This window comes from Anomaloglossus baeobatrachus, chromosome 10, assembly GCF_048569485.1.
Source record: "Anomaloglossus baeobatrachus isolate aAnoBae1 chromosome 10, aAnoBae1.hap1, whole genome shotgun sequence".
In the NCBI taxonomy this organism is placed as follows: Eukaryota; Metazoa; Chordata; class Amphibia; order Anura; family Aromobatidae; genus Anomaloglossus; species Anomaloglossus baeobatrachus.
The window spans coordinates 52,594,999-52,650,230 of NC_134362.1; the positions used below are offsets into that span (position 1 = coordinate 52,594,999).

The 55,232-nt window shown below is 46.2% G+C and overlaps 1 protein-coding gene across 1 annotated transcript; it reads right to left on the bottom strand.

Moving 5' to 3' along the window:
- Positions 1-12,755: 12,755 nt before the first annotated feature.
- On the bottom strand, positions 12,756-44,893 carry LOC142254794 (kelch domain-containing protein 2-like). The gene is made up of 11 exons (XM_075326096.1): positions 44,759-44,893; positions 41,698-41,871; positions 39,031-39,121; positions 32,985-33,177; positions 32,274-32,396; positions 22,979-23,166; positions 22,462-22,658; positions 16,728-16,819; positions 14,795-14,849; positions 13,225-13,322; positions 12,756-13,122 (listed from the first exon to the last, which is right to left on the bottom strand). Exons 1-11 carry the CDS (start codon positions 44,809-44,811, stop codon positions 12,917-12,919), a joined length of 1,470 nt encoding a protein of 489 aa, XP_075182211.1. The 5' UTR covers positions 44,812-44,893; the 3' UTR covers positions 12,756-12,916.
- Between the last annotated feature and the right edge of the window lie 10,339 nt (positions 44,894-55,232).

Here is a 55,232-nt window from a genome sequence, read left to right on the forward strand (position 1 = left end):
CACGACGACCTGGCACAAGATTCAGGCAGGACTAGTTCAGGTACCAGCAAACCTGTACGACGTGCACAGACCAGAACAGGGGCACAAGCAGGGCGGCCATGGCAGTGAGTACAGGGCGGCCATGGCAGTGAGTACAGGGTGGCCGTTGGCAGTGAGTACATTAGCGTCCCTGCTGGCTGGAGGAAGTAGGACAGTGCAGCGATGCCGATGTTACCAAGGCATACAGATGAAAAATATTTTGTGGATGATTTGGCCCTCATCCATGTCACATGACCCAATCCACGGCTGTGGAATTAATGAAGCTTGATAAGTGAGTAAAATAAATAACATCCCAATAACACCATCATGAATAGCTTTCAATTCAAATGTATACTACAGTAATGATAGTTTAATTAGTCTACTGTCTGTTTAGAGAATCTGTTAGCAGTTTTTTTTTTCTACCTAATCTGAGAACAGCATAATTTAGGGTCAGAGACCCTGATTCTAGCGATATGTCACTTCTAAGCTACTTGCTGAACTTTTGTAACAATCCCAGTTTTCTCTGCAGGAGCTCTAGCAGATCTGGGAATGATGAGCTGTGTATAACCCCACCCACACCAATGGCTGCTTTTTTACGTACAATGCACATTAGCAGAAAGTTGTCAATCAGTGGTGGCGTTATGTAGAGCAGGGGGACTACATAGCACAAGAGGACTAGTCCTCTAGAGATAGTCTCCTGCTGATAAAACACTGATTTAATTGAAACTACAAAAAGCAGCCCAGTTAAGGCTCCCTTACACATTAGGCTAATGGTGGCTGAACCTGCCAAAAGCGATGGGTTTGGTCGAATGTTTAATATGTATCAGGGTGCTGTGTGACTGATGGTCCGGAGAGATCTCTAGAAGCAAATATTACATTACCCTCATTTACAAATGTATCTACTAGACTGGACAGTTTAATTGAATAATGAGATGCTGCCCTTGTGAATTGCAGAGTGAATGAAGTGTATTGTGCCAACTATTGCTCACATATAGGAGGTGGAGGCCTATCTGGGGATTCACCTGTTCCCCTGTGGGCCAGGCCTGGTTATGGGGATTAAGGCGTTCCACAACAGACTATGGAAGTGTGGGACCTTAGCAGCTATACACTAAAGGGGACGGTCAGGCAAAGCAAAAAAAAAAAAAACAAGGTAAAAAGATCGTCCCTATGAGGATGTGTTGACCAATTAAAGTGCCCTTACCTCCATATCCAATATCTTGTGTAATATGTATTTAGAAGTATTTTCATGATTTATAAAAATTAATACAGTAACAATGAAAGTTGAAACTAAGCAAGTTGCTGCTTTTGATTTTTAAACAGTTGTAAAAACTCGGACGCTGGAATCTTATTGGCCTTATGTTTAAAGGGGATCTGCCAACAGGTTTTTGCTACTGTATGTAATCTGAAGACAGTATGCTTGCGGGTTTAACACACCAATTTCAGCTACGCTTCTTTTATCACACTGTGTGCTGTTGTTTACCTGCAATGTTTGTTCTAGCTTCAGGAGATTATCATCGAGGACTAGGTTAGTTAGAGGTCAGGTAGTTTGGCACAGACTTGCTGTGATAAGCAGCTCAATATTTTTAGACTTTGTATATAGAGAACCTGGTGTCACGTCTCCAGTGGAGTCGACATCTGCTTCAATCACCAAACGCCGCCGCATCACCACTGTAGGCAGCGCTGAGGACGAAGGAGCAGTCAGTGGCTCTGCTGGGCGCAGGCTCTGCTCATCTATTAGGCTGGGTTTCATTAGGACCTGCAGTAACACTGTTGACTGTGGTGGTGTGTGCTTTCCAGCTGGAGTAGCTACCTTTCAGCTGAGGTCAATGGGAAGGCACCACACCCCTTATGCTTTCTCCCTTCTGTTGGCAGGTGCCAGATATAGTCCTGTAATTCCCTGCTAGACTCTGGTTCCCTGCTGTTTGTATTCCTGTATATTGACCTTAGTTTGACCACCCGACCACTCTTCTGCCTGCAGTTCCTGTATTTCGCTGCTAGCTCCAGTTTTGACCCTTAGCTTGATATCTGACCACTCTCCCGCCTGACGATTTTTGGCCCTGTTCTACCGTCCGGATTTCACCCTGCCTGGTTACTGCTCTTCTCAGGACCGCAGTCTTCCGCGGGCAGCGATCACCTGAGCCCTGTCGGAATTCCAAATCCCTGTATAGGGGTTAAACGATTGCGGGATCCGGGTTCCTGCTTTGTGGGCGGTTGCCTCTATTCACCGATCCTGAGTCCGTGGCTCCAGGCAAGCGTCACACCTGGTGTGGGCAGGGGCCACTTAACCTTTCATTTATGCCTCTTTTATTACAGTGTGTGTTGTTGTTTACATGCCAAGTTTGGTTTAGCTTCAAGAGTTCTTCATTGAGGGACTAGGTTAGTTAGAGGTCAGGTAGTCCGGCAAACCCTTGCTGTGATAAGCAGCTCAATGTTTATAGACTTTGTATATAGAGAACCTGGTGTGGGCAGGTGCAGCTTAACAAAAAAAACATTTCATTTATGCCTCTTTTATCACACTGTCTGCTGTTCTTTACCTATCATGTTTGTTTTAGCTTCAAGAGATTATCATTGCTGGAAAATGTCAATTAGCCTGACACTGTGATAAGCAGCTCAGTCTATAGACTTTGTATATTGAGAGCCTGGTGTGGGCAGCTTTCTCAGCTCTGCCACATGCTAAATCTGAAACCGCTGTATTAGAACTGCTGAACCCAATAATCTAAGTGATACATTGTTGGATTCAGGGTTTCTTTGCCAAAATCATGCTGCTCTCAGATGAAGTAGTGAAAACATGCAGACAGATTCTATTTAATGTGTGTGTGTGTGTGTGTGTGTGTGTGTGTGTGTGTGTGTGTGTGTGTGTGTGTGTGTGTGTGTGTGTGTGTGTGTGTGTGTGTGTGTGTGTGTGTGTGTGTGTGTGTGTGTGTGTCAGCTAAAGTAATTTGCACCGTCACATCTACAATCACGAAATTTTGCACAGACTCCTCATGTGACTCAGGGAACGTCATAGATTATGTTTTGACGGGAAAATTTAACCCTGCATTTTACAGTTACTCTCCAAAATCCTGCCTCCATTAAACAGAATGGAGGTGGGAGCTACAGGCTATTAATAGCAACTCTCAGTGGTTGCTATAGGAACAAAATAAACTGTTAGTATAAGAAGCTTATGTGTGAGGTAATATGATGTCGGCGGGGAGACGGATAGAGAGAGACAGAAAAAGACAAACAGACAGAGAGAGACAGAGACAGACGGGCAAAGAGACAGACCTGGAAAGAGAAGAGACAGCCCGGGCAAAGAGACAGACGGGCAAAGAGACAGACAGACACACACATAGAGACAGACACAGAGATAGAGACAGATAGACTGATACAAATACAGAAAGAGAGATAGAAACAGACAGACAGACAAGGAAAGAGACAGACAGAGAGACAGACAGAGTCTGGGACAGAGACAGTTACTATCCTGGGCAACGCCGGGTACTACAGCTAGTATTGTATAAAAGGAAAATCCCATGAAAAAGGAAACCGGTCAAATTTACAATTCCCCAGGGTTTTACAGGTTGAACACAACATTAAGATGATCTGTCAGCTCTACGAGAGCATCTTATGTTACTCTAATTAATATTATTAAGACACTAACTAGACTATATTTATCTATATAGAGATGGTGGATGCTTACAGTATCAGGCTATTTATCCAGACTCCACCTGATTAGGTAAATGTTCACTTTCTTATATATTTCCAAGAAGAATAACAGGGGTTCCTTAAAGTGGTTGTGGCAGGACACACTTTGCAGTTACTGTAAATAAAATGTTTCTACTCTGGTGTAAATGTTCACAGAAAGTAGATAATTTGAATAAACAAATACCTTAGTATATGTGTTCTTGTGCCCCCATCACATATGCCGAACAGAAGAGATTGAGAGAGATTAAAGGAAGGCCCATAACAGCAGCTTGGCTGAGTTGTCGCATTACTGCCTTTACAGTCATCTTCCCCACTGCTGTGCTCAAACAGTATCTTTCAGCATTCCAGCTGGGCAGGAGTGCATTTTTTTTCTAAAAATAAAATGTGCGCTCATGATTTCCCCTCCCCAAAACACTTTCCTGTCTAACGCCTTGTCGTCATGTACTTTCATGGCCGAAAGTGTTAGCACCCTTTAAATTGCTCCAGAAAATGAAGTATTTTTCACAGAAAATTATTGCAATTACACATTTTGTTATACACACGTTTGTTTCCTTTGTGTGTATTGGAACAACACACACAAAAAAAAAAGAAGAGGTGGGAAAAAAAAAGTCAAATTGGACAGAATATCACACAAAACCCCAAAAATGGGTAGGACAAAATGGTTACCACCTTTCCAAAATTGTGGGTAAACAACTTTGTTTCAAGCATGTGACGCTCGTTCCAACTCACCTGTGGCAAGTGATAAGTGTGGGCAATATGAAAATCACACCTAAAACCAGAAAAAAGGGGAGAAGTTGACTCAATATTTGCATTGTGTGACACACTAAGCATGGAGACCAGAAAGAGAAGAGAACGGAGGACTTGAGAACCAAAATTGTTGAAAAATATCAACAATCTCAAGGTTACAAGTCCATCTCCAGAGATCTTGATGTTCCTTTGTCCAGAGTGTGCAACATAAGACGTTTACAACCCATAGCGATGTAGATAATCTTCCAGGACGGGGATGGCAGAGTAAAATTGAAGAAAGGTTGCAATGCAGGATAGTCTGGATCGGGGATAAGCAGCTCCCATCAAGTACCAAAGAAATTAAAGCTGAACTGCAGGCTCAAGGTGCATCAGTTTCAACACAAACTATCCATTGACATTTGAATTAAATGAAACACCATGTCAGGAGACCCAGGAGGACCCCACTGTTGACACAGAGACATAGAGAAGCTATATCACAGTTTGCTAAATGCGCATGAGTAACCAAAATCCTTCTAGAAATGCGTCTTGTGGACAGATGAGACCAAAGATAGAGCTTTTTGGTAAACCACATCATTCTACTGTTTAGAAAAAATGGAATGAGGCCTACAAAGAAAAGAACACAGTACCTACAGTTACATATGGTGGAGGTCAGAGATGTTTTGGGATTGTTTTGGTGCCTGACTGTGGTCAAGGAATCATGAAATCTGAAGATTACTCAAGAATTTTGGGTCTCAATGTCAGGAAGCTGGGATTGTGTCCTGGGTCTTCCAGCAGGACAATCACCCCAAACATACTTCAAGAAGCCACCATATATAGATGAGAACAAAGTGCTGGGGAGGTCTAAGAGCCATCTGCTCGAAATGCGTCTGGTGTGCGGTTTAAAGAACCTTTGGCTTTTTCAGGACTCAGAGATGGTATACTTTTGTGGCTTATCTTTATTACAAGAAAAATATTCTTTGTATTTTAAAAAAAGTTTTTCATTAAAGCTGTGTTTTTATGGAAACGTCAAGCTGGATCATGCCTTTGTTCACCTGTGCCTCAGACGCTGAACAGCAGCGGGATCTCGTGCTTCAACACCGCCAGGAGTGCGGACGTCTTGGGGTGAGCGGGATATTTGTTTCTTTGCACTTATAACGGTTGGGCGTTACAGCCAGGACCTGCGGCTAACGATCACGGGTGGAGCTCTGACCATGGCATTACCAGCACGTGGCATGGGGACTCACTATTTTATGCACCTGTGGCCAGGTTTCGAAAGGAGACCATGATTTTACTATATACAGCAGTTGAAGTCCCTTAAGGATACTATTTAAATACGGTAAAAAAAAAAAGTTTGGGCTCAAGGAAGGAGATGGAGGAAAAAAACCCCAATAACGAATACCGTATTTTTCAGACAATAAGACGCACCCTGGTTTTAGAGGAGGAAAATAGGAAAATAAATTTTTAAGCAAAAGATGTGGTCATGACACAGTGATGGGGCGAGGATCTGCCGCTGACACTATTACGGGGGTAATGTCCCCAAATTCTCTACTAAAAGTACCCCATCCTGCTAATGATCCTCCTGCCTTGCATATTAACCCCATCCTTGTATATATGTCCCCGATCCTGGTAAATACCCCCATCCTGGTAAATATCCCCATCCTGGTATGTGCTCCCATCCTGTGGCACACAAAAAAAGAGAATTTTGTTTACTTACCGTAAATTCTTTTTCTTATAGTTCCGTATTGGGAGACCCAGACAATGGGTGTTTAGCTTCTGCCTCCGGAGGACACACAAAGTACTACACTAAAAAGTGTAGCTCCTCCCTCCTAGCATATACACCCCCTGGATAACCATATATAGCCAGTTTAGTGCAAAAGCTGAAGGAGGACATCCACCCACAAGTAGAGATAGAGCAAAACCCGGAACAACCGGAACCTCTGTCTACAACAACAGCCGGTGAAAACACACGGAACAAGAAAACTGCCAACAGGCAACAGGGAGGGTGCTGGGTCTCCCATGTCGGAACTATAAAAAAAAGAATTTACGGTAAGTAAACAAAATTCTCTTTTTCTTCATCGTTCCTTATGGGAGACCCAGACCATGGGACGTCTCAAAGCAGTCCATGGGTGGGAATAAACAGAAAAAACTAAGAAGTAGGCGGAGCCTAACTTCACAAATGGGCGACAGCCGCCTAAAGGATGCGTCTGCCCAAGCTCGCATCTGCCGAAGCATGAGCATGCACTTGGTAGTGCTTCGAAAAGGTGTGCAGACTAGACCAAGTGGCAGCCTGACAGACCTGCTGAGCCGTAGCCTGGTGCCTGAAAGCCCAAGAGGCACCGACAGCTCTGGTCGAGTGTGCCTTGATCCCCGGCGGGGGAGGCACTTGAGTACACTGGTAGGCATCGGAAATGGCCGACCTAATCCAACGAGTTAGGGTCGGCTTAGAAGCCGAGAGGCCCTTATGCCGACCAGTGGTCAGCACAAAAAGAGAGGTGCACCGCCTAAGAGCAGCGGTGCGAGACACATAGATCCGGAGCGCCCGCACCAGATCCAGAGAATGCAACGCTTTTTCAAAGCGATGAACAGGAGCCGGACAAAAGGAAGGCAGGGAAATATCCTGGTTAAGGTGGAAAGGAGATACCACCTTAGGAAGAAAGTCCGGAGTCGGACGGAGAACCACCTTGTCTTGATGAAAAACCAAAAAAGGTGACTCCGAAGAGAGCGCAGCCAAATCAGAGACTCTCCTGAGGGAAGTTATGGCCACTAGAAAGACCACTTTCTGTGAAAAACGAGACAAAGAAACCTCCCTAAGAGGCTCAAAAGGGGGTTTCTTCAAGGCCGTGAGGACCAGATTAAGGTCCCAGGGATCCAGAGGCCGCCGGTAAGGCGGAATGATGTGAGATGCGCCCTGCATGAAGGTGCGCACCTGAGCCAGCCGGGCGATATGCCGCTGGAACAACACTGACAGAGCCGAGACCTGTCCCTTGAGGGAATTGAGGGATAGTCCTAGCTGCAGACCAGACTGCAGGAAGGACAGAAGGGTCGGCAGGGAAAAAGGCCAAGGAGCATGGCCGGAAGAGCGACACCAGGACAGGAAAATTCTCCAGGTCCTGTGATAAATCTTGGCCGAGGAAGACTTCCGAGCCCGAGTCATAGTGGAGATGACTTCAGGAGGGATACCAGAAGTCGTCAAGATCCAGGACTCAAGAGCCACGCCGTCAATCTGAAAGCCGCAGAATTCGGCTTTCAAGGAAAAACGGACCTTGTGAGAGAAGGTCTGGACGGTCCGCTAGATGCCACAGCACCTCTACGGACAGATGGAGCAGGTCTGGGTACCAAGCTCGCCTGGGCCAGTCTGGAGCAATGAGGATGACCCGACGGCCCCCCATTCTGATCTTGCGCAGGACTCTGGGCAAGAGAGCTAGAGGGGGAAACACGTAAGACAGACGAAACTGGGACCAATTTTGAACCAGCGCGTCCGCTGCAAAGGCCTGAGGATCGTGGGAGCGAGCCACGTAAACCGGAACCTTGTTGTTGTGCCGGGATGCCATTAGATCCACTTCCGGAGTGCCCCACTTGCGGCAGATTGTCCGAAACACTGCCGGATGCAGAGCCCACTCGCCGCTGTCCACGGCTTGACGGCTGAGATAATCTGCCTCCCAGTTTTCCACGCCTGGGATGTGGACTGCGGATATGGTGGACTTGGAGTCCTCCGTCCACTGAAGGATGCGTTGAACCTCTAACATTGACAGGCGGCTGCGTGTCCCGCCCTGGTGATTGATGTAGGCAACCGCTGTCGCGTTGTCTGACTGGACTCGAATGTGCTTGCCCGCCAACCGGTGGTGAAAGGCTACGAGAGCTAGGAGCACAGCCCTGATCTCCAGCACATTGATCGAGAGGGCTGATTCGGACGGAGTCCAAGTGCCCTGTGCTCGGTGGTGGAGATATACTGCTCCCCAGCCGGAAAGACTGGCATCCGTGGTGAGAATCACCCAGGACGGGGCCAGGAAAGAGCGTCCCTGAGACAGAGAGAAAGGCCGAAGCCACCACTGAAGGGAGCCCCTGGTCTGTGGCGACAGAGCCACCAACCTGTGCAAGGAAGAGGTCCGCTTGTCCCAACAGCGGAGAATGTCCAGCTGCAGAGGACGCAGATGGAACTGGGCAAAGGGAACCGCTTCCATTGATGCCACCATCTGACCCAGCACCTGCATTAGGTGCCTGATGGAATGACAGCGGGGTCTCAGCAGAGAGCGCACCGCCATATGGAGAGACTGCTGTTTGACTAAGGGCAACTTCACAAGTGCCGGCAGAGTCTCGAACTGCATCCCCAGGTACGTGAGACTCTGGGTCGGAGTCAGAGTGGATTTGGGCAGATTGACAATCCACCCGAATTGGGCTAGAGTGGCAAGAGTGAGCGAGACACTCCGCTGACAGTCTGCACTGGATGAAGCCTTGACTAGAAGGTCGTCCAGGTAAGGAATCACTGCCAACCCCTGGAGGTGCAGAACCGCAACCACTGCTGCCATGACCTTGGTGAATACTCGAGGGGCCGTGGCTAACCCGAAGGGGAGAGCCACGAACTGGAAATGTTCCTCTCCGATTGCAAAACGTAGCCAACGCTGGTGTGACACATGCAGATAGGCATCTCTGATGTCGATGGATGCCAGGAAATCTCCTTGGGTCATTGAGGCAATGACTGATCGCAGAGACTCCATGCGAAAATGCCGCACCTGAACATGCTTGTTGAGAAGCTTGGAGATCCAGGATGGGCCGGAAGGAACCGTCCTTTTTGGGGACTAGGAAGAGATTTGAGTAGAAACCTCTGAACCGTTCCCTGGCGGGAACCGGTACAATTACTCCGCTGGCCTGCAAGGATGCCACGGCTTGTGAGAAGGCGGCGGCCTTGGAGCAGGGGGGAGTTGACAGAAAAAATCTGTTTGGCAGGCTGGAAGAGAATTCTATCCTGTAGCCATGGGAGATGATATCCCGCACCCACTGATCGGAGACGTGTTGAAACCACACGTCGCCAAAGTGTGAGAGCCTGCCACCGACCAAGGACGTTTCTGGCGCGGCCAGATAGTCAAGAGGAGGCTGCCTTGGTGGCAGCAGCTCCAGCGGTCTTCTGGGGACGCGGCTTCGTGCGCCAGTTGGGCTTCTGGTCCTTGGCTGAGTTAGTGGACGAGGCCGAGGGCTTAGAGGACGACCAGTTGGAGGAACGAAAGGAACGAAACCTCGACTGGTTCCTGCCCTGGACAGGTTTCCTGGCTTTAGTCTGTGGCAAGGAAGTACTCTTCCCGCCCGTAGCCTCCTTAATAATCTCGTCCAATTGTTCACCGAATAGCCTGGACCCAGCAAATGGGAGCCCAGCAAGGAACTTCTTTGAAGAAGCGTCTGCCTTCCACTCCCGGAGCCACAAGATCCTGCGGATAGCGAGGGAATTAGCCGAAGCCACCGCAGTGCGGTGAGAAGCCTCCAGCATGGCAGACATGGCGTAGGATTAAAAGGCCGAAGCCTGAGAAGTTAAGGCAACCATTTCAGGCATGGAGTCCCTGGTGAGGGAATGCATCTCCTCCAGAGAAGCAGAGATGGCTTTGAGAGCCCATACTGCTGCAAAAGATGGGGAGAACGAGGCCCCTGCCGCCTCATATACAGATTTGGCCAAAAGGTCAACCTGGCGGTCAGTGGGATCCTTAAGTGAGGTGCCGTCGGCCACTGATACAACTGTCCGGGCTGAGATTCTAGACACCAGAGGGTCTACCTTTGGAGAGTGAGCCCACTCCTTGACCACCTCAGGTGGAAAAGGAAAACGGTCATCAGAACCACGCTTTGGGAAGCGTTTGTCAGGACAGGCCCTGGGCTTGGCCACAGTGGCCTGAAAACTGGAGTGGTTAAAGAACACACTCCTTGTTCTCTTAGGCAAGGTAAACTGGTGCTTTTCTGCCAGAGAGGGTTGCTCCTCTGATACTGGCGGATTGAGGTCCAGTACAGAATTAATGGACGCAATCAAATCACTAACATCTGCTTCACCCTTGGTCAGATCAATGGGGCACATGGAGGTAGCGTCCGAGCCCCATGTAAAGGCATCGTCCTCGTCCTGCGAGTCAGCTCTGGAATCAGAGCCGCGGGACGAGGAAGGCGAGGGGACCCTGCGTCTCCTTTTAGGAGGACGGGGTCTGGGAGCAGGTGAAGAATCCTCTGTGAGCTCTGCAGAGCGAGCCGTAGCAGCAGAGGCACCCTGAGAAGGGGGCTGATGCATGCTCAGCAGAGTCCGGGACAACTCTCCCATGGAGTCGGCAAAAGACTGGAAGATAGACTTAGAGAAGGATTCTACCCAAGCCGGGGGATCAGCCACCGGAGCCGGAGCAGCCGGAGGGACCACTGGGGAGACTCCAGGCTGAGGCCCCGTCATGTTAGAGCAGGCATCACAATGTGGATATGTGCTCGGTTCAGGCAGTACGAGCTTACATGCAGTGCATATGGAGTACAGCCTTGCAGTCTTGCTCCTAGTGTGAGACATGCTGCTGAGGTGGGGGCTCTGAGCCAGAATGACCCCCAGAGAGTGTATAAGAAAGGTCCACAACCGGAGGTTGTGGCTTACCAGCCCGTTTGTGTGCCCTCCGGATCCCACAGCTCGGACCCCCAGACAAATTAGCAGAGATGCTGCAGCCAGCGCCGACCAGTCTGCAGAACGCTGAGAAAATGGCGCCGGAGCGAGTATAGGGGGCAGGGCCTAGCCAAAGAGCGGGATCCGGAGGGCCAAGGAGATATACAGGGGAGGGAAACATCTTCTCAGAGAGGAGTGTCCTCCCCTATGGCGAACGGCCGGTGGGCGGAGCCGCACTGTCCCTCTGCATGACTGACATGCAGGGGCAGTGAAAACGAAAGTAGGCCGCAGGCGAAGCCGGGGCCTACATTTTTCAATGCGGCCGGCGAGCAGGCACCCTCGGCGCGGTTCTCAGGTGAAAACCAGAGAACCGGACGGAAATCACAGCAAAGTTAAATAACACACTCTCCCCACAATAAAAGTACAAGGGACCCCCTAATAACGTCTCAAATACTTAGCTTATGAGACGCAGGGCCAGGTCCCTGAGGGATGAGTGCTCCGTCCGGCAGGATCCTGAGAGGGCTGCGGATGGAGACCGGTCTCCTGCAAGGCAGTGAGAACAGTGTTGGCTCCCACTTCAAGCCAAAGCACGAGGGATGGTGAAGGAGCGCGGCATGTAAGGCTCCAGCCTTGTAAATCAACCTTAACAGCACCGCCGATACAATGGGGTGAGAAGGGACATGCCGGGGGTCCAGACTTGGACCCGCTTTTCTTCAAACTCTTTAAAATCAAAAATCAGATGAGAATGCATGTGTGGATGTGTGCCTCCTGAACACAAAGCATTGAACTGGCTATATTTGGTTATCCAGGGGGTGTATATGCTAGGAGGGAGGAGCTACACTTTTTAGTGTAGTACTTTGTGTGTCCTCCGGAGGCAGAAGCTATACACCCATGGTCTGGGTCTCCCATAAGGAACGATGAAGAAACAAACGTTTATACTCACCTTTCCTCACTCCACGCATCGCTCGTTTTCCTGTCTGTGCCAGCAGCAGCGCCGCTGACCTGTGTGGAGACGTGCGCACAGTGATGACGTTATAGCTGTGCGCACCGCTCTCCACACACATCGAGCCACTCAGCGGGCCGACAGACGGGAGGACATTGCGATGCTGCAGGGAACGGTGACCGGTGAGTATACTTATCACTGCCACCCCACGCTGATAAATGATACACGAGGGGCAGTGAATATGGCCATACATGATCACTTCAGACTGTAGTTGCCAGGGATGATCATGCGGTCCAGCTGTTAATTATGCGCTTACCCCCAACCCATCATCCCGCCCACCTCTCAGCGACTGAGAGATGATGGCATCGGGATGCAGTGCATATGAAATGAGACTAATGAGCGGGCCCACGTGGTCACGGTAGGCCCTGCTCCTGCCTGCTCCTGCCTCCGATCACCCGCTCCACCCCCACGCCACCCTTCCCCACAGCCATCGAACTATAAGACGCACTCCCCCACTTTCCCCCAAAATTTTTGGAGAAAAAAGGTGCGTCTTATAGTCCGAAAAATATGGTAAATGGAAATTGGCCGCATTGTGAAGAGGTATAATATAATCAGCTAGAATCTAACAAATATTCTGGTCAATGAATAAAAGTTAAACATTGTATCAGGTCAATGACATCGCGATCTTTGATACCAAGACATTATAAAAAAGACACGTATAATATAGTATAAAAGAAAGAAAAAGGTATAATAATAAAGTTCAGCTTTACTTTATAAAGCAATCTTCATATACAAATGCTGACGAAAACGTATTACACATCGCAACAACCAAAAAACATACATTTATTAAAACTATTTACAAATCATCAAACATTATATACATACGCTTAAAAGAGAACATAGTAAAGGCATTGTTATTTTTAAAAGGAAAGCCATATAAAAAGTTAATCATCAATGATATCCGATATCTGCAGCCTGACGGTGTCATTGTAGAACTGGCCGTTATTGTCCCCTCCTCCAAAAATGAGTATTTCACCAGGGGGGCGATCCTCGCCGTCATCTTTCCCTCCAGGGAGGGACAGCATAGAAGAGCCAGCACGGGGAGAACTTGGCAATGAATCATGGACCAACGTAGTCCAAGTCCGTGTCACTGTAAAGTGAAAAAGGAACGTTCCCAATTAATATAAAACACATATGATTGATCGTTAGCATCGCAAGAGACATTTTCCATAAATCCTTGTTTATACATTACCGGTGTTAAATATCCAAGTATCGTTAAGAGCCTGATTTCCATCATAGCCACCATGAATTAGGAAATGGGAATTGGATACACAGGCAGCAGAATGCCAGCTAAGAGGAAAAGGAAAATAATAATGGAACAAGATCAGTACATTCATGTAAAGGACTAGGGGAAACTATATGCAACTGGGTAAGGAATTGGCTAAAAGATAGGAAACAAAGAGTAGTCATAAATGGCACATTCTCTAAATGGGCTATAGTCAGCAGTGGGGAGCGCAGGGATCTGTGCTTGGACCGATTCTTTTTAATCTCTTTATTAATGACCTTGTGGATGGGATTGATAGTAAAGTGTCAGTCTTTGCTGATGATACCAAACTATGTAGGATATTAAAAACTGACCTTGATAGTACAATATTACAAAAAAATCTGGATAAGATGTCAGAATGGGCAGATACTTGGCAAATGAGATTTAATGTTGATAAATATAGAGTAATGCACCTAGGACGGAGTAATCCTATAACTGCGTATACATTAAATGGAAGTAACCTCCGGACTACAGAACAGGAGAAGGACTTGGGTATTCTCATTACAAATAAGCTGAGCAGCAGCACTCAATGTCAGGCAACAGCTGCAAAAGCAAACAAGATTCTAGGGTGTATAAAAAGAGAGATTAGATCCCGTGATCCCAACGTATTGTTACCCCTCTATAAATCACTTGTAAGGCCACATCTGGAATATGGGATCCAGTTTTGGGCTCCACATTTTAAAAAGGACATTCAGATGTTAAAGTCAGTTCAAAGGCGGCAACTAGATTATTATTAGGAATGGAGGCCGCCCGTATGATGAGAGGATGGAAAAGTTAGATATGTTTAGCTTAGAAAAAAGACGTCTCAGAGGAGATCTCATTTATATGTATAAATACATGTGTGGTCAATATAAAGGACTGGCACATGACTTATTTCTTCCAAAGACAATACTAAGGACCAGGGGGCACTCACTGCGAGTGGAAGAAAAGCGATTCCGACAGCTAAATAGGAAAGGGTTCTTTACAGTTAGAGCAGTCAGACTGTGGAATGCCGACCACAAGAGGTAGTAATGGCAGATACTATAACAGCTTTTATATCAGGGCTGGATGATTTCCTCAGTACACAACATTGTCGGTTATAAATGACTTAGGGACAAAATGTATAATTGGTGAAGGAAGGGTGAACTAGATGGACCGAGGGCTTTTTTCAACCTATGTACCTATGTAACTATATGTAACATTGCTCTGCGGTACAAAAATGGTACCAAAATACTCCCCTAAAATCTCACAAGATGAATGCTCAAACCCAACACTCCTGTCCACAAGGAGAAACTTTACCCCATTACTTTACCCTGTAATGATAATCTCCTGCTGATTAAATAGTGATTTTATCAAAGCTACACTAAGCAGCCCAGTAAGTGACACATCGCTGGAATCAGGATCTCTGCCCCTACGTTATGCTGCTCTCGGATTAGGTGGCAAAAACCTGGTGACAGATTCCCTTTAAGTAACCAGACAATTTGAGCCAGTAAATGTTAGCAATTCCACATTCACTTACGAACGGGGTGTGGGGGAGCTCCCCTCAACTTCAACTCGTGAAAACTCCATGAGTCCTGGTAGCAAAATAAAAAAAGAGAATTATGAAATGGTAAAATTAACGAATTTTGCTTTACATGTTAAGATGTAAATTTAGGTCTCTCGCTAACTATTTTTGTACACTGTGACATGAAAGTCATCCAACCCAAATCAGCCGCTTTAATTATGACATTTTACAAAAGTAATGATGCGAATTATTATGACTATTTCATCATATGAATATTTAAAGAACCACAAGGAAATTGAAGCGTTTCTTCTGCTTAGACATAACGTGAACGCTGCAGACGAACAGCACCTGCTGATTGACTGCAGCTATGATAAAAGGATGAGTGGCAAGAGTATAATCTCATCACCCCCCCTTCACCTTCCTTGGCCAATTAATAAGGGGTTGACGAAAAGCACTGTACTCGAGGTGTGAAAACTAAGAGAAATAGGCGATTTGTCAGCACGCTCGGTCTCAGACACACATTCCCATGCATTATTGGGGTGTGATCAAAGACCATCACACCCCATGTTTGCCATGTGATATATTATGGAACAATTGCAAACTATGAGTGCCGTGGTTTTCTACTAGGACGGCCATCCCTACCACTAAAGCACCACCAAAAGCCAAGCATGCCAGCCATATTGACAATTGATGAGGGGTTGTCCAATAGATGACAATCCCTTTAAAAGGGAACCTGTCACCAGATTTGGGGCCTATAAACTGTGGCCACCACCAGTTGGCTCTTATATACAGTATTGTAACATGCTGTATATAAGAGCCCAGGCCGCTGTGTAGAACGTAAAAATGACTTTATAATACTCACCTAAAACGGTCAGTACGGTGCAGACTGGTCGGATGGGGGGTCTCCATTCTCCGCGTGCGACACCTCCTCTTTTGGCCATCTTTGTCCTCCTTCTGAAGCCGGGGTGCATGATGCGTCCTACGTCATCCACTCTAAGCCGGCATTGAGGTCCTGCGCAGGCACACTACAATACTTTAATCTGCCCTGCTCAGGACAGATCAAGGTGCACCTGAGCTGGACCTCAATGCCGGCGCATGTGCATGATGTAGGACTCGTCATGCCCGCCGCCTTCAGAAGAAAGAATAAAGATGGCCGAAAGAGGAGGCACCGGTACCGGAGAACGAACGGAGACATCCATCCGACTAGTCTGCACCGCACCTTATGTGAGTATTATAAAGTGATTTTTACGTTCTACACAGCGGCCTGGGCTCTTATATATAGTATTCTAACATGCTGTATATAAAAGCCCACTGGTGGTGGCCGCAGCTTATAGTCGCCAAATCTGGTGACAGGTTCCCTTTAACGTACTATCAATATTTTTTAAAAGATATTGATTCTGATGCAACATCATCAGTGGTTGTTAACGTGGTCTTCATGAGTGGCCGTGGAGAAGTTGGTGGCTCCTGATTCATGAAAGGGTGCACACCATAAAACGAGCATCTGATGAATGGCGTACTCATGTATGCGCTATCCCAAAATCTCACTCCCGTCCGGTGTGAGATTTCTGGAGTAGAGAACACCATTAATCTAATACATGACAAGCTGTGGCTTCCCTTCCCGGCGCTGCCATCCCGCCCAGTTTTGTCGGACCTGGAAGAAACGGCCATGAATACCGCAATATTGAGTTGGACCTAAATTTTACGATTTTTCAAAGCTTTTATGTCAGAATTCTGGCGTGAAAGCTTTGATAATTTGGACCCATTGTAATATATATATATATATATATATTATATATATATATATATATATATATATATATATATATATATATATATATATATATATATATATATATATATATATATATATATATATATATATATATATATATATATATATACACACCAAAAAACAAAACAATATTTTGTCATTAATGCAAACACTCACCGAGATCAAGAATATAGAGGTCATTGTAAAGATATGGTATGTCCCAACCAGCGAAAATATACAGATTTCTGTCCAGAAGGCAGGCCGAATGTCTAAACAGAAGGCAGTACATTATACGCATCTTATTAGTAGGTACAAACTGCTTAAGTGATGTTCATGGTTCATAACACACATGGGGGAGTATTCCTCGAGATCAGACATCTGCCACTTTACAAGCATTTGTAGTTCCAAAAATTAAAACAAAAATGTGAAAAGCCCCCCGCTTAAGTAGCCAGTTTTAAATGACTCACAAAAGGACTAAAGAAATAAACCACAGCAATAACCAAACAGTATAAAAAGCAAAAACACCTATTCTGCATAAATATTAAAGGGGTTATCTATTTCTGGACAAACCTTGTAAATCCTAATGAGGCCCAGATAAAATAAAGTAAAAATAACACACACCTCTCCCGAGCTAGTACAGTTCCAACTGAGGGATAGTAGTCTCCCCAGCCTGAGAATACCAACCCCCAGCTGTCAGTCGGCTTTATTATGGCTGGGTATCAAAATTGAAAATTGGGGGAACCGCACGCGTTTTTTTAAAATTTTATTTGTTTAAATAATTTAAAAAAAGCAACATGCGGTTCTTCTTATTTTGATAAGCACATGGCTGGGGGCTGCAGCCTGTAGCTGTACGCTTTATCTGTGCTGGGTATCATAATATGGGGGACCCCATACCAATTTTTTATTTATTTTTACACCACTATACAGACACAGACAGAGTGTGTGATTCCAACCAATCACAGACACTGTCATACAGGGTGGGGGCGCAGTCTGACTGCAACCAATTAGGATTGCTTGTGGGTGGTGAAAGCAGTGAATATGCATAATAGTAATGAGCGGCCCCGGAAGCAGTGTTACAGCCGAGTGTTAGGGGTGCTTCACACACAGCGAGCTCGCTGCCGAGATCGCTGCTGAGTCACGCTTTTTGTGACGCAGCAGTGACCTCATTAGCGATCTCGCTGTGTGTGACACTGAGCAGCGATCTGGCCCCTGCTGCGAGATCGCTGCTCGTTACACACAGCCCTGGTTCGTTTTCTTCAAAGCCGCTCTCCTGCTGTGACACACAGATCGCTGTGTGTGACAGCGAGAGAGCGACAAATGAAGCGAGCAGGGAGCAGGAGCCGGCGTCTGACAGCTGAGGTAAGCTGTATCCAAGATAAACATCGGGTAACCAAGGTGGTTACCCGATATTTACCTTAGTTACCAGCCTCCGCAGCTCTCACGCTGCCTGTGCTGCCGGCTCCGGCTCTCTGCACATGTAGCTGCTGTACACATCGGGTTAATTAACCCGATGTGTACAGCAGCTAGGAGAGCAAGGAGCCAGCGCTCAGTGTGCGCGGCTCCCTGCTCTCTGCACACAGCGCTGGTAACTAATGTAAACATCGGGTAACCATACCCGATGTTTACCTTAGTTACCAGTCTCCGCAGCTTCCAGTCGGCGGCTCCGTGCAAGCGCAGCGTCGCTTGCACGTCGCTGCTGGCTGGGGGCTGTTCAGTGGTCGCTGGTGAGATCTGCCTGTTTGACAGCTCACCAGCGACCATGTAGCGATGCAGCAGCGATCCTGACCAGGTCAGATCGCTGGTCGGATCGCTGCTGCATCGCTAAGTGTGAAGGTACCCTTAGACTCGGTAAATATAACTCTCCTGCTTTATTTCCTATTTTCCATTATTTATTTTTTTTAATTATCAGGAGGGACGAATCCAAATAGTTACATGGAGTTCACTGAGAACTTCATGTTCGGGGGTCGGTGCATGGATATTGGGTATCCGGTATGGACGGCGAACTAACCGTGCGGGTTCGCCTATCATTACTTAAAGGAGATACTAGAGAATGAAGAAGGAGTTTGGACAGCCTTGTGACATTGTCTTTATGTCTGATGTTAAGCTGTCATTTTCTTAGGGTATATCTTCTGTATTATTGCTACTTTTTGGTGTTATTATAATACAATATTATAGTCACACATTGTGATTCTTCTGGAGTTGTGTATTTACAGTACAGACCAAAAGTTTGGACACACCTTCTCATTCAAAAAGTTTTCTTTATTTTCAGGACACTGAAAATTGTAGATTTACAGTTAGGTCCAGAAATATTTGGACAGTGACACAATTTTCGCGAGTTGGGCTCTGCATGCCACCACATTGGATTTGAAATTAAACCTCTACAACAGAATTCAAGTGCAGATTGTAACGTTTAATTTGAAGGTTTGAACAAAAATATCTGATAGAAATTGTAGGAATTGTACACATTTCTTTACAAACACTCCACATTTTAGGAGGTCAAAAGTAATTGGACAAATAAACCAAACCCAAACAAAATATTTTTATTTTCAATATTTTGTTGCGAATCCTTTGGAGGCAATCACTGCCTTAAGTCTGGAACCCATGGACATCACCAAACGCTGGGTTTCCTCCTTCTTAATGCTTTGCCAGGCCTTTACAGCCGCAGCCTTCAGGTCTTGCTTGTTTGTGGGTCTTTCCGTCTTAAGTCTGGATTTGAGCAAGTGAAATGCATGCTCAATTGGGTTAAGATCTGGTGATTGACTTGGCCATTGCAGAATGTTCCACTTTTTTGCACTCATGAACTCCTGGGTAGCTTTGGCTGTATGCTTGGGGTCATTGTCCATCTGTACTATGAAGCGCCGTCCGATCAACTTTGCGGCATTTGGCTGAATCTGGGCTGAAAGTATATCCCGGTACACTTCAGAATTCATCCGGCTACTCTTGTCTGCTGTTATGTCATCAATAAACACAAGTGACCCAGTGCCATTGAAAGCCATGCATGCCCATGCCATCACGTTGTCTCCACCATGTTTTACAGAGGATGTGGTGTGCCTTGGATCATGTGCCGTTCCCTTTCTTCTCCAAACTTTTTTCTTCCCATCATTCTGGTACAGGTTGATCTTTGTCTCATCTGTCCATAGAATACTTTTCCAGAACTGAGCTGGCTTCATGAGGTGTTTTTCAGCAAATTTAACTCTGGCCTGTCTATTTTTGCAATTGATGAATGGTTTGCATCTAGATATGAACCCTTTGTATTTACTTTCATGGAGTCTTCTCTTTACTGTTGACTTAGAGACAGATACACCTACTTCACTGAGAGTGTTCTGGACTTCAGTTGATGTTGTGAACGGGTTCTTCTTCACCAAAGAAAGTATGCGGCGATCATTCACCACTGTTGTCATCCGTGGACGCCCAGGCCTTTTTGAGTTCCCAAGCTCACCAGTCAATTCCTTTTTTCTCAGAACGTACCCGACTGTTGATTTTGCTACTCCAAGCATGTCTGCTATCTCTCTGATGGATTTTTTCTTTTTTTTCAGCCTCAGGATGTTCTGCTTCACCTCAATTGAGAGTTCCTTAGACCGCATGTTGTCTGGTCACAGCAACAGCTTCCAAATGCAAAACCACACACCTGTAATCAACCCCAGACCTTTTAACTACTTCATTGATTACAGGTTAACGAGGGAGATGCCTTCAGAGTTAATTGCAGCCCTTAGAGTCCCTTGTCCAATTACTTTTGGTCCCTTGAAAAAGAGGAGGCTATGCATTACAGAGCTATGATTCCTAAACCCTTTCTCCGATTTGGATGTGAAAACTCTCATATTGCAGCTGGGAGTGTGCACTTTCAGCCCATATTATATATATAATTGTATTTCTGAACATGTTTTTGTAAACAGCTAAAATAACAAAACTTGTGTCACTGTCCAAATATTTCTGGACCTAACTGTACATTGAAGGCATCAAATTTATGTGGCATGAAATAGTTAAAAAAGTGTGAAACAACTGAAAATATGTCTTATATTCTAGGTTCTTCACAGTAGCCACCTTTTGCTTTGATTATTGCTTTGCACACTCTTGGCATTCTCTTCATGAGCTTCAAGAGGTAGTCACCGGAAATGGTTTTCCAACAGTCTTGAAGGAGTTCCCAGAGATGCTTAGCACTTGTTGGTCCTTTTGCCTTCACTCTGCGGTCCAGCTCACCCCAAACCATCTCAATTGGGTTCAGGTCTGGTGACTGTGGAGGCCAGGTCATCTGGCGTAGCACCCCATCACTCTCCTTCTTAGTAATATAGCCCTTACACAGCCTGGAGGTGTGTTTGGGGTCAATGTCCTGTTGAAAAATAAATGATGGTCCAACTAAACGCAAACCGGATGGAATAGCACGCCGCTGCAAGATGCTGTGGTAGCCATGCTGGTTCAGTATGCCTTCAATTTTGAATAAATCCCCAACAGTGTCCCCAGCAAAGCCCCCCACACCATCACACCTCCTACTCCATGCTTCACGGTGGAAACCAGGCATGTAGAGTCCATCCGTTCACAATTTCTACAAACACACGGTGGTTGGATCCAAAGATCTCAAATTTGGACTCCTCAGACCAAAGCACAGATTCCCACTGGTCTAATGTCCATTCCTTGTGTTCTTTAGCCCAAACAAGTCTCTTCTGCTTGTTGCCTGTCCTTAGCAGTGGTTTCCTAGCAGCTGTTACCATGAAGGCCTGCTGCACAAAATCTCCTCTTAATAATTGTTCTAGAGATGAGAAGGTGTGTCCAAACTTTTGGTCTGTACTGTACATCTTTTATTATTCAGTTGGCTGATGGGTGAAAGGGGTTTTTTGTCCCACATCTTGATTTGACTGTTTCTGATATATTTCAATAAAGGTTATTATTTGGGATTTTTTGCTTCCATTGGTTCTTTGGATATGAGTATGTATTGGAAGCACCCTATATCAGATTTTGGACTGCCAATTGCTTTGTTCAACTGGATATACCATATTTTTCGTTTTATAAGATGCACCCCAAATTCGAAGGAGGAAAATATGAAAAAAAATATTTTTTCTCTTAAAATGAGGGTCCGTCTTATAATCTTAATGCCTCTTATATTAGCTCACCAAGGGGGAGCAGCGATGGTGGAGCGGCTTGGGAAGGTCACAGGAGGCAGGGTAGGCAATGTTGTGGGCTCGGAGAAGGGTGTGTCGTGGGTCAAGATGGTCAGTGGGCGGCAGCGGATGGTTGACGATACTGTGGTCTCGTGGGGTGTTGCGGCGGCAGGCGCCATTGATCTGCGGGCTCCACTGAATCGCCGGCGGTTAACGTGATGGACTACAAGAAAATGGCTGAGGAGGCGGTGTGTCCACAGATTGGCCTCCACGGCCATTTTCTTGAAGTCCATTGCGTCAACTGCCGGCAATTCAAAGCATCCCACAGTCCACCAGCAGATCAATGGTGTCCGCTGCCGAGACACCCCACGAGCCCGCAGTATCGCCGACCCTCCACTGCCGCACACTCGCCCTCTTGAGCTGCGACACCTCCTCCTCCAAGCCGGCGGCAGATCAATGGCGCCCGCCGCCGTGACACCCCACGAGCCCGCAGTATCGCTGACCCTCCTGAGTTGCTCCACTGCAGTGACACCCCCTCCGAGCCCTTCGTATTGCCGACCCTGCGCCACCACTGTCGCCCCAGTAAGCCATATGCAGTTTGTAAGGCGCACCCCCATTTTTTTTTTAGTTTTGGGGGGAAAAAAGTGCATTGTACAAACCAGAAAATACAGCAAGTCTATGGCAAAATGACAGTCGGCCTCCGTCTCATTGAAAACAGAGAAGCGTTCTTGTATATAGGCGAGCGAGCCGAGATAGCGGCCGTACAAATGAAGCATCATTCAGTCGATGGCCATCTAATGTCTTTAATAACTTCTTACCCAGAGCGTGCAGCAGGCTTATCCCCCAGAACAATGGGCTTGTACCATATCTCATGCTGTGGATCAAAGATGTACAGAGAGTCGCTGCAACCATCTGGTTCTGGGTTGGGACGTGGGAAAACTCCTCCAAACACAAATAACTCTCCAAGAAATTGAGAGCAGGAGTGATAAGACAGAGGTGGTACTTTGCCTTTAGACTAAGGTAGAAAAAAAAATAAATAAAAATTAATGAAGTAGTAAGAATTCGTCATGAGCAAGCACTACCATGCTCGGTAAGACGCAGTCAGACGCTTGGACGGACTCAACTTGTGTGCCGAGTATAATGGACGTCAACGGGGAACTTGAGCATTTTTCCAGACCTGCCCTCATTGACTTCAACTATACTCGGTACACAAGTTGAGCCCATCCAAAAGTCCAACTGCTTCTTACCATGCACATTAGTACTCGCTCATCACTAGTAAGCATAATAAGTAGCCAAGATAACCGCTAAACTTGGTTATCAAACATGACCACTGACCTCCACACTCCTCCATCTCCATGCCACGGTATCCAAGATATGAACATCATTAAACCACTTTTGGTTTTTGGAACCTCCAAACATATATATTCGGCGGCTCTCTGGGTCGAAGACTGCAGTATGGCCCGTGCGTGCTTCCGGGCTGGAGCGGTCTGCCAATGCTTCCACAGGAGACCACGTCTTGTCCTCTAGAATGAACACCAATGCTCCAAAGTCATATACACATCAACAGCGCCATCTTAAAATTATCCAATATTCTTGCAACTGAATTTTTTCTATTGTTCCTTTCAAGGAGTAATGTCAAAAATAAAGAGAGATTATGGCCCCCATTTATCAAATGGTTTATGCCAGAGTTGAGGAGTAAATGTTTGCATAATGCAAAGAAGAGCAAAAATGTAGTGATTTCTGGTATTTTCATACCAGGGCCGAGCACGTGCGGCAGAAGCGAGGGCGTTATGTGCATGTAGCAGTGTTGTGGATATGTGTGCGCTGCAGAGTACATATACTGTGCATGTAACAGTGCTGTGTATATGTGTGCACTGCAGAGTGCATATACTGTGCATGTAACAGTGCTGTGTATATGTGTGCACTGCAGAGAGTGCATATACTGTGCATGTACCAGTGTTATGGATATATGTGTTATGCAGAGAGCGTATATACTGTGCATGTAGTAGTGTTGTGTATATGTGTGCGCTGCAGAGTGCACATATACTGTGGATCTTGCAGTGTTATGTATATGTATGTGCTGCAGAGAGTGCATATAGCAGTGTAGCTGTGTTGTGGATATGTGTGCTCTGTAGAGAGTGTTTATACTATGAATGTAGCTTGTGGTGGATATGTGATCACTGCAGAGAGTGCATATGCTGTACATATAGCAGTGTTGTGTATATGTGTGCGCTGCAGAGAGTGCATATACTGTGCATGTAGCAGTGTTGTGGATGTGTGCACTGCAGAGTGCGCATATACTGTGGATCCACCTCTCGCCACACCACCCCGCTTCTCCTCTCTGCATGTCCCTTCACTGGCTCCCAATCTTCCATCGTATCCAATTCAAACTACTAACACTGACCTACAAAGCCATCCACAAATTGTCTCCTTCATATATCTCCGAACTAATCTCTCGCTACACTCCAAAACGTAATCTCCGGTCCTCCCAAGATCTCCTTCTCTCCTCCTCTCTCATTCGCTCCTCATGCAACCGCCTCCAAGACTTCTCCCGAGCATCCCCAGTCTTCTGGAACTCGCTGCCTCAACACATCAGATTATCTACTACACTTGCAAACTTCAAACGGAACCTAAAGACTCATTTGTTCAGAAATGCCTATAACCTTCAATAACCTCACTGCCCCACCACCGTGCGGAGCTGCCGCCCAACCACCCCCACCACACCTACTGTCTCCTCCCCAAAATCCTTTAGAATGTAAGCCCGCAAGGGCAGGGCCCTCTTCCCTCTGTACTAGTCTGTCTATTGTAACTTGTATATGTGTTCAGTATGTAACCCCCTTCTCATGTACAGCACCATGGAATCAATGGTGCTCTATAAATAAATAATAATAATAATAATAATAATAATAATAATAATAATAATAATCTTGCAGTGTTATGTATATGTATGCGCTACAGAGTGTGCATATAGCAGTGTAGCTGTGTATATGTGTGTGCTGCAGAGTGCGCATATACTGTGCATGTAGCAGTGTGCATATACTCTGCATGTAGCAGTGTAGTGGATATGTAAGCACTGCAGAGTGCGCATATACTGTGGATCTTGCAGTGTTGTATATATGTATGCGCTGCAGAGTGTGCATATAGCAATGTAGCTGTGTTGTGTATATATGTGTGTACCATACTATGAAGAAAAGAAGGGAATTTTGTTTACTTACCGTAAATTCCTTTTCTTCTAGCTCCTATTGGGAGACCCAGACAATTGGGTGTATAGCTTCTGCCTCCGGAGGCCACACAAAGTATTACACTTAAAAGTGTAAACCCCTCCCCTCTGCTATACACCCCCCCGTGCATCACGGGCTCCTCAGTTTTGGTGCAAAAGCAGGAAGGAGGAAACTTATAAATTGGTCTAAGGTAAATTCAATCCGAAGGATGTTCGGAGAACTGAAAACCATGAACCCAGAACCATTCAACATGAACAACATGTGTACACAAAAGAACAACAGCCCGAAGGGAACAGGGGCGGGTGCTGGGTCTCCCAATAGGAGCTAGAAGAAAAGGAATTTACGGTAAGTAAACAAAATTCCCTTCTTCTTTGTCGCTCCATTGGGAGACCCAGACAATTGGGACGTCCAAAAGCAGTCCCTGGGTGGGTAAAAGAATACCTCGGTAATAGAGCCGTAAAACGGCCCCTTCCTACAGGTGGGCTACCGCCGCCTGAAGGACTCGCCTACCTAGGCTGGCATCTGCCGAAGCGTAGGTATGCACCTGATAGTATTTCGTGAAAGTGTGCAGACTCGACCAGGTAGCCGCCTGACACACCTGCTGAGCCGTAGCCTGGTGCCGCAATGCCCAGGACGCACCCACGGCTCTGGTAGAATGGGCTTTCAGCCCTGAAGGAACCGGAAGCCCAGAAGAACGGTAGGCTTCAAGAATTGGTTCCTTGATCCACCGAGCCAAGGTTGACTTGGAAGCCTGCGACCCTTTACGCTGGCCAGCGACAAGGACAAAGAGCGCATCCGAGCGGCGCAGGGGCGCCGTACGAGAAATGTAGAGTCTAAGTGCTCTCACAAGATCTAACAAGTGCAAATCCTTTTCACATTGGTGAACTGGATGAGGGCAAAAAGAAGGTAAGGAGATATCCTGATTGAGATGAAAAGGGGATACCACCTTAGGGAGAAATTCCGGAACTGGACGCAGAACCACCTTGTCCTGGTGAAACACCAGGAAAGGGGCTTTGCATGACAGTGCAGCTAGCTCAGACACTCTCCGAAGTGATGTGACTGCCACTAGGAAGACCACCTTCTGCGAAAGGCGTGAAAGAGAAATATCTCTCATTGGCTCGAAAGGTGGTTTCTGAAGAGCCGTTAGCACCCTGTTCAGATCCCAGGGTTCTAACGGACGCTTGTAAGGAGGGACTATGTGGCAAACCCCCTGCAGGAACGTGCGGACCTGCGGAAGCCTGGCTAGACGCTTTTGAAAAAACACAGAGAGCGCCGAGACTTGTCCCTTAAGAGAGCCGAGAGACAAACCCTTTTCCATTCCGGATTGAATGAAGGAAAGAAAAGTGGGCAAGGCAAATGGCCAGGGAGTAAAACCCTGATCAGAGCACCAGGATAAGAAGATCCTCCACGTCCTGTGGTAGATCTTGGCGGACGTTGGTTTCCTGGCCTGTCTCATAGTGGCAATGACCTCTTGAGATAACCCTGAAGACGCTAGGATCCAGGACTCAATGGCCACACAGTCAGGTTGAGGGCCGCAGAATTCAGATGGAAAAATGGCCCTTGAGACAGTAAGTCTGGACGGTCTGGTAGTGCCCACGGTTGACCCACCGTGAGATGCCACAGATCCGGGTACCACGACCTCCTCGGCCAGTCTGGGGCGATGAGGATGGCGCGGCGGCAGTCGGACCTGATCTTGCGTAATACTCTGGGCAGCAGTGCCAGAGGAGGAAATACATAAGGCAGCCGAAACTGCGACCAATCCTGAACTAATGCGTCTGCCGCCAGAGCTCTGTGATCTTGAGACCGTGCCATGAATGCCGGGACCTTGTTGTTGTGCCGGGACGCCATTAGGTCGACGTCCGGCTTCCCCCAGCGGCAACAGATCTCTTGAAACACGTCCGGGTGAAGAGACCATTCCCCTGCGTCCATGCCCTGGCGACTGAGAAAGTCTGCTTCCCAGTTTTCTACGCCCGGGATGTGAACTGCGGAGATGGTGGAGGCTGTGGCTTCCACCCACAGCAGAATCCGCCGAACTTCCTGGAAGGCTTGCCGACTGCGTGTGCCGCCTTGGTGGTTGATGTATGCCACCGCCGTGGCGTTGTCCGACTGAATTCGGATCTGCCTGCCTTCCAGCCACGGCTGGAACGCCTTTAGGGCTAGATACACTGCCCTTATCTCCAGAACATTGATCTGAAGGGAGGACTCTGGCTGAGTCCAGGTACCCTGAGCCCTGTGGTGGAGGAAGACCGCTCCCCACCCTGACAGACTCGCGTCCGTCGTGACCACAGCCCAGGATGGGGGTAGGAATGATTTCCCCTTCGACAAAGAAGTGGGAAGAAGCCACCACTGAAGGGAGGCCTTGGCTGCCCGAGAAAGGGAGACGTTCCTGTCGAGGGACGTCGACTTCCTGTCCCATTTGCGGAGAATGTCCCATTGAAGTGGACGCAGATGAAACTGCGCAAATGGAACTGCCTCCATTGCTGCCACCATCTTCCCTAGGAAGTGCATGAGGCGCCTCAAGGGGTGCGACTGGGCTCGAAGGAGAGATTGCACCCCTGTCCGTAGTGAACGCTGTTTGTCCAGCGGAAGTTTCACTATCGCTGAGAGAGTATGAAACTCCATCCCGAGATATGTCAGCGATTGGGTCGGTGTCAATTTTGACTTTGGGAAATTGATGATCCACCCGAATCTCTGGAGAGTCTCCAGAGCAATGTTCAGGCTGTGTTGGCATGCCACCCGAGCGGGGGCCTTGACAAGGAGATCGTCTAAGTAAGGGATCACCGAGTGTCCCTGAGAGTGTAGGACCGCCACCACGGATGCCATGACCTTGGTGAAGACCCGTGGGGCTGTCGCCAGGCCGAAAGGCAGTGCCACGAACTGAAGGTGTTCGTCCCCGATGGCGAAACGCAGGAAGCGCTGATGCTCTGGTGCAATCGGCACGTGGAGATAAGCATCCCTGATGTCGATTGATGCTAGGAAGTCTCCTTGGGACATCGAGGCGATGACGGAGCGGAGGGATTCCATCCGGAACCGCCTGGTTTTCACGTGTCTGTTGAGCAGTTTGAGGTCCAGAACGGGACGGAAAGATCCGTCCTTTTTTGGCACCACAAACAAGTTGTAGTAAAAACCGTGACCCCATTGCTGAAGGGGAACAGGGATCACCACTCCTTCTGCCTTCAGAGTGCTCACCGCCTGAAGAAGAGCATCGGCTCGCTCGGGGGGGCGGAGATGTTCTGAAGAAACGAGTCGGAGGACGAGAGCGGAACTCTATCCTGTAACCGTGAGACAGAATGTCTCTCACCCATCGGTCTTGGACATGTGGCAACCAGGCGTCGCAAAAGCGGGAGAGCCTGCCACCGACCGAGGATGCGGTTTGGGGAGGCCGAAAGTCATGAGGAGGCCGCTTTGGGAGCGGTTCCTCCGGCGGTCTTTTTAGGACGTGACTTAGACCGCCATGAATCAGAGTTCCTCTGACCCTTCTGTGGCCTGTTGGACGAGGAGAATTGAGACCTGGCTGCGGGCCGAAAGGACCGAAACCTCGATTGTACCTTCCGTTGTTGAGGTCTGTTTGGTTTGGACTGGGGTAAGGACGAGTCCTTTCCCTTGGATTGTTTAATGATTTCATCCAATTGCTCGCCAAACAGGCGGTCGCCAGAAAATGGCAAACCGGTTAAGAACTTTTTGGAAGCAGAGTCTGCCTTCCATTCACGTAGCCACATGGCCCTGCGGACTGCCACCGAATTGGCGGATGCTACCGCCGTACGGCTCGCAGAGTCCAGGACAGCATTCATGGCGTAGGACGCAAATGCCGACGCCTGAGAGGTTAAGGACACAACCTGCGGAGTAGAGGCACGTGTGACTGCATTAATCTCAGACTGACAAGCTGAGATAGCTTGGAGTACCCATACGGCTGCGAATGCCGGAGCAAAGGACGCGCCGATAGCTTCATAGATGGATTTCATCAGGAGCTCTATCTGCCTGTCAGTGGCATCCTTGAGTGATGCACCGTCTGCCACTGCAACTATGGATCTAGCCGCCAGTCTAGAGATTGGAGGATCCACCTTGGGACACTGAGCCCCAACCCTTGACTACGTCAGGGGGGAAGGGATAACGTGTGTCATTGAGGCGCTTAGTAAAGCGCTTATCCGGAAAAGCTCGGTGTTTCTGGACTGTATCTCTGAAGTCGGAGTGATCAAGAAACGCACTCCGTGTACGTTTGGGAAACCTAAAATGGAATTTCTCCTGCTGAGAAGCTGACTCCTCAATCTGAGGAGTTGGAGGAGAAAGATCCAACACCTGATTGATGGACGCTATAAGGTCATTTACTATGGCGTCCCCTTCAGGTGTATCAAGGTTGAGAGCGGCGTCAGAATCAGAGCCCTGATCTGCCACCTCCGTTTCATCATCCAGAGAGTCCTCATGCTGAGACCCTGAACAGTGTGATGAAGTCGAGGGAAGCTCCCGGCGAGCCCGCTTAGCCGGTCTGGGACTGCGGTCCGTGTCGGAGTCCTCACCGTGGGACCTATGAGTCGCCCCAGGAGCACTTTGCTGCGCCGACCGAGGGGGGTCTGCGGGAAAAGGTTCAACCATGCCCGGGGCCTGTGTTACAGGTCTGGACTGCAAAGCTTCTAGTATCTTAGCAGACCATTTATCCATAGACTCAGAAAGTTTGTCAGCGAATACTGCAAACTCTGTCCCTGTCACCTGGACAGTGGCAGCAGGTGGTTCCACCTGGGCCGAGGGCCCCACCAGTGGCAGAGGCTCCGGCTGAGTGAGTGTCACAGGGGCCGAGCATTGCACACAATGAGGGTAGGTGGAACCTGCAGGTAGCATAGCCGCACATGAGGTACAGGTTGCAAAGTAAGCCTGTGCCTTGGCACCCTTGCTTTTTGCGGACGACATGCTGTTGTCTCCTCTTAGAGCAATCAGAGAGGGTATATAGCCAAAGCAATAGTGCGGCCGCACAGAGTAAATGTATACAATATAAGCATATAAATATACACTTCGGCACCCAGGGGGGCAAGCACCTAGTAACAGGTGCTGCTTACCGACCGCCCTCAGCGTTTGTGTGACCACCAGATTCCCTGCCTGGGCCTCCCAGAGCTGTTGGAGCTCGTCTCTGAAGTTCTCCAGCGTCAGAAGTGCTGATAGGAATGGCTGCCAGCGTTCTGAGAGGAGGAGGGAGCCGTGGGCGTGCCTTAGAAAGTGCGGGAATCTGGTGCCCCACGGTGCTCAGTGAGGGGGGAGGAGGATACTAAGTATGCTCCAGCCCTCAGCGCTGACGTCCAGTGCAGCGTCCCGCCCTTACCCCTGACTGGCAGGGCTGGGGGCGGGAATATGCGGTACTAGGCCGCAAAAGCCGGGGACTAAAGTTATAAGCGCGGCCGGCAAACAAGCGCGGTCAGCGCGGTAGTCCCGGCGCACAAACACAACCAGCAGCTGCTGCAGCGTCCATTAGACAGGCGCTCTATGCGCCGTCCCCAAGGGGACACAGAGTACCTCAGAGGAGCAGGGCCTGTCCCTGACGATACCCGGTCTCCTGTCCAGCAGATTCCCCCAGGGGCTGCGGAGGGAGCACGGTCCCAGTGCCTGGTGACCGGTTAGGTTCCACTTCACCCAGAGCCCCTAAGGGATGGGGAAGGAAAACGGCATGTGGCTCCTGCCTGTGTACCCGCAATGGGTACCTCAACCTTAACAGCACCGCCGACCAGAGTGGGGTGAGAAGGGAGCATGCCGGGGGCCCTGTTATGGGCCCTCTTTTCTTCCATCCGATATAGTCAGCAGCTGCTGCTGACTAAATTGTGGAGCTTGCGTGCATATGTGCCTCCTTCAACACAAAGCATAAAAACTGAGGAGCCCGTGATGCACGGGGGGGTGTATAGGCAGAGGGGAGGGGTTTACACTTTTAAGTGTAATACTTTGTGTGGCCTCCGGAGGCAGAAGCTATACACCCAATTGTCTGGGTCTCCCAATGGAGCGACAAAGAAAGACATGGATCGCACATCCCAAAAATACAATGATCTAAAGCCACTAGGCAAAAAATTAAATAGAACATGAGGTTCTTTTGTTACCATTCTGATCAGATTGTATTAAGCCCACTGCCACGTCACGGCAAACCTCTTGAGTGGGTCCCTAACCTGACCTTTTTGTGCGGCACTGTGCACTGACCACCGCCGCAGCGACAAAGCGCCAGCAGGGCGGGCGACCTGGCGCCTCACAGCACAGCATGCTAATTTTTTGCCTAGCGGCTTTAGATCATTGTATTTTTGGGATGTGCGATCCATGTCTTTTTCTTCATAGTATGGTATATATCATTCTATCCCCCTCTTTTTTTGCTTGGATCTGCACTCTCCCCATTTGGCACAGGTGATTTTAATCAGCAGGAGACTGCAAGAGGGGTCAGCCTTCTTTTTGCTCCCAGTCCACATATGGGAGCCAGTGGGAGGTGAGTGTACAGCTCCTCTCACTGAGTGCTGGTGCTGTGTGGTGACTGCTGTTGTGGTGGTGTGGTGTCAGTGGGGCGGCGCGGCCTGGAGCCTTGGGGGCTTTGCCTTGCAGCATGGGTGCTGTGAGGCACCAGGTCGCCCGCCCTGCTGGCGCTTTGTCGCTGCGGCGGTGGTCAGTGCACGGTACCGCACAAAAAGGTCAGGTTAGGGACCCACTCAAGAGGTTTGCCGTGACGTGGCAGTGGGCTTAATACAATCTGATCAGAATGGTAACAAAAGAACCTCATGTTCTATTTAATTTTTTGCCTAGCGGCTTTAGATCATTGTATTTTTGGGATGTGCGATCCATGTCTTTTTCTTCATAGTATGGTATATATGTGTGTGCTGCAGAGTGCGCATATACTGTGCATGTAGCAGAGTGCATATACTCTGCATGTAGCAGTGTAGTGGATATGTAAGCACTGCAGAGTGCGCATATACTGTGGATCTTGCAGTGTTATGTATATGTATGCTCTGCAGAGAGTGCATATAGCAGTGCAGTTGTGTTGTGGATATGTGTAACCTGCAGAGACTGCATATACTGTACTGTGCATGTAGTAGTGTTGTGTATATGTGTACGCTGTAGAGAGTGCATATACTGTGCATGTAGCAGTGTTGTGTATATGTGTGCGCTGCAGAGTGCGCATATACTGTGGATCTTGCAGTGTTATGTATATGTATGCGCTGCAGAGAGTGCATATAGCAGTGTAGTTGTGTTGTGGATATGTGTGACCTGCAAAGAGTGCATATACTGTGCATGTAGTAGTGTTGTGTATATGTGTATGCTGTAGAGAGTGCATATACTGTGCATGTAGCAGTGTTGTGTATATGTGTGCTGCAGAGTGCATATACTGTGCGTGCTGTAAAGGCACACAGCACATTATAATATAATGGTGTGCAGCATTACAATACTTCTCTCTTTACCTGTATTAAGTTTCCACATGGAGTCCTTACAGAACTGCATTCGTGTACCTTGTCCACCAATGAGGATCACTGTCTGAGAGTCGATGGGACATAAGGCGTGCCCCCAGCGCTGTGTGGGGTCCCCTAATGAAGAGAATATTGAACCCTCTAATTATACAGACATAACCACATGAGGCAACTATAAGTGGAGGTTTCACGTATTCGTCTGTTGCGATCACACACTCGCCACCATGGCTGTGCACTGAATTGGGCGATTTCTGTAGGCATTGCTTAGCCAGTTGTGGCAGGATAATATTCACACATGGCAAATACACTGCAGATTCTCCATGCAGATATGTGGATGGAATTTCTATAGTGTATTACACTAATGTAATAATTAATAATAATTTTATTCATGTATATAGCGCTATTAATTCCACAGCGCTTTACATACAATGGTAACACTGTCCCCATCGGGGCTCATAATCTAAATTCCCCATCACTATGTCTTTGGAGTGTGGGATGAAAACGGAGAACCCGGAGGAAACTCACGCAAACACGGGGAGAATATACAAAAAACTTGCAGATGGTGTCCTTGGTGGGATTTGAACCCAGGACCCCAGCGCTGCAAGACCGAAGTGCTAACCACTGAGCCACCGTGCCGCCAATGTAACACATACTTGTATATAAATCCACTTGGAAGAGAAGTTATATGTGCTGAGAAATAATCACCTGAAATAGTCCCCTTTCCTTTTCCAGGATTCACCTTCGTGACAGCGCCTGCTTTACCCGCCTTGACCTTTTGCTGTATAACTTGTCCTTTCAGGGGCTCTTTATTAGGACAAATGTTCTCCTCCATTTCTTCTTTCAGCCTTTTCCTCTTCTTCTTGCTTTCTTGGTTTGGGTGACTCGCTTTAACAGATGCCTGCAGTGGATAAACCATTAGATGCCTCCAGATATACACGAGTCACAAAAAGTTAGGGATATTTGGCTTTCGGGTGAAATTTCAGGATGACCCTACAAGACCCTCTAACCTTTTCTGATGACCTTGATGTGACCTTCTCTAACCTTTAGGATGTAAATGCATAACTGTTCATTTTTTAAGGACTTTTTGTACAACTTGCTGTTCTCTAACATGGAGCTTAATGGCAAAATTCACAATAGGTGTTTGATACATGAATTGCCCAATACATTTCAGGGCTCATTTAGAATAATTAAACTGTCCTCCTCATTATGCTGTTCACATTTTGATATTATGAGACTAAGACGACCCCTAACAATTGATCAGCAGCAGCACGCCACTGAGAGGCTTCAAGCAGGATGTTCCCAGACAGAAGTGGCCACTGAGCTTAGAGTGTCACCAGCAGGTTGTATAGAGAGACAGAGAGACTGGAAAAGTCAAAGGAAGGCAGAGAAGTGGCCACTAAGCCTAGAGCGTCACCAGCAAGTTGTACAGAGAGACAGAGAGACTGGAAAAGTCAAAGGAAGGTAAAGAAGTGGCCACTGAGCCTAGAGCGTCACCAGCAGGTTGTACAGAGAGACAGAGAGACTGGTAGAGTCAAAGAAAGGCAGAGAAGTAGCCACTGAGCCTAGAGCGTCACCAGAAGGTTGTACAGAGAAACAGTGAGACTTGAAGAGTCAAAGAAAGGCAGAGAAGTAGCCACTGAGCTTAGAGTGTTACCAGCAGGTTGTACAGACACCCCCAAAAAAGGGAAAAACGTACGTCGGGGTAAAGGGACGTGGATCAAGCTGCCATCTATTACAAGTAGGTACCATTATTGTTTATGTGACTCATCAGTATGGTCCTGGGTGACAGCATATATGGCTATAAATCAGGAGCCCTATTAGACATAATGAATGTACTCTTTCGTCACGTCATATAAACTTGTGTCATTGTTATATACTACGGTGCACCTTATCTATTATCATTTAATTTATATATGCATGGATTATAATGACACTGTGTTCATTTCATGATATACTGATGCATTTAAATACACTATATGATGAATTGTACTTCGCAATAATATCACAGTTTATATGATTACTTTATTACCTGGCTGCTATTTATCCCATGTCCCTGGTGTATCAGAAAGTGGAACGTTTACCTACTTATTTTAATATATTAATTTTGAATAAAAATATTTTAAATTAACATTGTTTTCTCAAGCTTTGTTAATCTGAGTATGGGTATTCAGGCAATGTGGAGACTAAAGGGTGATTTACACGCTGCGACATCGCTGACGATATATCGTCGGGGTCACGTTCGTTAGTGACGCACATCCGGCGTCGTTAGCGACATCGCAGCGTGTGACAACTAGGAGCGACGATCAACGATCGCAAAAACATCAAAAATAGTTGATCGTTGACACGTTGCTCCTTTTCATAATATCGTTGGTGGTGCATGCCGCTGGTTGTTAGCGATGTGTGCTGCTGCAGGAACGACTATGTGTGACACCGCAGGAACGATGAACATCTCCTTACCTGCGTCCACCGGCAATGAGGAAGGAAAGAGGTGGGCGGGATATTCCGCCCGCTCATCACCGCCCCTCCGCTTCTATTGGACGGCTGCCTCGTGACGTCGCTGTGACGCCGCACGAACTGCCCCCTTAGAAAGGAGGCGGATCGCCGGCCAGAGCGACGTCGCTAGGCAGGTAAGTCCGTGTGACGGGTGTTAGCGATGTTGTGCACCACGGGCAGCGATTTTTCCCGTGACGCACAACCGACGGGGGTGGGTACGCTCGCTAGCGATATCGATATCGCAGCGTGTAAAGTGCCCTTTATCGTTAACTGAAGCTTCAGCACTCTGAGGAAGAAAAAATGATATACAATAAAGGCGTTTTTCGTGTTTAACAGGTTGTACAAAGAGACTAGAAGAGCCACAGAAAGGCAGAGAAGTGGCCACTGAGCTTAGAGTGTCACCAGCAGGTTGTACAGAGAGACAGAGAGACTGGAAGAGTCACAGCGTTATGATCAGCAGAAGTGATCAGACAGTGCAGCCATAAAGTTCACTAGGGGAGGACTAGTAACATCAATGAAAAAAGTTCAAACCACCCTCACCCCACTTTGAAAATAAAACAAACAAAAAAAAACCAAAAACAACAAGGCAGAATTACTTTAAAAAAACACTTTATAAAATACTGGTCAATGGACAAAATAATATTTATATCTGAAAAGGACAAAATAAATAAAATAAACTATCGGAAGCACTCCAGAAAGTTAGGAAATGACCAACAAAAGTAAAAAAAAAAAAATTTAAAAGTTTACTGAAGAGTCTTCTGCTTTAACACGTTAGTTTTGCCCTGAGGATAAAAGGCTTTGTGTGAACATGGCCATAAAGTGATACTGAATCTTCTCCTCAGCTCTTTCTGCTATATAATATACTGCCCGTGCAATGTAAAATGTTCATTTTACCTTTACATACTGTGATTTATTGTCTATAATTTGTTGAAAGTTTAATAATAAAGAAAAAAAAAAGAAGATTAAACATAAAAAAAAGTTCATTTTACGAAAGTAAAAAAAAACAACAAAACAAGAAATCAAAAAAATGCACCATCTTCTGCATAAAAATAATTAAACTGGGATTTCAGCTAATATACCCCAGGCTATCAATAACCTCGGCATTGCAGAACACTAATGTTTTTAATAGCCATTAAATTAGATTAAAGTTTGCAGGTGGCATCGAATGGTTTTGCCATTTATTACTGGTATAATGAAAAATCTGCTTCCAATGTAATTTACAATAACAAATCACAAAACACATGAGCATCATCAAAATGATCAGCTGTATTCAGTTAGGCTGCTTTCACACTACGTTTTTTTAACATGCGTCATAACCGGTTTTTTTGCTGTAAAAGCGGATCCTGTTTTTACAGCAAAAAAACGCATGCAAATGCATGTGTTATTTTGCAGGATCCTGTGACTTGAAGTTTATGGGCGGGCATTGGAGTCATGTGATCGGGAGTGAGGGGAACTGAAGGTGATAGACTGGGAGCCGGCTTCTGACAGCTGCGGATGCTCGTAACCAAGGTAAACATCGGGTAACTTGCTTGGATACCCAATATTTACCTTGGTTACGAGCATCCGCAGCTGCTAGGAGCCAGGCTGCCTGCTCCCTACACATGTAACCAACGTAAACATCGGGTAACTAAGAGAAGCGCTTTGCTTGGTTACCCGATATTTACCTTGGTTACGAGTGTTCGCAGCTCTAAGGCTGGGGAGAGAGAGAGAGAGAGAGAGGAGAGGGGAAGAGAGACAGAGGGGGAGGGGGAGAGAGACGGAGAGGGAGGGGGAAAGAGAGAGAGGGAGGGGGAGAGAGGGAGAGGGAGAGAGACGCAGAGGGAGGGGGAGAGAGGGAGGGGGAGAGAGACAGAGAGGGAGGGGGAGGGAGGGAGGGGGAGAGAGACAGAGAGGGAGGGGGAGAGAGACAGAGAGGGAGGGGGAGAGAGACAGAGAGGGAGGGGGAGAGAGACAGAGAGGGAAGTGGAGAGAGGGAGGGGGAGAGAGGGAGAGAGACAGAGAGGGAAGGGGAGAGAGACAGAGGGAGGGGGAGAGAGACAGAGGGAGGGGGAGGGAGGGAGGGGGAGAGAGACAGAGAGGGAGGGGGAGAGAGGGACTTATCACGCGAGGCTGGTTTCTGGGCATGCTCAGTAGAGCAAGCAGGATCCTGTCTATCAGCATGCCAGCGTTCACATACGTTTGCGTGCTGTTTAGTCAGGATCCAGCAATTTGCAGTATTTGGAAGCAGCTCAAAAACGCTACAAGTAGTGTTTTTGAAAAATGTTAAAAAACTGCAACTCGCTGGATCCTCACTATAACGCACGCAAACGCATGTTGACGCGAGTCCATTGCAAATACATTGAAATGAAAACGCATTTGCACTGGATCCATTTTTGCGCTAAAAAAACGTTCAGGACGCATGTTAAAAAAACGTAGTGTGAAACCAGCCTTACCTTGCTGCTAAAATTATAAAGAAAGAAAAAAGTGTTACAAATACAAAAGGCAGGTTCAGACTGGCCCACAGGAGGAAAGGGGAATCCTCTGGTGGGCCCCTTTGCAGTAGTATGTCACTTAATTACCCCCAAACATAATCAGCAGTTGGCACAATACACTTGTTTCACTACTTAGAGATAAAGGAAATCTCTCATCACTCATTTAACAAACTACCTAGTATATTATTATAAGTACATTTGCACATACAGTATATCACACAAATGAATTCACATTTTTATTAAACGTTTTATTAGATCTTTTCATGGGACAATTTCTTTTCAAGCACGGCCTTAACTCTCTCTTGGGCAAGGAGGTCATTAGAGCTTCACAGGAGCCGCTGGATGCTCTTCTAGCCTCCATAATGACATCATGGAGCTGGTGGATGTTAGAGACCTTGCGCTCCTCCGTTTGAGGAGGCCCCACAGATGCTCAATAGGGTTTAAGTCTGGAGAAGCTTGGTCAGTCCAGCACCTTTACTCAGTTTTTTTTAGCAAGCCAGTGGTCGTCTTGCAGGTGTTGGGAGTCGTTATGTTGAAATATGAAAGGAGGGGCTCATGCTCTACTTTAGGATGTCAAAGTACATGTTAACGTTCATGGTTCCCTCAATGAACTGTAGCTGCCCACAGCTGGCAGCACTCATGCAGCCCCAAACCATGACCCTCCACCACCATGCCTGACTGTAGGCAGGACACACTTCCCTTTGTACTCCTCATCTAGTTGCTGCCACACACGCTTGACACCATCTGAAGCAAATAAGTTTATCTTGGTCTCATCACATCAGACCACAGGCCATGGTTCCAGCAATCCATGTTCTTACTCTACTTATCCATACGGTTAGTGGGTTTTCTTGTGCATCATCTTTAGGAGAGGCTTCCTTCTGGGACGACAGACCTGCAGATCACCGTGATGCATTGAGCGGCGTATGGTCTGAGCACTGACAGGTGAATCCACAAACCCTGTAATCTCTCCAGCAATGCTGGAAGCACTCAGACGTCTATTTTGAAACGACGACCTCTGGATATGACACGGAGCACGTGCACTCAGCTTCTTTGGATGTCCATGGCGAGGCCTGTTCTGAATGGATCCTGTCTTGTTAAACTACTGTATGGTCTTAGCCACCGTGCTGCAGCTCAGTGTCAGGGTGCTGGCAATTTTTTTATAGTCTTGGCCATCTTTATGTAGAGCAAAAATTCTTTTCTTTCAGATCCTCAGAGAATTCTTTGCCATGAGGATGAGGAGCCATGTTGACCTTCCAGTGACCAGTATGAGAGAGTGTGTGAGAGATAACACCAAATGTAACACACCTGCTCCCCATTCACACCTGATGCCTTGTAACAGAGTCACATGACACCGGGGAGGGAAAATGGCTATATGCGTACAATTTGTAAATTTTCACCTAGAGGTGTACTCACTTTTGTTGCCAGTGGTTTAGACATTAATGGCTGTGTGAGTTATTTAGAGGTCAGTGTCACAGAAAACAGGAAAAAAAAAAAAAAAACAAAAAAAAAAAACCAACACAGAAAAGAGTTCTTTAGACGGCACCAAATTTACATTGTTATACAAGCTGCACACTGACACTGTACATTGTATCACAGGGTCAGATTTTCAGTGCTGTCCCATGAAAAGATATAAAATATATACAAAAATGTGAGGGGTGTACTCACTTTTGTGATATACTGCAATTTATTAGTGGGTCCCCAGAGTCAACGTTACTGGTAGGTGCCCACCACCCTAGTCCATTGACAAGAGGCCTGAAAAAATAAGAAATCATTGACCATAGTCTTACCTCTCCGCGTATAACCATGCTGACCGAAAACTCTCCTTTCCCAGATTTGCTGGCTTTGTAATCCTCAGATGCACAATCCCATAGGAAACATCTATAAAACCAACACACACCACAGATGAGTAATGGAAGCATCACAGAATAATAGCTACTCAGTTTTTGGGTTCACTCACACTTAAATACGATGAATGCAATCCGATTAAAATAAAATAAAAATTAAAGGGAACCTGTCACCACTTTTTTTTGGCCTATAAACTGTGGCCGCCACCACCACCGGGCTCCTATATACAGTATTCTAACATGCTGTATATAAGAGCCCAGGCCGGGAGTATAAGATAAAAATCACTATAATACTTACCCAACGGTCGCGCGGTTGGCCATATGGGCGTCTCCGTTCTCCGTTGCCGGTGCCTCCTCTTTCGGCCATCTTTGTCCTCTTTCTGAAGCCTGGGTGCAAGACGCGTCTACGTCATACACACTCGCCGGTCCTGTGCAGACGCACTACAATACTTTGATCTGCCCTGCTCAGGACCTGAATGCCGGCGAGTGTGGATGACGTCGGACCCGTCATGCACCGCGGCTAGAGAAGGAGGACGAAGATGGCCAAAAGAGGCGGTGCCGGCACCGGACAACGGAGACGCCCATATGGCCAACCGAGCGACTGTTAGGTATTATAAAGTGTATTTTTATACATGGCAGCATAGTTACCGGACAGGTCACCCATTGAGCACTTTTGGGGCTCTGGATCGGCATATACAACAGCATGTTTAGGTTCCTGCCAATATTCAGCAACTTTGCAGCCATGGCAGAGGAGTGGAACAACAATCCACAGGCCACAATCAGCAACCTGATCAATCCTATGCAAAGGAGATGTGTTGCTTTGCGAGAGGCAAATGGTGGTCACACCAGATTCTGACTGGTTCTCTGTCCTCCTCCCCCCCCCCCCGATGCAGCCAAATACTGTAAACCTCCACATTTTAGAGAGTTTCCCTTTATCGTGGCCAGCCTAAGGTTGACTACACCGTGTTCACAATTATTAGGTGAATAAGTATTTTGATCACATGATACTTTACATGTCGTCCTACTCCAAGCTGTACAGGCTGAGAGCCAACTACCAATTAAGTAAATCAGGTGATGTGCCTCTCTGTAATGAGGAGGGGTGCGGTGTAATGACATCAACACCCTATATAAGGTGTGCTTAATTATTAGGCAACTTCCTTTCCTTTGGCAAAATGGGTCAGAAGAGAGATTTGACGGGCTCTGAAAAGTCCAAAATTGTGAGATGTCTTGCAGAGGGATGCAGCAGTCTGGAAATTGCCAAACTTTTGAAGCGTGATCACCGAACAATCAAGCGTTTCATGGAAAATAGCCAACAAGGTCGCAAGAAGCGTGTTGGGCAAAAAAGGCGCAAAATAACTGCCCATGAATTGAGGAAAATCAAGCATGAAGCTGCCAAGATGCCATTTGCCACCAGTTTGGCCATATTTCAGAGCTGCAACGTAACTGGAGTATCAAAAAGCACAAGGTGTGCCATACTCAGGGACATGGCCAAGGTAAGGAAGGATGAAAAACCACCTCTGAAGAAACATAAGATAAAACGTCAAGACTGGGCCAAGAAATATCTTAAGACTGATTTTTCAAAGGTTTTATGGACAGATGAAATGAGAGTGACTCTTGATGGGCCAGATGGATGGGCCAGAGGCTGGATCAGTAAAGGGCAGAGAGCTCCACTCCGACTCAGACGCCAGCAAGGTGGAGGTGGGGTACTGGTATGGGCTGGTATCATCAAAGATCAACTTGTGGGACCTTTTCGGGTTGAGGATGGAGTGAAGCTCAACTCCCAGACCTACTGCCAGTTTCTGGAAGACAACTTCTTCAAGCAGTGGTACAGGAACAAGTTGGTATCGTTCAAGAAAAACATGATTTTCATGCAGGACAATGCTCCATCACATGCATCCAACTACTCCACAGCGTGGCAGGCCAGTAAAGGTCTAAAAGATGAAAAAATAATGACATGGCCCCCTTGTTCACCTGATCTGAACCCCATAGAGAACCTGTGGTCCCTCATAAAATGTGAGATCTACATGGAGGGAAAACAGAACACCTCTCGGAGCAGTGTCTGGAGGCTGTGGTGGCTGCTGCACGCAATGTTGATCGTAAACAGATCAAGCAATGACAGAATCTATGGATGGTCGGCTGCTGAGTGTCATCAGAAAGAAAGGTGGCTATATTGGTCACTAATTTTTTGGGGGTTTTGTTTTTGCATGTCAGAAATGTTTATTTCTACATTTTGTGCAGTTATATTGGTTTACCTGGTGAAAATAAACAGGTGAGATGGGAATAGATTTGGTTTTTATAAAGTTGCCTAATAATTCTGCACAGTAATAGTTACCTGCACAAACAGATATCCTCCTAAGATAGCCAAATCTAAAAAACCCCACAACAACTTCCAAAAATATTAAGCTTTGATATTTATGAGTCTTTTGGGTTGATTGAGAACATAGTGGTTGATCAATAATAAAAAGAAACCCCTCTAAAATACAACTTGCCTAATAATTCTGCACACAGTGTAGTTGTCAGGGATCACTCTTCAATAGTGTGTACAGCTGCGGAACTATTGAGCCCAAAAGATTTGATATAATGGGTAGTAATTCCATTAGTGGTCCGTACCTGGACTCAGGGGTCAGCGTTCCCATTCTCTCCACTTTGTGACCACTAACGTCCAGTTGAACCTCCACTTTAACATCACTGGGTAATCCTGACCAGTCACCCAGGCTGAAAACCAACATCTGGGAAGGAATCGGCAAGGTCAAGGTGGCCGTGAAATTGAGGGAAGACGACAATCTGAGGAAAGATAAAAAAATAAATTGATTGATAACCTAGTACATGGAAACTGCATATGTCCTGGACTGGACAAGGACATGTTAAATATTTTATGAGAAATGTGCAAGCTTTCCCCAAGGACTAGCACAAGGAGGAGGACTAGCGTTGGTCGCACTGTTTCTTGGAGACTAGCCAAAATCTCTTATATACAGTATTCTGGAATGCGGTATATAAGGGCTCACTGGCAGTGGCCACAGCTCATAACCTGGGGACAGAAAACAACCAAGCACTAAAAATGTACACCTCTTAACAGCTTGTCTGCTTTCATAAAACACAGTCTCTAAGCTAAAATCAAACGAAAAAAAAAAACCCAATGCATTATTCACCCTCCCCAGGTCCTGTGCTGAGTCTCCACCGCTGCTTTCTCGGTCTGCATCATTGACGACACCGACAGCGCTGCAGCTAATGTTATGGTCTGCAGCATTAACATAACAGCAGGGGAGGCTCAATGCTGGACCTGGGGAGGGTGTGCAAAGCATAGTTTTTCTTACATAAACTCTTTTCTGAAAGGGGACAACCCCTTTAACAACATGCAGTTGTACACTTACTGAAATCTAACAGGAGCAGGTCTGGTCTCCGGCTGTCAGACACACATGGGGTAACTCAGCTAGAAGCGGTTTATCACCACTTCTGTCTTTTTCTATTTATTGGATATGGGCTGTAGAAATAAGAGCGCAATAGGGTCTTACCCGATATAAAGGATAGAGGTAGTACTTGGATTGTACTCAGCTTACAGGGTTGTGAGAGTCACAACCCCTTATAGTGCATGTAATAATGGTGATCAGCAACAGCCCCAATGTTTTGGAGATGATCCGTTCAATAGGAAGGAATACGGGTTAAGCCGCGCTAAAACCACAGGGTCCAACAGATTAATTCCTTTTTATTTATTCCCAGGTCAACGCGTTTCAGAGACATCCATCTCCTTCATCAGGACATAAAAGGAACAGCTTTCACAGGTCAACGCGTTTCAGAGACACCCGTCTCCTTCATCAGGACATAAAAGGAACAGCCTTCACAGGTCAACGTATTTCAGAGACACCTGTCTCCTTCATCAGGACATAAAAGGAAGAGCCTTCACAGGTCAACGCGTTTCAGAGATACCAGTCTCCTTCATCAGGACATAAAAGGAACAGCTTTTACAGGTCAACGCGTTTCAGAGACACCTGTCTCCTTCATCAGGACATAAAAGGAAGAGCCTTCACAGGTCAACACGTTTCAGAGACATCCATCTCCATCAGGACATAAAAGGAACAGCCTTCACAGGTCAACGCGATTCAGAGACATCCATCTCCATCAGGACATAAAAGGAACAGCCTTCACAGGTCAACGCGTTTCAGAGACATCCGTCTCCTTCATCGTGACATAAAAGGAACAGCTCCTTTGATGTCCTGATGAAGGAGACGGATGTCTCTGAAACGCGTTGACCTGTGAATAAATAAAAAGGAATTAATCAATCTGTTGGACCCTATGGTTTTAGCGCGGCTTAACCCATATTCCTTCCTATTGAACGCTTTTATCTATTTATTGACATTGATTCTGCAGGACCTGGTGATCACATGATAGACAGGTTTCTGCTGGCATTGAAGAGCTGTCGGGTCCTAGGAGAACCAGATCGACTTTCCCCGTGACTTGTATCACAGCAATCGGACGTTTCTCCTGTAGCAAAGGCTCTTAGGGCAGCACGGTGGCTCAGTGGTTAGCACTGCAGTCTTGCAGCACTGGGGTCCTGGGTTCAATTCCCACCAAGGAATAGCAAGGAGTTTTTATGTTCTCCCCGTGTTTGCGTGGGTTTCCTCCGGGTTCTCCGGTTTTCTCACACTTCAAAAACATACTGATAGGGAATTTAGATTGTGAGCCCCAATGGGGACAGTGTATGTAATGTATGTAGTGCTGTGGAATTAACAGCGCTATAAAAATGAATAAATATTATTATATATTATTATTATGGATGGATATTTTTAAAAATATATTTTTAATTATATTTATTAAAAAATAATTTTGTGTGTATAAATAAACTTCAGACTATAATATAAATTAAAAAAATATTTTTTAAAATTTATATTATATTCTGAGAAGTTAATAAAAAGCAAAAAGTTAATGTAAAAAAATAGAAGATCCAATAATACTAATAATAAAAAATAATAAATGATACAAAATAATAAAAAAACAGAACATCTAATATTATTATTATTATTATATGTTCTGTTTTTTTATTATTTTGCATCATTTATTTTTTATTATTAGTATTATTGGATCTTCTATTTTTTTACATTAACTTTTTTTTGCTTTTTATTAACTTCTCAGAATATAATATAAATAAAAAAACATATTTTTTTAAATTTATATTATATTCTGAGAAGTTAATAAAAAGCAAAAAGTTAATGTAAAAAAAACCCAATAATACTAATAATAATAAAAAATAATAAATGATACAAAATAATAAAAAAAAAACATCTAATAATAATAATAATAATAATAAAACAATTATGAGAAACGCAATAAATTAGATGTTCCCCCAAAGCAGCACTAAAATAATACAATTTCTCCTGCAGAACACAGACCCTTGTACAGTAATGGCTGCTAAAAAGAGGAAATGCAAAAATAAAGAAATTAGGTTTTCCATTCCCATATAAACTAATAATAATGAGGGGCACACGTCTTATCCACCTACAAACACCCTGATAATAAATGCAGGACTCCGTTAATGAGAGAGAAAAAAGTAAATAACAGACAGATCAATGGCACCTATCTATCATGGCTTCTGCCCTATGACAACACTTCCTGCAATTACTGTCACAGTGCTTTTTAGCTGCCATATCCCAGATGGCGGGTGATGAGGTTACGTTACCGCTGCAGCCGGACCGGCGGCCTCTGTGGGTCGCACAGCACGTACAGCTCCATCCTCCTCCTTTACCCCTGAAGCGATCACCACATTTCCCGCCAGATTGGACAGAACCGCGCTCCAAAACACCCGCCACTCCGGGACCACGCCCACCGCAAGCAAACCCCGCCCACATACAGTTTATCTCCGCCCCTTTCCTACAGTCTGCCGAGCTGTAGTCACCGCTGGACACGCCCCGTCACGTGCTGCACTCTGTGTGAGCTGTCAGTGCAGCCTGGAGAGCAGACAGCAGACACTGTCCTCACAAAGGGACGGAAATTATCACTTACCAATTATTATTATTTATAAAAAAAAAAATATTTGTATATATTAATAAATATTGTTATGAACTAATATAATTTATAATATTTAAATATTTTTTAAAAATATATTAACATATATTATTAAATATTAGGAATTATTCTATTATTATTCATAATATTTTAATTATTATTAACAAATATTTATATTAGTATACATTATTAATAAATATTATTAGGAATTAATATTCATTTATCATCATTATTTATAATATTTACATTATTATTATTTAAACAGTTATATTACCATACATCATTATTAATAAATATTATTGTGAATTATTATTCATTTTTATGCTATTATTATTTGTAACATTTACTTTATCATTAAATTCATTAATATTAGTTATTCATTATATTAGTATATATCTTATTAAATATTATTCAATATTCATTTTTTGTTTTTTATTATTATTCAATATATTTATTATTTTATTAATAATTATTATTCATTATTTATCATTATTATCCTTCATTATTAGTACGCATTATTATAACTATCATTCATACATATAAATATTATTAACAATGATTTTATTATTTATTGATATTTATTATTGCTATTTGTGTTTATTACTTATATTCAATATTAGTATGTTTATGATTATTAATAATATTTTTATTATTGCATTCAGATTATTACTAATAAATGTGTACAGTTTAGCTACTAGTTTGAGCACATTAGCAGCCAGCTGCATTTACTGTGAATTGTGAAGCTTAATTTATTTTTTAGGGTAAAGGTTTAATACATTATTATAAATTCACCCTATGTTTGTGAATGTACTTTTGCCAAATTTGTGCAGTACACCCCCTTTATTTAATTCATACAACACGGGAGGGGCCTTACCCTGAGGGTGCGCTCACACAAGCGTATGACTTGCACAGTTATCGGATCGCATCATCCTGCACGGCTGGCTTCTCTCCTGGCAGGAGCGGGTCTGCTGCATGTACCTCTATGCAGCTGAAATGCTCCTGTCCGGAAAGCGGCAGGCTGTGCAGGGTGATGCCGATGCAAAACTCGCCGATGCACTCACAAGTGTGACTCCGGCCTAAGGGTGAGTGTACATTATGTCACGAGTGTATCACTCCCTGCTGAGACCTCAGTGGGATCTGGAATCATAAGGTCACAGGGTTTAATTGATTGTTTTAAAACCCACTCATCATTTGTCCTGAGTAGGAGCGTATTTATTTCCATTCAGTGCTGAAGGAGTTAAGGTTTCTTTTCTATCATGCTGAGACTGATTTGTAGCTGTTCATCTCAGCTGCAGCCACCCCTTCTGCTATATAAATCCATTCCTCACTCTCTCCTATGCCGGCTATAGTTCATTCTATGCCGGCTATAGTTCATTCTATGCTGACCTGTGAAGGAGTTGTCTCTGGAGAAAGCTGTGGTTCTCTTTCCAGCAGGATTCGGTGGATTCCCTCTTAGGAGAAGAATTGAAGCCGTCGAAGTACCAAGAGGTACGAAACAGCCGTCGTCCTTTAGAGACCTGCACCCGGTTCTCTGCCCGCTCTTTTAATGCACACATGGAATTAAAATAAAGCACTTTTGGGAAACTCACTGGATGTGCCATGGACTTTCTACTCCTATGGTCTATTAGTATTAGTGTCTTGCTGGACTGTGCATTAGTCAGGGCAAGTCCAGGATCAGTCATGGCCTAGGCAAGTGATTGCGCACAGGGGAAAAGGACCCGTCTTTGGACGTTAGTTAGATCAGGGATCAGCCACAGGTAAGTTATCTGGAGACCCTCTCCCTATTGTCAGGGCCTAACTTGACATCTTCCCTGGTGTACCCCTCCTTTTGTGCTGCACGTTCCCACGCTGCATTGTACAGTACAAGCACAGTGCATGGGATTCATAGAAATCTCATGGCCACTGTGCTTCTTTTAAACTCTTTATAAACTGACCTGCGGAGCAGCTTTCCGAGCCGCAGCATGTCAATTTATTCTTGCAGAGACGCAAGTGCTCTGAACAGAACACACTGGCACTCCGGATCGTTGTAACGTAGCCTAATGGGGTCACCACACTCAGTGTCTTAGGGCTTGTCTCTCCGAGCTCCACCAAACATGAATGAGGTCAGCTGTGAATCAGGAAGCAGCTTTTGGAATTGCTCAAGTTCTCAATACTGGTAATCAAGTATAATGGAAGTCAATGGGGAACACGAGCATATTTACAGAGGAGTTCCTGGAAAAATGCTCAAGTTCCCCATTGACTTCCACTATACTCGGTGCACGCATCGCGTCCATTTGCACATTAACTGCTTGTTATAAGTACCGAGCACCACAGCATGGTAGTGCTCTCTCATCAATATCAAGAATATCTAGCCCAGCTAATGTCCCACCACATACAAGTGTCCCCAAACTGTGTCTTGCTTTCTTTTTTACTTACTGGGTTAGTAATGGGGATGTCTGATAGACACAGGGCCGGATTATAGGCGGGGCAGGCGGGGCTTCAGCCCCGGGGCCCCCACCATAAGAGCTTCCAAGGGGGCCCCCACCACCAGGGCCATACTTGCCACCCGTCAGCAATTTTTTTTTTTTTTTCTTCACACCCTCTCCCCCTCCGTAAAGACAGTCTAATACATCAGCTGTGTTTTCGGGGGGGGGGGGGGGGGGAGGTGTGCACACCTACATTTATTTGTATCTGCGTCTCTAAGACGCAAAAACAAACTGCGGGCGCAGGACGCTGATTGACCCCGGAAGTAGTTTGTACTTCCGGGGTCAGAGGTATGCCTGCTCCCTGCTCTGCTGCGGGGTCCAATGCCGCGGCCGTCACAGCAGGACGCCGCCCAGGCCGCGGATGAGAAGACCGGCACCGCGGCCGCGGATGAGAAGACCGGCGCCGCGGATGAGAAGACCGGCACCGCGGCCGCGGATGAGAAGACCGGCGCCGCGGATGAGAAGACCGGCGCCGCGGATGAGAAGACCGGCGCCGCGGCCAGGAGAGGAGACTCACCGGAGCAGGAGGATGGCCGCGGCACCGGAACAGCAGCAGGAGGACGGCGGCCTATACCGGAGTAGCAGGAGGATGGCATCAGAGCAGGTAAGGGCAGAGCTGAAGAAAGATGTGTGGTGTGTGAAGCAGAGCTGTGTGTGAAGCAGAGCTGTGTGTGAAGCAGAGCTGTGTGTGTGTGAAGCAGAGCTGTGTGTGTGTGTGAAGCAGGGCTGTGTGTGTGTGTGAAGCAGGGCTGTGTGTGTGTGTGTGAAGCAGAGCTGTGTGTGTGTGTGAAGCAGAGCTGTGTGTGTGTGTGTGTGAAGCAGAGCTGTGTGTGTGTGTGTGTGTGAAGCAGAGCTGTGTGTGTGTGAAGCAGAGCTGTGTGTGTGTGTAGCAGAGCTGTGTGTGTGTGAAGCAGAGCTGAAGAAAGATGTGTAGTGTGAAGCAGATGTGTGTGTGTGTGTGAAGCAGAGCTGAAGAAAGATGTGTGGTGTGAAGCAGAGCTGTGTGTGAAGCAGAGCTGTGTGTGTGTGTGAAGCAGAGCTGTGTGTGTGTGTGAAGCAGAGCTATGTGTGTGTGTGAAGCAGAGCTGTGTGTGTGTGTGTGTGAAGCAGAGCTGTGTGTGTGTGTGTGTGTGTGTGTGAAGCAGAGCTGTGTGTGTGTGTGTGTGTGTGTGTGTGAAACAGAGGTGTGTGTGTGAAGCAGAGCTGTGTGTGTGTGTGAAGCAGAGCTGTGTGTGTGTGAAGCAGAGCTGTGTGTGTGAAGCAGAGCTGTGTGTGTGAAGCAGAGCTGTGTGTGTGTGAAGCAGAGCTGTGTGTGTGAAGCAGAGCTGTGTGTGTGTGTGAAGCAGAGCTGTGTGTGTGTGAAGCAGAGCTGTGTGTGTGTGAAGCAGAGCTGTGTGTGTGTGAAGCAGAGCTGTGTGTGTGTGAAGCAGAGCTGTGTGTGTGTGTGAAGCAGAGCTGTGTGTGTGTGTGAAGCAGAGCTGTGTGTGTGTGTGAAGCAGAGCTGTGTGTGTGTGTGAAGCAGAGCTGTGTGTGTGTGTAGCAGAGCTGTGTGTGTGTGAAGCAGAGCTGAAGAAAGATGTGTAGTGTGAAGCAGGTCTGTGTGTGTGTGTGTGTGAAGCAGAGCTGAAGAAAGATGTGTGGTGTGAAGCAGAGCTGTGTGTGTGAAGCAGAGCTGTGTGTGTGTGTGTGTGTGTGTGTGTGTGTGTGAAGCAGAGCTCTGTGTGTGTGTGTGAAGCAGAGCTCTGTGTGTGTGTGTGTGTGTGTGTGTGAAGCAGAGCTGTGTGTGTGTGTGTGTGTGTGAAGCAGAGCTGTGTGTGTGTAGCAGAGCTGTGTGTGTGTGAAGCAGAGCTGTGTGTGTGTGTGAAGCAGAGCTGTGTGTGTGTGTGAAGCAGAGCTGTGTGTGTGTAGCAGAGTGTGTGTGTGTGTAGCAGAGTGTGTGTGTGTGTAGCAGAGTGTGTGTAGCAGAGTGTGTGTGAGAAGCAGAGCTGTGTGTGAAGCAGAGCTGTGTGTGTGTGTGTGTGTGAAGCAGAGCTGTGTGTGTGAAGCAGCTGTGTGTGTGTGTGTGTGAAGCAGAGCTGTGTGTGTGTGAAGCAGAGCTGTGTGTGTGTGAAGCAGAGCTGTGTGTGTGTGTGAAGCAGAGCTGTGTGTGTGTGAAGCAGAGCTGTGTGTGTGTGAAGCAGAGCTGTGTGTGTGTGAAGCAGAGCTGTGTGTGTGTGTGAAGCAGAGCTGTGTGTGTGAAGCAGAGCTGTGTGTGTGTGTAGCAGAGCTGTGTGTGTGTGAAGCAGAGCTGAAGAAAGATGTGTAGTGTGAAGCAGGTCTGTGTGTGTGTGTGAAGCAGAGCTGAAGAAAGATGTGTGGTGTGAAGCAGAGCTGTGTGTGAAGCAGAGCTGTGTGTGTGAAGCAGAGCTGTGTGTGTGTGAAGCAGAGCTCTGTGTGTGTGTGTGAAGCAGAGCTCTATGTGTGTGTGTGTGTGTGTGAAGCAGAGCTGTGTGTGTGTGTGTGTGTGTGTGTGAAGCAGAGCTGTGTGTGTGTAGCAGAGCTGTGTGTGTGTGAAGCAGAGCTGTGTGTGTGTGTGAAGCAGAGCTGTGTGTGTGTGTGAAGCAGAGCTGTGTGTGTGTGTAGCAGAGCTGTGTGTGTGTGAAGCAGAGCTGAAGAAAGATGTGTAGTGTGAAGCAGGTCTGTGTGTGTGTGTGTGTGTGTGAAGCAGAGCTGAAGAAAGATGTGTGGTGTGAAGCAGAGCTGTGTGTGTGAAGCAGAGCTGTGTGTGTGTGTGTGTGTGTGTGTGTGAAGCAGAGCTCTGTGTGTGTGTGTGAAGCAGAGCTCTGTGTGTGTGTGTGTGTGTGTGAAGCAGAGCTGTGTGTGTGTGTGTGTGTGTGTGAAGCAGAGCTGTGTGTGTGTAGCAGAGCTGTGTGTGTGTGAAGCAGAGCTGTGTGTGTGTGTGAAGCAGAGCTGTGTGTGTGTGTGAAGCAGAGCTGTGTGTGTGTAGCAGAGTGTGTGTGTGTGTAGCAGAGTGTGTGTGTGTGTAGCAGAGTGTGTGTAGCAGAGTGTGTGTGAGAAGCAGAGCTGTGTGTGAAGCAGAGCTGTGTGTGTGTGTGTGAAGCAGAGCTGTGTGTGTGAAGCAGCTGTGTGTGTGTGTGTGTGAAGCAGAGCTGTGTGTGTGTGAAGCAGAGCTGTGTGTGTGTGAAGCAGAGCTGTGTGTGTGTGTGAAGCAGAGCTGTGTGTGTGTGAAGCAGAGCTGTGTGTGTGTGAAGCAGAGCTGTGTGTGTGTGAAGCAGAGCTGTGTGTGTGTGTGAAGCAGAGCTGTGTGTGTGAAGCAGAGCTGTGTGTGTGTGTAGCAGAGCTGTGTGTGTGTGAAGCAGAGCTGAAGAAAGATGTGTAGTGTGAAGCAGGTCTGTGTGTGTGTGTGAAGCAGAGCTGAAGAAAGATGTGTGGTGTGAAGCAGAGCTGTGTGTGAAGCAGAGCTGTGTGTGTGAAGCAGAGCTGTGTGTGTGTGAAGCAGAGCTCTGTGTGTGTGTGTGAAGCAGAGCTCTATGTGTGTGTGTGTGTGTGTGAAGCAGAGCTGTGTGTGTGTGTGTGTGTGTGTGTGAAGCAGAGCTGTGTGTGTGTAGCAGAGCTGTGTGTGTGTGAAGCAGAGCTGTGTGTGTGTGTGAAGCAGAGCTGTGTGTGTGTGTGTGTGTAGCAGAGTGTGTGTGTGTGTGTAGCAGAGTGTGTGTGTAGCAGAGTGTGTGTGTGTAGCAGAGTGTGTGTGTGTGTGTAGCAGAGTGTGTGTGTGTGTGTGTAGCAGAGTGTGTGTGTGTGTGTAGCAGAGTGTGTGTGTGTGTGTGTAGCAGAGTGTGTGTGTGTGTAGCAGAGTGTGTGTGTGAGAAGCAGAGCTGTGTGTGAAGCAGAGCTGTGTGTGTGTGTGAAGCAGAGCTGTGTGTGAAGCAGCTGTGTGTGTGTGTGTGTGTGTGTGTGTAAAGCAGAGCTGTGTGTGTGTGTAGCAGAGCTGTGTGTGTAGCAGAGCTGTGTGTGTGTGTGAAGCAGAGCTGTGTGTGTATATATGAATCAGAGCAGTCAGTGCAGCACCCCAGAGCGCTAAGCCACCCATCCCAGTAATGTGTACGCCACCAGAGCTGTTTGCCACTCCAGCAACATCTATGCCCCCCAGTAACGTCTATGCCCCCTGCCCCTCCTGTAATGTATATATTGTAGGCCCTAGCCCCTCCTGTGATGTATATACAGCAGTGCTGTGTCAGTGTGCATGGTGTACAGTCATGTTAGTGATGGCCATCATGCAACACAGCCACATGTCCTGGAGAACCTGGACGGAAACAAGCGGGGGAGGTGAGTGAGGCTGCTTGTGACTTCTCCTTATTAACACCTGTAATGCGTCTGTGTCTGCATGTGTGTCAGTGTATATGACTGTGCATATATTTGTCTGTTTAAATGTATTTTTGTGAATTTGTCTTCAAATATGTATATGTACGTATGCCTGTATGTGTATGTGCGTGTCTGTGTGTGGATGGGGCCCACTAAGACTCAACCGGGGACCACAAAAACCTGGAGCCGGCCCTGGCTGCCTTAACATTGGGATGAATAAAAAAATATGTGAGCAACTCTACTTTCTGTGTATAAGTGACAGCTGTGAGTTATCCTGGACTGTATCTGTATTGTACTGTGTATAAGTGACGGCTGTGAGTGATCCTGGACTGTATCTGTATTGTACTGTGTATAAGTGGCGGCTGTGAGTGATTCTGGACTGTATCTGTATTGTACCGTGTGTGTATAAGTGACAGCTGTGAGTGATCTTGGACTGTATCTGTATTGTACTGTGTGTGTATAAGTGACAGCTGTGAGTGATCCTGGATTGTATCTGTATTGTACTGTGTGTATAAGTGACAGCTGTGAGTGATCCTGGACTGTATCTGTATTGTACTGTGTGTATAAGTGACGGCTGTGAGTGATTCTGGACTGTATCTGTATTGTACTGTGTGTATATGTGACGGCTGTGAGTGATCCTGGACTGTATCTGTATTGTACTGTGTGTATAAGTGACGGCTGTGAGTGATCCTGGACTGTATCTGTATTGTACTGTGTGTATAAGTGACGGCTGTGAGTGATCCTGGACTGTGTCTGTATTGTACTGTGTGTATATGTGACGGCTGTGAGTGATTCTGGACTGTATCTGTATTGTACTGTGTGTATATGTGACGGCTGTGAGTGATCCTGGACTGTATTTGTACTGTAAATCTGAATGTGGCAGAACAGGAGAAGATAAATGTTCATTAAATTTATATCTAAATGCTACAGTTCGTGCTCTACTGTTATGGCTAAAAATGTTAACGTTTATGGGGCCCCCACCAGATTTTCTGCCCAGGGGCCCCCACCAACCTTAATCCGGCCCTGGATAGACACCTCTCCATTACTAACAGAAGAGCTTGATGTCAGTTGTGTTTTGGGGCAATTCACAGGTGACATCAACCCCAAAAACCATCACCCCGATTGTCACCACAACACTGCAATTGGGTAGAGCCAAGGCCAAACGCCAGAATTGGTGAATCTAATGTGCTGCTGTAGTTCTGTGGTGGCTGCAGGCTGATATTTTTAGGCTGGGAAGGGGCCAATATGATGTGGACTTTTGAAGTGGATCAGCTGCGAAATTCAAGTGAAAAATCTGAACATCAGAAAAAAAAACCCAAGAATTTACATGTCGCTGATTTTTCAACATGAACAAAAATGGGAACCCCCCATAAAAATGTGAATTATAAATCTGTTTCCTATTGGGATCAACAGGAATTTTAGTTAAAGTGTATTTGAAGCAGGTTTTTCATGTGGATATTGGAGCCGAATCCACTAAAAGCCACAAAAAAACCCCTGTGTGTGTTTATACCCAAAGGGAGTGTTCACACTGCGCTTTCAACATGAAAACTCCTAAGTTTGAGGAATTTTAATTTTTCTTAGAATATTTTGGAGAATTTCCACTTAATTTCTGTTACAAAAACTCAGTAACAATACACACTTTAAAGGGAGGGTTTTTTTAGGTCGTTTTTTTTTTTGTTATGGATGCCATATAAAATAAATGCAAAATTTACTTTCATCTGAAAACAACACCTTGGACCACTAAGAACAGTCCAGTTCTTTTTCTCCTTGGCCCAGGTAAGGCGCTTCTGGCGTTGTCTATTGGTCAGAAGTGGCTTTACACAAGGAATGTGACAGTTGTAACCCATGTCCTGGATACGTCTGTGTGTGGTGGCTCTTGAAGCACTGACTCCAGCAGCAGTCCACTCCTTGTGAATCTCCCCCCAAATTTTTGAATGGCCTTTTCATAACAATCCTATCAAGGCTGCGGTTATCCCGGTTGCTTGAGCACCTTTTTCTACCACACTTTTTCCTTCCACTCAACTTTCCAATAATATGTTTGGATACAGCACTATGTGAACAGCGAGCTTCCTTAGAAATGACCTTTTGTGGCTTACCCTCCTTGTGGAGTGTGTCAATGACTGCCTTCTGGACATCTGTCAAATCAGCAGTCTTCCCCATGATTGTGTAGCCTACTGAACCAGACTAAGGGACCATTTGAATGGCCTTTGCAGCTGTTTTGTGGTAATTATTCTAATTTTCTTTGATAATTACTTCTGTGTTTTATAGGCTGTAAGCCATAATCATTAACAGAAATAAACACTTGAAGTAGATCCCTCTGTCTGAGTGTAATGACTCTATATAATATATAGGAATATATCTCTCTGTGTGTAATGACTCTATATAATATATAGTAATAGATCCCTCTGTGTGTAATGACTCTATATAATATATAGTAATAGATCCCTCTGTGTTTAATGACTCTATATAATATATAGGAATAGATCCCTCTGTGTGTAATGACTCTATATAATATATAGGAATAGATCCCTCTTTGTGTAATGACTCTATATAATATATAGGAATAGATCCCTCTGTGTGTAATGACTCTATATAATATATAGAAATAGATCACTCTGTGCGTAATGACTCTATATAATATATAGGAATAGATCCCTCTGTGTGTAATGACTCTATATAATATATAGGAATAGATCTCTCTGTGTGTAATGACTCTATATAATGTGTTTCCTTTTTGTACTGAATTACTGAAATAAATTAACTTTTTGATGATATTTTAGTTTCTTGAGATGCACACACACACACACACACACACACACACACACACACACACACACACACACACACATATATATATATATAAAAACAAAAAACAGTGCTTGAAAAAAAGTCTCCCTAATACAAATGAGGAAATGTGATTTTTTTTCCCCACCTGTTAAAATGGCATCATGTCATTTCTGTGGCAATGCTCACATGGTTTTCAGCCAGAAAACTCCACATGTAACAACCTCTTCTAAAAAGCGAGTGGTTTTGTAAAGACATAGGGTTGTTTGGCCCTGTTTTCCCATGGTTTTTTTTGGCGATTTTTGATATGGGGTGTAACAATATTGTGTGGATTTTGCCTTGATTCTGCTAGAAAAACAGTGAAAAAAAAATGCTATTTAAATACAATAAATAAGTGACATTCTGTTTTTTTTTATTCTACGTGCATTACTACACACGTGGGGGGGAGTCACACGTGCGCTAATGGGCAAATGTTCTCATGAACTGGGATCTTGTTCCATTGATCTGAAGGATTTGATGGCGTGGATTTAGGCACTGAAT

Excerpts from the sequence above, each read along its gene's own strand:
- LOC142254794 (XM_075326096.1), bottom strand. The coding sequence starts at position 44,811 with ATGGAGCTGTACGTGCTGTGCGACCCACAGAGGCCGCCGGTCCGGCTG. Across the intron at positions 41,872-44,758 it reads CCGCCGGTCCGGCTGCAGCG|ATTGTCGTCTTCCCTCAATT; the intron begins GTAACGTAACCT and ends ATCTTTCCTCAG. Across the intron at positions 32,397-32,984 it reads AGGAAAGGGGACTATTTCAG|GGGACCCCACACAGCGCTGG; the intron begins GTGATTATTTCT and ends TCTCTTCATTAG.